The sequence below is a fragment of the Capricornis sumatraensis genome, chromosome 3, assembly GCF_032405125.1.
Source record: "Capricornis sumatraensis isolate serow.1 chromosome 3, serow.2, whole genome shotgun sequence".
In the NCBI taxonomy this organism is placed as follows: domain Eukaryota; kingdom Metazoa; phylum Chordata; class Mammalia; order Artiodactyla; family Bovidae; genus Capricornis; species Capricornis sumatraensis.
In genome coordinates this window covers 81,954,139-82,026,227 of record NC_091071.1, presented here as the reverse complement: position 1 = coordinate 82,026,227, position 72,089 = coordinate 81,954,139, and the positions used below count along the sequence as shown (strand labels likewise).

At 41.0% G+C, this 72,089-nt stretch overlaps 1 protein-coding gene across 1 annotated transcript; it reads left to right on the top strand.

Annotated features, from left to right (window-relative positions):
* The first annotated feature begins 37,159 nt into the window (after positions 1-37,159).
* On the top strand, positions 37,160-59,868 carry DAPL1 (death associated protein like 1). Its single transcript, XM_068969582.1, has 4 exons — positions 37,160-37,217; positions 47,478-47,565; positions 51,644-51,704; positions 59,752-59,868. Exons 1-4 carry the CDS (start codon positions 37,160-37,162, stop codon positions 59,866-59,868), a joined length of 324 nt encoding a protein of 107 aa, XP_068825683.1.
* Positions 59,869-72,089: the final 12,221 nt, after the last annotated feature.

Sequence of the window (72,089 nt, the reverse complement as noted above, 5' to 3'; positions counted from 1 at the left end):
AATAGACTTGCCCAAGGTGGGATTGTCACAAAGCTTCCACTTGTAAAAACACAATTACTTGTAAAGCACAATAAATTGAGGTATGCCTATACTCTCTATTAATTTTTGATGCTCTTCAAATATTAGGAAATTGAAAATTTCACCATCAATGATAGACACCCCAAATAGGGAAGAGGCTTTCTTTGCATCTTGCAACATCGCCAATGACTCTGTTGCAAGAGCCCCCCCCCCCCCCCCCCCCCCCCGCCCCCAACCAAGGGCTCCCCTGGTGGGTGGCTTATTCGGTAAAGAATGCTCCTGCCATGTAGGAGAGCTGAGTTTGATCCCTAGGTCAGGAAGATCCCCTGGAGAAGGAAATGGTAACCCACTCCAGTATCCTTGCCTGGAAAATTCCATAGAAAGAGGATCCTGGCAGGCTACAGTCCACAGAGTTGCAAGAGTCAGACATGTCTGAAGGACTAAGCCGCCACAACCTGCTCAAGGCAGGGGGAGACTGTTAGGAAGAGAGCTTGAGAAGCTTCCTCTCTGCTCACTCAGCTCTCATGCCCTGCACCCTCTACAGCCCCGATCAAAGGGTTTGTTTGACTATTCCTACCACTCCACATAGTGTCCTCATCCTCCACTCTCTCTCTCTTTCCTATTTTATGTTTGTCCATATATGTCTTTAAAATAATCAATTTCGATGCCAGGCTCAGGTAACAGAAGGGCTTTCTGGGTAGTTTACATTGTTTAGACCCGAAGTCCGCTCCTCAGTCTGGAATGAAGTGAAAATAACAACTTTCTAAAGAGAGGTTAGAAATTCTAAGCCAGTAAGTTAAGCTACTTCTTTCTCTGGGAGCAAGGATGAGTTATGTATCTGGCCACAAAGCCACCATTCAAAGGTATAACCAAGAAAAGAGGGAGCAGATCACAACAAAACAAGATCAGCCATGGGATATACCATGTTACAGTACAGAGACCATAATTCAAATCACCTGCACTCAAAGGTGAACTACAAAATCTTTGTAAGGTACGTGCACCATCCAAAGTGAGGTCACTGCCATTGGCAACGTGGCAGCTATTCTAACCTATGTCGCACTTAAGATACATCAAAAAGGCTTTTATAGATGCGGAGAAATCAGAACCCTTATGTATTGCTGGCAGGAATATAAAATGATGTATCCACTGGAAAACAGTAGGTAATTCCTCAAAAAATTAAACAGAATTAACATATAGCCCAACAGTAGGACTCAAAACAGGTATTTGTACACCTCTGTTTATAGCCGCATTATTCACAATAACCAAAAGGCAGAAACAACCTAAGCTGTTGACTGGGTAAACAAAAGGTATTAGGTACACACAATGGAGTATTAATCAACTTAAGAAGGAATTCTGTCAAAGGCTACAACATGAACAAACCTTGTGGACATTATGGTAAGTGAAATAAGCCAGTCGTAAAAGAATAAATATTGTATGATTCTGCTTATGTGAGGTAGCTAAAGTAATCAAATTAATACCGGCAGAAAGGAGAAGGGGAGTTGCCAGAGCCTGGGAGAGGGATGGAATGGGGAGTTAGTGTTAAATGGATACAGAATTTGAGTCTGAGAAGGTGAAAAAGTTCTGGGGGTGAATGATGATGACAGCGGAGCAACAGTGGAAATGTACTTAATGCAGATGAATGGTATACTTAGAAATGGCTGAAATGGTGAACTTTTAATCTTTAATAATTATAATAAAATAATAACTGTAATTATTATTTACAATAATTTTAAAAAGACTGTTCTTAGGCCACAGAGAATAGCATTAAGTTCAAGACTTGTTAACCCATGTTCAGGTAGATCCATTTCCACTTCAGGAACTTGGCTTATGTTTCTGGTTATGATATCAGAAGTCATCAGGTTTTCCCTGATGGTATCACCTGGTTCATAATTTTCCATCTTGAGCCGTATGCTCCCCTTTTCTCCGCAGCTGGCCACTCCCCTGGTCCTTCTGCCACAGCCAACACCCTCTGATCCAGGCACAGCCATCTTTGGCTGTCCTCATTCTTCCACATTTTAACCCTACAAGCCTGTCCTGACTTCTCGTTTTACCAGCACTCACGATTACCATCATCTAAAACTCCCGAAGCCTGCCAACCCGCTCTATACAGAGCAAATAGAAGGCCTACTTCCTCATCCTGGAGATAGCATTCTAAAGATGACAATGAATTGAAGAGGGCAGAAATTCTTTCTTAAAGAATTGTGGTTTTAAAATTCTTAGTGGAAGGAGTCTGGCCCATGTGAATCTAGAAATACAGCCTAGAGGTGATAATTTCTCATGATTTCTCATCTCATCTCTCGCCTCTTCACTCTATTTTCTCCCTCCCTGTGCAAAATAAACAAATACAACTCTACTCCTCTCAGGTAGAGTATGAGTGTCCGCTTCCTTCTTTGAAATACTAGAATCTCACCTTCATTCCTAAGCAGACTTATCAGAAAGTTCTTTTCAAATAAGTACTTTAAATATATTTTGGTAAATAAAAATTAAAAATTTCTATCTACTTATAAATATCTCATATACATCTTTCAATTATATAGTGTTTTGGAGCTGGCCACCTACTTTAACAAGCATGATCTGATTTAATCTTGCCAAGAACCCTGGGAGGAAGGCAGGATTGTCAAGCCTCCATGTTGCAAATGAGGAAACTGAGGCCCAGAGAGGTTGCATGTAGCCTAAAGTTAGAGGTGACCAATCAAGAAAACCAAGATTCATTCCAAGTCTGCTTCTTATTCAACGACTATGTGTGGCCAAAGCAATTAGCCTAACACCACCAGCAGCCACCACACTGGCTTCCTTCTGTGTACGGGATTTGGAGCTGACCCTAGAGTATCAAAATTTAGTCCCGCCCTCAATGGATAGATTAGTGAGAAAGGAAGAATTTAGTCAATAAAATGTGGCATGTGCCAAACAGAAAATATGCCCCACAGGTAGTAAATGCAACAAGCAAAGTGTCCTACAGCTTCTAATGCATGAATGGGCCAGACATACATGGACAAGTACTGACACCCTGGCAGGACCCGTGAAGGGAGTCTGAGAAATCTAAGACCCTCTAGAAAAGGATGAGCACCGGTGTATCGTTCAAATCCGTTTCCAGGCACTGACTGAGTTGGTCTAAGCCAATTGTTTTGTCTGGCTTGGCTGTACCTGGGCCTTTCCTACCCTTTTCCATGGAGACCCCAATAATGACTCACCTCCTTTTCCAATCTTGCTACATGCTCTTGTGGGCTGACAAACCTGGCCTAGAGCCTCAGATACCCTTGCTCTCATTTCTGCCTCCAGGCCGTATACCCATACATAATTGCTGCTCCTCCTCTGGAACCACTACTGGAATATTTTTGTTTATTTGTTTCAATTTACTTTTAAATTTTTAAAAATTTCTATTTTATGTTGGAGTATAGTTGATTAACAATGTATTAGTTTCAGGTGTAAAGCACAGTGATTCGGTTATACATATACATGTATCTATTTCTTTTTCAAATTCCTTTTCCATTTAGTTTATAACAGAATATTGAGCAAAGTTCCCTGTGCTATACCACATATCCTTGTTGGTTATCTATTTCAAATATAGTAATGTGTATATGTCAATTGCAAACTCCCAGTTTATCCCTCCCTGCCGCCTTTCCCCCTTTAGTAACCATTAGTTTTGTTTTCTAAGTCAGTGAGTCTGTTTCTGCTTTGTAAATAAGTTCATTCATGTAATTTTTTTTAGATTCTACTTACAAGCAATATATATTTGTCTTTGACTTCATTTAGTATGATAATCTCCATGTCCATCTATGCTGCTGCAAATGCCATTATTTCATACTTTTTAATTGTGGGTAATATTCCATTGTTTATATGTGTTTATATAAATGTGTTTAGCCATCTATCTGTAAGTTGATGTTTAGGGCCTTCTGTGTCTTGGCTATTGTAAACAGTGCTTGCTACAATGAATGCTGAGGTGCATGCATCCTTTCAAACCATGTTTTTCTCTGGATATATGCCCAGAAGTGGGGTTGCTGGTTCATACGGTAGTTATTTTCTTAGATTTTTATGGAACTTCCATACTGTTCACCATAGTGGCTGTACCACTTTACATTCCTACCAATAGTTCACAGAGTTCCCTTTTCTGAACACCCTTTCTAGCACCTCTTGCCTGTAGATTGTTTGATGATGGCCATTCTGACTCCATTCTGCAAGGAGATCCAACCAGTCCATCCTAAAGGAGATCAGTCCTGAATATTCATTGGGAGGACTGATGCTGAAGCTGAAACTCCAATACTTTGGCCATCTGATGTGAAGAGCTGACTCATTGGAAAAGACCCTGATGCTGGAAAAGATGGAAGGGGACAATAGAGAATGAGATGGTTGGATGGCATCACTGACTCAACGGGCATGAGTTTGAGTAAACTCCGGGAGTTAGTGATGGACAGGGAGGCCTGGTGTGCTGCAGTCCATGGGGTTGCAAAGAGTCAGACATGACTGAGTGACTGTACTGAGCTGAACTGATTCTGACTTAAGTGAAATGATATCTCATCGTATTCATAGTTTTGATTAGCATTTCTCAAATAATTAATGATATTGAGCATCTTTTCATGTGCCTAATGGCCATCTGTATATATTCTTTGAAGAAATGTCTATTTAGGTCTTTTGCCCATTTTTTGATTGGGTTGTTTGGTTTTTGGATATTGAGCTTCGTGAGCTGTTTATAAATTTGGGAGATTAATCTGTTGGGTGTGTTGTAAATATTTTCTCCCATTCTATGGGTTGTTTTTTCATTTTGTTTATGGTTTCCTTTGCAGTACAAAAGCTTTTGAGTTTAATTAGGTCCCATTTGTTTATTTTTGTTTTTATTTCCATTACTGTAGAAGATGGATGGAAAAAGATATCGCTACCATTTATGTCAAAGAATGTTTTGCTTAAGTTTTCCTGTATGAGTTTTATAGTATCCAGTCTTACATTTAGGTCTTCAATCCATTTTGAGTTTATTTTTGTGTATGGTATTAAAGAATGTTCAAATTTCTTATTTTTAATATGTAGTTGTCCAGTTTTCCCAGCACCATTTATTGAAGAGACTGTCTTTTCTCCTGCAATATTAGCACTCCTTCTGTCCCTGTAATTTAAGAGAGCAAAATCCTTGGGCAAAGTCTAGAAAAGACTACTTTGGCCAACAAACATCTATTTAACAAAACTTTTATGACTTTGAGCAATCAGCAGCCATCAATTACATTAATAATTAACCAAACATTTATGTCTATAATTTACCCTGCATGTAGGTAGAATAGGTGGCCAGTGGAAACTGCCAAAGGCTTGCCCAATTTATCTTCCAGTGAGACTGCCTATTGGAATTTGCAGGGAAATCTTCGAAGCCTGACACACCTAATTGCTACCGCTCAATAGACTCTTGTTGATTCTTTCTGCACCCATTAGCCGTATTGTGATATTAGCTGAAAGGCAGTCTCGGAGGGACACTAGAATAGGACAGTTTATAGGGGCAGAGAAAATGGAAACTCTGAAGCATAAAACACTGGCCAGTCAAGGCTGGTCTAAGGGATAAACAACACTGAGTGGCCTTGGACAACCAAGGTTTAATGAGGACACGGAGCATCAGGGGAAGGATATCTAACAGACAAAAGACAGTGGAAGAAAGGCACTGGAGAGGGGGCGGCCTCCTCCGTTCGGCCCTGGGCCAGCCCTGAGCACAATGAATGGAAGCCTGTGGAAAAAGAGACACCGCGTCTCATGCCTCCCAGCCTCACCTCTGCCTGGGAGAGAGCAGAGAATGCCGAGGCTGAAATTCAGTGTGCTCTCCCATACTCCGCAGGCTCCCACGACCAAAGAGGCCTCTTCTTCAGAAGCTCTCAAGCTAATGTTTCTCTGAGGCAGCTACTCTGTCACGAGACAAGGCTGTAGGACTTCAAGATGCACAGCTCCTTGGAATCTTCTTGGCAGAATGGAATCCTGCTCTTAAGTATTCCAATCCATCCAATTCTGTGGCCAAATGATTTTGTAAAAACATTAAGTCTGTGACTGTCCTCCCTTTGGTGGTCTGCCATATTGTTAATGTGCTAGAAAACAGCTGAAATTAAAGCTGAATGGAGCTGAGGGAGATACTCTGTAATGAGCATTAATAAGCACCAAGTGTGAAACTATTAGTGGGATTGTTACTGGGATAAATCACCTTTTTAAATGGCATGGATTACTTTGTAGTCCATGGAGTCCAGCCCTCTGTTCTTGATACTTTATCAAACTCAGGAAAGCAGTCAGTGTTTCAACCAATTCTCCTGGACATCCTTCCACTGTAGCTATGGGAAACTGAAACTATCTATGATGGGAATTTTAAGAACAAAATTTTATAGTGGTTTCAGTTTTAAAGTCTGTATATAGTGTGATATTTTGTGACTGGTTACTTTTCCATGACTTTCTCTTTTTTGTATTTGTAAATATAAGAACCAGTCTACTAGGGAGTCATTAATGTTATAATTTAATTTAATATTAGACTTTTAATAATTTTCTTAAACTCTACACTATGATTTCCCCCTTTTGGGTATTTATGTGGGGATATGTACAGTGTGAACCATGTTTCCAGAATCTCCTTATGGCTCCAGATAGAGTTGGCCAAAAGAGAAATTTGTTTAAGGTTTAGAAAGCAGGAGGAATACGTGTTCATTATTCTCCAAAGGTGACAGACATGGAAGAGGTGTGGGCAACTTCCATGCTTCCTCATTTTCTCCTGCTCTGGATCTAGCTCTTCCACACTGCCAGCACTACTGACAGCCCCCAGACCCCCCACCTGAAGCTCGGCTGCAGACTGTGAGAAGCAACAGTTATGAAGAAATCACATCTTTCATCAGGTCTCCTCCATGAACCTACTCTGACAATTAGATGTGTCTGGTTTCCCAGGTAGATTCTCCCGCAAGTTCCGTACTGCCCGCCATACCAGAAGACCAATGACTTTTCTCTGATCCTCCAGCTCCTACTTTCAGGCCCTCACTTCCCCAGCATCTCCCACAGCTGTGTAATGAATCCCTTCCTCCCTAATACACCCAGCAGTTCTTCTTCCCTGATTGAGTCCTGACTGAGTCCTTTGCCTCACCATGTTGGAAACAGTCAATCAGCCAAAAAGATTTCACAGAGTTAAAGAGTTGCTTCCAACCCTCATTCATACAGAAAGGTGTCCAAAGATAAGCTCAATATCCATTAATGATTCTCAGCAGAAATTGACATGAACCAGGTAAAGCTGTAATATTCTATGTAAATCCTCCTTCTTGTGATCTAAAATGAAGATCCGGCCTTTAAGGGAACTAAGAAGTTAGTTTTAAAATTGTCCTTTGGATTTTAAAGATGGTGCTGAGATGAGTGTCAGCTTTCTGACACTCATCTTAAGGCCCCAGTTTTACAAATCTTAAGGCCCCAATTTTACCATCTCATTCACAACAATGCACAAAGGAAAAGGGAATTGGAATCTGTGGTTTTTATGCTGTTTAAACTGTAAGGCTCCCATCTTTAATCATGAGCTGGGTACAGCAACAATGCAGTAATCATAAATATTTTTCCACCTTCTAAAAGTATATCACACAAGAGATCTCCCAAGCGCTAAGACTTCCTTTATTATTCAGATATTTCACCCTTTGACTTACCCCCAAGGGTCTCATCTCAGTCTCTGCCAAATGCAGCTTCTCTTGATTATCTTATGAGTTCCTCCATGAGCCGTAAGCAACTCTTGTCTGTCTCCTTGCTTTCTCTGCACTTCCTTAGGTGCCCAAGAGACCATCCAAGCCCCCAATCCTTTATCTGCTGTGACTTGAGAATATTCTCCCATCTGGTGTTAAGTGTCATGAGAGGACCCACACATAGTATCACATACATTATCAGAATGTCACACACACACATAGGAAAATAGCAATTTAAGAAAACCTGATAAGTTACCAGAGAGGCATCTGCCCACGGTAGAGAGATGTATGCAGTTCAGTGGGCAAGATCAGGAGCTGGAATAAAAGTGATACCACACAGCAAATAACAGGAAACTTGGGAGAACTGGCTTCTGTCCAGTTCTGACTCTACACTAACATGCTGTGTCAGTCAGTCAGTTCAGTCGCTCAGTCGTGTCCAACTTTTTGCGACCCCATGAATCGCAGCACGCCAGGCCTCCCTGTCCATCACCAACTCCCGGAGTTCACTCAGACTCACGTCCATCGAGTCCGTGATGCCATCCAGCCATCTCATCCTCTGTCGTCCCCTTCTCCTCCTGCCCCCAATCTCTCCCAGCATCAGAGTCTTTTCCAATGAGTCAGCTCTTCACAGGAGGTGGCCAAAGTACTGGAGCTTCAGCTTCAGCATCATTCCTTCCAAAGAAATCCCAGGGCTGATCTCCTTCCGAATGGACTGGTTGGATCTCCTTGCACTCCAAGGGATTCTCAAGAGTCTTCTCCAACACCACAGTTCAAAAGCATCAATTCTTCAACACTCAGCTTTCTTCACAGTCCAACTCTCGCATCCATACATGACCACAGGAAAAACCATAGCCTTGACTAGATGGACCTTAGTCGGCAAAGTAATGTCTCTGCTTTTGAATATGCTGTCTAGGTTGGTCATAACTTTTCTTCCAAGGAGTAAGCGTCTTTTAATTTCATGGCTGCAGTCACCATCTGCAGTGATTTTGGAGCCCAAAAAAATAAAGTCTGACACTGTTTCCCCATTTATTTTCCATGAAGTGATGGGGGATGCCATGATCTTAGTTTTCTGAATGTTGAGCTTTAAGCCAACTTTTTCACTCTCCACTTTCACTTTCATCAAGAGGCTCTTTAGTTCCTCTTCACTTTCTGCCATAAGGGTGGTGTCATCTGCATATCTGAGGTGATTGATATTTCTCCCGGCAATCTTGATTCCAGCTTGTGTTTCTTCCAGTCCAGCGTTTCTCATGATGTACTCTGCATATAAGTTAAATAAGCAAGGTGACAATATACAGCCCTGACGTACTCCTTTTCCTATTTGGAACCAGTCTGTTGTTCCATGTCCAGTTCTAACCATTGTTTCCTGACCTACTGTGTAACTGTAGGCAAATCACACACATGTGTTGGTTCAAAAAGTACTCGTTTTGCTGCATTGGAATGTCCATAGTTTATCTGAGCACATGGCAGCCAGGAACAGAGTCTCAGTTTTCTAGCCTTGTTTGGAGTTAAGTGTAGCCGTGTGACTAAGTTCTGGTCAATGGGCTGTAAGAGGAACAATTACATGAAAGTTTCCAGAAATTTCCTTAAGAGAAAACTGAGACTTGTGCTCTTGGCTTTCTCACCCCATTCTTCTTCAGATGTGGCAATAAAGAAAGAATTCTGTCTTGGAACATGATCACATGAGATGTACTCTAGTGACTCTGAAGTCAAAAGGGAGAAATAGCCTGAGTTCCCAAAGACTGGTGAATCCCTACACCAGACTTTCATGTGATAGAAAAATTAATTTGTATGTTGTTTAAGCCACTTTTTCAGATCTCTGTTACAGTGAGAGCTAATCCCAACAAATGTGTATGTTGTTATTTTTTCAGTTGTATTTAGCTGTTGTTAAAGTTAATAAGATAAATAACCAATTGAAACATTACTGCATTATATATAAATTTAAATTTATTTGGCTGTACTGGGTCTTAGTTGTGGTAAGCCGGATCTTCCATCTTCGTTGCAGCATGCAGGATTTTTTATTGTGGCCTGTGAACTCCTAGTTGTGGCATGTGGGATCTAGTTCTCTGACCAGAGACTGAACCCAGACCACCACCACCACCCCCCCACCCCCCCGCCACCGCATTGGAAGTGCAGAGTCTTAGCCATTGGATCACCAAGAAATTCCCTCGATATTTTTGAAAAAGGGAAGTGAAGAGAGGAAGGAGCGCGAGTAGAAGACAAGTCACGCAAGCTGCCTTTTTCCACTTAGCAAATTTACATGGTTGCCCTACTGTGCATAACTGGAGAAAGAAAAGTAACCGCAGATGGAGGAAAATAGCGTGTGGCTTCTCCAAAGTGCAGTAGGGTAATTGACAATATAGCTGGGGTTTGTCCCCAGGTGTCCCAACTGGGGGCCCTAGCTGGGCCCTTAGCTGGGCCTCTTTACCATGTTGCCCTAGGGCTTGTGGTGTGAGCTGCACAAGTCTCCAGTGATGGGGGAATATCTGTTTCACTTGTTCCTCCGTCACTCCATGTCTGCACTTGAGCCAGCATCGTGATGGAGCTTCCTGCCCACATTCTCTCTAGCATTCTAACTCTTCCTCTCTTCCTTTCTTGCTCCTCATGGCATCAGTTTCACTGTCCCAGAGCTGTGGTCCCCTTTCCCCTCACCTCTCCTGCCTCTCTGCTAGGATGTGCAATATGCACATTTTTATTAGAAAAGAACCTCCACTGGTCAGCCACCCCTCATCCAGGTTTCTTAACTACACCTTGATCCTTGTCAACTTGGAAGCAGAATGCAGACCCTTCACTGATTATCACAGGAACCTCATTATTGCAAGTGCTTTTACTTTCTTTTCTGGTCTTTACTGAATCTCTGTGGGTAACAAAGGGAGATCAAATCAAGCAGCACATTAGATATTTCTACCTCCAGGAGCATTGGCACTGGAGTAGTTTTCTCTCTGAGGTCTCCCCACCTCCCACGCCTCCCACCCCTCTGGCTTCTCCCGCCTTAATTTCTCCCTCCATACTTCCTATTCCTTTTTCTGTAAAGAGCATTTGAGTCCACTTTTCACAGCCTGTCTCTGCAGATTCAAACTCTCCAAGGTGCTTAAACAAATACCTGTGAATTGACAGAAACCCTCTTTGGAAGAAAATTTACCCATTTCCTCTTGTTACCTGACTTTGCCCCCTGGGGACTCACCTTTCTCTCAAGCTTATCACAAGTATTTCTTCCAAACAAATATAATGCCCTTCTCAAGGTAAAATCTATCAGCAGATGAGAGAATAAAATATCTCTATATTTTTTTCTGCCTTATGGATTTCCATGGAACCACTAATCTAACCTTGGTATATCCTCAATTAACACTTCACTTCATAGTTTGTTAATTTCATGAGTTCACTGAAAACTGTGCCGCTCTTTCCCTTTTGCTGTATTTTTTTTCTTAAAATTACTTTTCATTGTGAACATCATCTACAGCAGTTCTGCATGTGCACTTAAAGTCAGGCATGCATTATCCTTCTAGAAGTGTATTTCCTCTTAGGTTTTAATATTTGCTAAAGAATACTTCTAAAGAAAGTACATGTACATATAGCAGAAGGAACAATACTAACTTTACCCCTGAGAAATTCAAAACAGAATCTAGTGAGTTGACCCTTAGCTCTGGGCCTGGGATGGGTGTGTGTTCAGCTGCTAAGTCCTGTCTGACTCTTTGAGACGCCATGGACTGTAGCCCCCAGGCTCCTCTGTCCATGGGATTTTCCAGGCAAGAACACTGGAGTGGGCTGCCATTTCCTTTTCCCGGGGATGTTCCCAACCCAGGGATTGAACTTGCATCTCCTGCATCGGCAGGTGGATTCTTTACCACTGAGCCACCAGGGAAGCCCAGCTCTGGGCCTTACACCACACATATAATTTCCAGCAGATGGATTCACTTCTATAGCATAAGGAAAAAGTGTAATTCATTAGTAGGGCATATGCCCATTTCATTTGCTGAGGACAGTCCTGGCATGATTATAAATATTAGCCCTTTTCATTCTCAGAAATGTCCTATTTTGGACAATAATCCATATGGGCACCCACAGTGTGGAGCCCAGCACAGTGACTGTATGCAGTAGAAGTGGTGCCTGTGGAGCTTAAGGGTGTGGGTTCTGGGGTCCAACTGCCTGGGTCAAGTTCTGGCTTCCCCACCAGAGTGCCCGAATCAGTTAGGGCTCTTAACGACGAGTGCAGAAACTAACTGCCTGGTTTAGGCAGAAAATGAATTTATTAGGATCGGGAGTGGCTCATCCAACATTGCCAGGAAGGCTGGAGAACCATGCTTGAAGCTAGGCACCTGGGCAAGATCCGAAATCACAGTGCAGAAGTGGTACAGTGGAAGCTGCCACTGGGCCCTTGAGCAGCAGCTGACAGCAGTTCAAGGCCAGCACTACCCTGAGAGGGCTTCCCACGGCCCTACTTTAGGCGGCAAGACAGTCACACAGTGGAGCCCTGGGTCACCCCTTCTTTAGGTCATTTGCATACACTTCTTGGATATTCTATTTTACTTTGCTTTTGTGGACTCTCATCTGCATTGGCGCTCTTGGGTCTCTGATTTTAACACATGGGATTATTCTATCCCAATATTTGTAAGAACATGTAAGTTAATAAGCATGAAACAGGCTCTAAATCACCACTATAGATAAAGAAGAAACGGTAATATGAAAATTTTCTGTTTAATCTAGAAATATTAGAGGGGTATATTCAGACTTTATTTTGAAAAACAGTACATACTGACAAAAAATTTATCTATCACTAAATCTGTCCCCACAGTAAACTCTGATACACCTTGGCTTTTTTATGGCTCAGCTTGAGCAATTTTTTTAGACTCTGTCCAGCTCCTCAGGACAATGCACAATCTGGGATTTATGTGTTAGCCACTGGCCTTGCTAAATCATCAGGTGGTTATCTCTGAATTCCTTGCCTTTGAGCTCTCTGGAGAGGTCATGGATAGGAAACACTCTCCAGTCCCATTCAGATTTATCCTAATGGTTTGGCAAAGATGTCCAGGCAGATGAATCTATGGGAAGACAGAGCACAGAGTCAGCATTAAATGCAGAGGCAGATGCTGTTTATGCTGGTCTCCCCAAAGCTGGCGTTCCCATCCCCAGTGAGCAACCAAAATACTGTCCCTGCTTGCCAAACTCTAGAATTAGAGAGTTGAGCCTGGGCTACTGTTGTCCCATGAATTTAATGGACAATGACGAGATTTGAAGGTGATTGAAATGTGTTCAGCACTCAGTCATGCTCTTGGGAAAGGACGTGCCTATTGTGGTAGATGGAATTTTCTGTTTTAATTACAAACCACTGGTGAATTATGTTTGAAATTTCTCAAATAATAAGCAAGTCCAGATCTCAGTCTTCATCTTACAGCTGGATGCTGTGAGAAAATAGGGCAATCATTGTTCCTTCCAGATTTTCATATGCTGAGCCTCTGAGGCGCTTGTGAAACCAGTAAGAAAGGGAAGGCAGGAAGCCTGGCTAAGTCACCTGTCTAGATCCTAATTCATCTGAGACATAGCATAAACTTGCTATGCATCCTTCCTCTGAACCTTGAAATTTTACAGAAAATAAACTATGACAGTGACGCTGTTTCTGCCAAAAGAAAGGTTAAGTCCTTTTTAAAAATATAAATAAACAAAACAGATAATGTAGTATTTGCATGGATATAAGTACAGAAGAACTGAATTGGGGAAAAAAAATCTATGTTCAGTATAGCAAATGTCTGTGAATAAATTAGAAGTTGACCTCATGGCACTTCAGCGAGCTTGCAGAGCGACTTGTACAAGTTGGAAAAAGGCAGCCCCTTTGGGAGGCTGAAAGGGAAACAGGTCTGTGCTTTAAGACAAAAGGAGGCATACCCCAGGGTGCATGGCACGGTGAGCATCCTGGTGGGACTTGGTGAGGGTCATCCAGAGACCTGAGCCTCCGGTCAGTTTCCTGATGGGCTTTTCTTGTCCTGCACTAAAAGCAGAGTGTAGAGGTATAAAGGCTGGGGCTGTAATGGGCTGAATTATGTCCCCACAAAAATATGTAGACAGTCCAGCCCAAAGTACCGATGAATATGGTCTTATTTGAAAACAGGGTCTCTACCAAAAATCAAGTTAACATGAGGTCATTAGCGGGGGCTGTTATCCAATGTGTGTGTGCTCAGTCATGTCCAACTCTTTGTGATCCCATGCACTCTGACCCACCAGGCTCTTCAGTCCATGGAATTTTCCAGACAGGAATACTGCACTGGGCTGTCATTTCCTTCTGCAGGGGATATTTTCCGATGCAGAGATCAAACCCACGTCTCTTGGGTCTCCTGCATTGGCAGGCAGATTCTTTACCACTGAGCCACCTCCTTATTAAAAGGAGAAATTTGGACGCAGAGAGAGACACACAGATGGAACCGCAGGTAAAGACACAGGGAAAAGAAGGTCACCGACAAGCCAAGAGGGTCCTAGGCCACCAGCAGCCAGGAGAGCATCCTGGAGCCGCTCACTCCCTCTTATCATCAGGGAGACAGAGCCTAGTCCTACTGACAGCTTAACATTGGACTTCTGACCACCAGAACTGTGAGCAAATAAATTTCTGTTGTTTAAGCTACCAAGTTCGTGGCACTTTGCTACAGCAGCCCTCAGAACTCAGGCAGGGACCAACAGCAGGGTGCAAGAGAAAGAAGTCTCCAAGTGAGGCCTGTGATTCAACAACCCCAAATTGTCTCCAGAGCTGTGGAAACCATGTAGCTGAGACCAAAATTGAGCTTTGGGAAGGGCTGTAGAACTGCCAGCCTACACGGGAGAATGGAGCTGAGCTCTGCAGGAACATGTAGGGTGGACAAAATCCTGGTCTGAGTCGTGGAGCTGCCACTCTAGGCCTGTGGGGAGAACGTCAGCAGACACCTCCCCTATAAGACAGGAGGAAGGCGAAAGTGCCAGATCTCAGGCCTACAGAATAAAGAGGACAAGGACTCAGGCAGAGCTTGGGGGTTCAGAAAAGCATATTTGGAACCAGGAAACTTGAGCCATTTGGAAAGGAAAAGAGAGGTTCCTGACCACAGTCAAAGCAATTGGGCTAAAAAAAAAAATAAAAAAAAAAACCAGGAAAAAAGAGTTCTTCAAAAATAACAATGCCTTTATGATATCTTGCTTTTACTTCCATAAAAATAAACAAGATTCAAAATTAAAATGTGTATTAGTCATTATTGGCAGGTCTGTTTTCCTTACTGTCTACAGAAACCAAGGGAATACTTGCCATTGGAGGAATTTCAGCTCCGACCAGAGAGGGATACCCCAGGTCTGCATGACTGCACCACATTGAGACCATAATTGGCTCCTTTAGGCTGCATTGCTGAATGTTTTCTATTGATATTTCCTGCAGATAAACATCAAGTCATAAATCGCGTGTTTGATCCAACAGAAATAGCGAAGCAGTTGCCAGTTTAGAAAAAATAACTTTTGATGGCCTAGGAGGCCATCTGAGTCTCATGTTACATTTGTGAAACATCCAGAACTGAATTGAGCCTGCAAGTAAAAGGCAAGTCAGCGTTTCAGAGCAAAAATAGAATAATGCATGAACTCTCTCCCCACTCTTGATCACATCTGAGTACAGGCAGAAGCGCTGGATTTTCCTTTCTGTTTGTCATTCTTGTCTTACCCACACACAAATGAACTAGCTAAGTGAGGTATAATCATAGTGTCCCAAATGGCTCCATTTTCCTAGACAGTTTCAAATCATCTCATAACCACATTCGGTTCAATACACTCTCCCTTAACGCATAAAAGGGATGTTACATTCCTCTGCCACACAAAATATGAACATTATCCGTGTCTCCAAACTAGCAGAAGACTGCCCAGATGTGTGTTATTCTGAATCCTTCAATTTGAAGAAAAACTGGGGATCTTTTTCTTCTGAAGAAAACTGTCTCCATCTTTTAGAAGAAAGGACCATAAATATATCACATATTCACAGCAAAACTACCTATAGAATCTTTGGAAATGCAAATAATGATGGCAGTGCTATTTTTCGGCTTTGTTTGCTGTAGCAGCTGAGATCAGAGCCTGTGGATGTGGCATTTACTTTATAATATATGACAGCAGTGAAATGCTGCCATATGACACCAAGCAAACAATCTCTGAAGAGCGCTCAGTTCAGTTCAGTTCAGTCGGAACTTAATTTTATTATCTCCTGGAGATCTTTAAGGGAAGAGGTCAAAGGTCATTTGTTAAATATCATTTGATATTGTTTTACCAGGTTAAAAATAGCTTTGCAGGGAGTTCCCTGGTGGCCTAGTGGTTAGGACTCCAGGCTTTCACTACCCTGACTGAGGAACTGAGATTCCACAAGCCAAACTGTGAGGCCAAAAAAAAAAAAAAAAAAAAAGCTTTACAAAAAATGCAATAACTATATAAGGTCACAGAATCATCCAGTTGGGGAACATTTTAATCAGTAATTAGACTCAACCACTAATCAGTCTAATCTTGGTGATAAAAATGATCAGAAATACGTAACTGAACATTTTTTAATCTGCTGTGTTCCATTGTGTGAAGACACTGAGAGGAAGATATACACACACAGACCATACACACAAAACCCGACCAGCGCAATGATTGCACTAGAATCTTTCTAATAAGAATTACCATAACAAAGTAGCAACTGTCACACTCTCTTGAGGACCTATTATGTTCAGGATGGTGCGCTTATTAGGCTTTACCTGCATCATTTCCATCGTCTCCATCATCCCTTCAAGGCTTGGAGGCAGATATTAGTAACTCCGTTTTACAGAAAAGAAACCTGAGGTGTAATGAAGTACTTGCCAAGCATCTCACTGTCACTAGGAAGGGTTTGAGATTTTATTCTACTTGCCAGCTAGTAACTTAGCCTGCACCATTTTCATGCATGGTGGTAGAAGACACAAAACTCCTGGGTCAAAGGCTTCAGAAAACTTTATTTTCCTGGCATAGCAGACAGCAGGAGTTTCTTGTACACATCAGTTTCCTACTTTATTGGAGTGACCAACCATCCCAGTTTGCACAGGACTGTTTTAGTTTTAGCATTGAAAGCCCAAACCAGGACGTTGGTCACAGTACTGCCCCCTGGCCCCCAAGTCTGATGAATGGACTGAGGAGCTGCCCAGAGGTAATGACTCAGAGCTGAGGAACCCCAAGGTTAGGATAGTCCCACTCTTAGAAAGAAGCTGTTAGTAAGCTTGCCCAGCATTTTGCCCCCAAAGAGACATTATGTTTATTATTTTGGATAGCAAACAAATCTGCCTCCTGCCCCAGAGGGAGACACTGTATATTCTAAGACTATTCACTATACAAGCATCTTTGCAAAGATTATCTGATACAAAAGCTTAACCAGTGCAGAAGTGTGAGAGACTCATAGAGAACCATCTCCCAGCTCCCAGGCAGTCTTCAGATTCAGATTCTTCAGCTATCCAAGCCCATGTACTATCCTTCCTCTCAAATTATGCTCAGATTTAGAGAGTTAAGGTCAAAAGAGGGGGAGCTTTTCTTTCAGCGGAAGCTTTGAACTCTTAGTTTTTGATGACGAAAATTCAGCCTCTGTACATTGGTGCTGAATTGAATCTTGGAAACAGGTTTGGGTGAAGTTAGAAAGAATAGCTTTATTGCTTTGCCAGGCAAACAGGGACACAGCAAGCTCGTGCCCTCAAAAACTGTGTCCCAACCTGGGGCAGGATTGGGGGAATTTAGTGAAGAGTTTTATAGCAGTGATTCAAGGGTGGAGTTGCTGATAAGGATGCTGACTTTTCCAGTGAAAATTCAAGGTTGATTTCCTTTAGGATGGACTGGTTTGATCTCCTTTAGTTCTGTTGCTGTTCAGTCGCTCAGTGGTGTCTGACTCTTTGTGACCCCATGGACTGCAGCTGCCAGGTTCCTCTATCCTGCACCAACTATTGGAGCTTGCTCAAACTCATGTCCATAGAGTCAGAGATGCCATCCAACCATCTCATCCTCTGTCATCCCCTTCTCCTGCCTTCAATCTTTCCCAGCATCAGCTTTAGGATTGACTGGTTTGATCTTGCAGTCCAAGGGATTCTCAAGAGTCTTCTTCAACACCACAGTTCAAAAGCATCAATTCTTCAGTACTCAGCCTTCCTTATGATCCAACTCTAAACATCCATACATGACCACTAAAAAAACCATAGCCTTGACTATATGGAACTTTGCTGGCAAAGTGATGCCTCTGCTTTTTAATATGCTGTCTAGGTTTGTCATAACTTTTCTTCCAAGGAGAAAGTGTCTTTTAATTTCATGGCTGCAGTCACCAACTGCAGTGATTTTGGAGCCCAAGAAAATAAAGTCTCTCACTGTTTCCCCATCTATTTGCCATGAAGTGATGGGACCGGATGCCATAATCTTTAGTTTTTGAATGTTAAGTTTTAAGCCAGCTTGTTCACTCTCCTCTTTGCCTTCATCAAGAGGCTCTTTAGTTCCTCTTTGCTTTCTGCCATAAGGGTGGTGTCATCTGCATATCTGAGGTTATTGATATTTCTCCCAGCAATCTTGATTCCAGCTTATGCTTCATCCAGCCAGGCATTTCGCATAAAGTACTCTGACAGTCTTGACATTCTCCTTTCCCAATTTGAAATCAGTCTATTGTTCCATGTCCAGTTCTAACTGTTGCTTCTTGACCTGCACACAGGTTTTGTAGGAGGCAAGTAAGTTGGTCTGGTATTCCAATCTTTATAAGAGTTTTCTGGGGTTTGTTGTGATCACATAGTCAAAGGCTTTAACGTAGTCAATGAAGCAGAAGTAGTTGTTTTTCTGAAATTCTCTTGCTTTTTCTATGATCCAACAGATGTTGGCAATTTGATCTCTGGTTCCTCTGCCTTTTCAATTCTGTAGAAGAGATCAAAGATACTGTTATGTATATCTCTTAAGTCTGAACCAGTGTCCCAAGGCTGTACTATTGTTTCTTGACTCCTCCTCTCTTGTCTCTGCATCCCCTCCCTTCCCTGATTAGCAACTGTTCGAATCTGCCCTTTGGAACTCAGGGACGGTCATGGATACTGGAGTCTATTTCCTATTAAAAAACAGGGAACATATAAAGCCTTCTGTGCTCAGGAGCCCCATAGGCACTGCTCGATTTCAGTTATATTTTTTTTAAAAAGACATGTTCAATCTTGAGTGAATGGTACATGCAATCTTACGTGAATTTACAGACTATAAGTTTGGCAATAGTCTAGAAGTGACACAGTAATCCAAAATAAAGTTAAATGAGTTGGTTAAGCTCCTTGACTCCTGCCCTGAGAGTCTATTATTTTCCTTCCACTTTATTACTACTTGCTATTTTCTTTCCTCTTGTTGTGATGAATGCCTTACATAGAATTATATTCTTCTGCCTCATTTTGAATCCAGGCAAAATTTCAGCAACAAAGCTGGAATAGGTTCTGTTACCAGAGTAATTAAAAAACAAGTTTGATTATAAAAAGAAAAACAAATAAGATTATAACATAGGAGCTCACTTTTTCAAAAACTGATTTTCATTAATTGTAGTGGTAACCACAGCATCAAACAGATGTGATTTTTTTAGGCAGACAGAGTTTAAAGTATATTTTTTCTCTAATATTCAGATCAAATTTCCTTTCTCTTTTTTTTAACCTGAGGTGCTAGTAGGGGAGGATATTACTGTATGTTTTAAAAGGTGATTTTGATTTCCTTTCTGGATAGAGCTAGTTCTTCTGTCTATTGCCCTCTAGAGATCAAAGAAAGATGAAAAGAAATAAGTAAGCAGAGAACAAAAGACTTGTGGTAAGTTTCTATAAAAGTTAAGCAAAGTATGAAAAAGCTGATAGGAACAACTCCTCCTTCTAAGAGGTAGCTGGTGATTAAGGTGCCCTCAGGCATGGTCCCATCACACAGAAACCGCATGGATTAGTTTGCAAGAACAATATGGTCCCCATTCTGGGATCTCAAGCCTGCTGGGGGACTATGTAGATTAGCAGTCAGGATCCAGGGGTATTTTCAGTGAAGGGAAATCACTTACTCCCTCAGCAGGGATCCTCAAGAGCCAGACCACCCATCCAAATGCATGAAGCAGAAGCAACACTTTAGGGGATGGTGTAGCTTTTGGCAGACTAGAGAGCACTTGTCCCCCCTGAAAATGTTCAAATTCAACTTTAACAAAACGGCCTAAATAGAGGAGCTTCCCAGGCGGCGCTGATGGTGAAGAACCTGCCTGCCAATGCAGGAGACATAAGAGATGCAGGTTCTATCTCTGGTTCGGAAGATCCTCTGGGGGAGGGCATGGCAACCCACACCAGTATTCTTGCCTGGAGAATCCCCATGGACAGAGGATCCTGGCAGACTACAGTCCATGGGGTTGCAAAGAGTTGGACATGACTGAAGTGACTTAGCAACAGCAGCAGCCCATATACAGAATTCCCTGACAGTCCAGTGATTATGACTCTGTATTTCACTGCTGGGGGCCCAGTTTCAATTCCTGGTCAGGGGAAAAAGATCCTGCAAGCTGTGAAATTGCCAAATAATAATTAAATAATGAGATGGCATGGCCAAAGAATAATTAACTAAGTTAAAAAAAAAATTTTTTGGCAGCACCATGTTTTTGCTGCACGCAGGATCTTTAGCAGCAGCAGGTGAACTCTTAGTTGTGGCATGTGGGATCTAGTTCCCTGACCAGGGATCAAGCCTGGGCGCCCTACTTTGGGAGTTCAGCATCCCAACCACTGGACCAGCAAGGAAGTCCCATAAGTAAATTTTTTTTTTTTAAACCCTGCCCATATAGACTGAGTTATTTGGGGCCACAAGGCCAAACTGCAGCTCTGCCTCTCAGGCTAACTCAGACACAATTTGCTGGAATTTTAGCAGCAGTGAGAAAATGCCCATAAAAAGCTTGGGTCCATACATCTGATGAAGTCGAAAAATGACTTGCTTATCAAATGAAGTCTGGCTGATTAAATCTTTCAGAACACAGAGTCCATGAGATAGAAAAGAATGAAAGGGATGCTTAGAATGGGATTGGTTTTCTCTCCAAATGAAGCAGAATCTGGCATGCAAAGGAAAAAACCAGAATGCATTTGGATTGTGCAAGAAACTTTAATAAAATTTGTTTTCAGCAGGCTTATTTTGAGAAGAAATACTCCTTTGAGACCTAAGGCCTCTGTTTTCTACTCCCTAACACAAAGCATGAAGACGCCACAGTTTAGGAAGTACAGGCACACAGCCTTATTGATATTGTCACTGCTCACCTGAATGGGTGCAACAAAGGATATTGTGCTTTTCTAAAGCATTTCCTGCTGGCTTAAGAGCACAGAATTCTGGCATTTAAGTAGGGCCCAGGTACCTCCATAGATTTGCTCTTGAAATCAGCTCCCCTCCCCTGACTGATACCAACACGTCACCACACAATTGCCATTTTATACGAAATACTCTTTACATCTTCTTTTTACTTGCTTCCCTCTCTTGTGCCCAATTTTTGACATTTCCATTTTCCATTCTTTGCCTGCTTCCTTGGTGGCTCAGACGGTAAAGCGTCTGCCTGTAATGCGGGAGTACTGGGTTCGATTCCTGGGTCGGAACGATCCCCTGGAGAAGGAAATGGCAATCCACTCCAGCACTCTTGCCTGGAAAATCCCATGGATGGAGGACCTTGATAGGCTACAGTCCATGGGGTCGCAAAGAGTCGGACACGACTGAGCGACTTCACTTTGGCTCTTTTCTGACCATTTCCACAGTTCACAGGCTTAAGATTCTTTTTTTGTCATTTCTATTTTCATGGAATAGATATTGGTCACAGAGGAGAACCCTTAACATGACCATTTATTACATCTGTTTGTCATATTGTCTTCCAAGTGCTTCAGTAACATTGTTTGGTGACCTGGTATAGCAGTCCCCTCTTATCCATGCGGGATACATTTTAAGATCCCCAGTGGATACCTGAAACTGTGGATAATACTGATGTTGAAAACTTGGCCTCTGTGCATTGGTGTTGCATCAAGTCTTAAGAACAGAGTTTTGGGTGCACTACATAAGAATAGCTTTATTGCTTTGCCAGGCAAAGGGGGACACAACAGGCTCATGCCCTCAGAAACTGTGCATTCCAACCCAGGAGGATTTGGTAAGGAGTTTTATAGCAATAGGGCTTCCCTCGTGGCTCAGAGGTTAAAGCATCTGCCTGCAATGCAGGAGACCCAGGTTCGATCCCTGGGTCGGGAAGATCCCCTGGAGAAGAAAATGGCAACCCACACCAGTGTTGCTTATAAGGATCAGGGTGTGTACAGGGCCTGCACTCCTTTATTATGGTCTCTGGTGATCTCCTGATGAGCTCCTCTGGTTCTCAAGGTTGTCAGACTGTGACCTTCTCTGGAGTGAAGACTGTTACATCAAGTAGTTAGCATCTTCCATTTGCTGAGATTTTAGTTCCATAGTTGGCATCACCAACTCAATGGACATGAGTTTGAGCAAGTTCCAAGAGTTGGTGGTGGACAGGGAAGCCTGGCGTGCTGCAGTCCATGTGGTCACAAAGAATCAGACTCAACTGAGTGACTGAACTGAACTAGTGCTATAGAAGAGTTCAAAGATATTGTTATGTGTATCGCTTGAGGCGGAACCAGGATCCTATCCCAGGGTTTCTTGGCTTTTCCTCCCGTGTCTCTGCATCCCCTCCCTTTCCTATTAGCAGCTGTTTGAAAGGCTTCTGTGCCCAGGAGCGCCACAGGGCCCTGCTCGGCTTCAGTACTGAACCCTCTACACACTATGCTTTTTACCTACGCACACAGACCTCAGATAAAGTTTAATTTATAATTGGGCACAATAAGAGATTAACAACAATAAAATAGCGCAATTGCAACAACGTATTGTAATAGAAGTTTTGTGAATGTAGTCTCTGTCTCATATCTTATTGTACCGTGCTCATCCTTCTTATGACAATGTGAGATGATAAAGTGCGCATGCAATGAAACGAAGTGAGGTAAATGATGTAGGTAGGCATTGTGGCATAGCGTTAGGCTGCTAAGGACCTTCTGAGCACACATCAGAAAGAGGATCATCTACTTCTGGTGATCCTGGATCATCAGGCTATGACCCTGTCAATGGTTGGAAATCCTGGACAAGACAGACTGGGACAGCACAAGATTTCATCACCCTACTCTAGGAATTGCTTAATTGTGGAATTTTCCATTTAATATTTTCAGACTATGGTTGACGTCAGCTAACTGAAACCACAGAAAATGAAACTGTAGATCAGGAGGGATGACTGTATACTCAGCATCAGTAACGTGTTTATTTTGCCATGAGATGGCACATGCCGTGAGATCTAACAGATTCCACTCTCCTGATTCCCATCCCCACTACTTCCAAGCATATGCAAAGATAAAAATGTTGAGGCTGTAAATGTCTGTCAACAGATGAATGGAAGAAGATGCGGTACATACATACAATGGAATATTACTCAGCCATTAAAAAGAGTGAGATAATACCATCTGCAGCAACATGGTTAGACCTGGAGATTATTATTCTAAGTGAGGTAAATTAGAGAAGGACCAATATCATATGATATCGCTTACATGCTGAATCTCAAAGAAAAAATGACACAATGAACTTGTTTGCAAAACAGAAACAGGCTCACAGACTTGGAGACTGAACTTACAACTGGAGGCAGGCAGAAGGAAGGATAAATTGGGAGTTTGGGATTTACATGTACACACTGCTATATTTAAAATAAATTCCTTTCCATGAAAAAAAAAAAAAAATGCTGAGGTTGCAAGTCAGCTTGTGTTAAAATCCATGCAGGGGCTGAAGAGGCCCAGAATCCAGAGTCAAGATTTTGTTCTAATGGTTCTGCATCATGAAATCCATGGCTTTGTATTTACCACTTACACAGAGATACAGGATTTCAAATAGGATATAACCCGAGCGAAGAAAGGAAAACAAAGGGACTATTTTTTAAATTCTCTTTTGTTGTCATCATATAAGATAAAGTGGAGTTATGTTATCATTGCTGCTACTGCTAAGTCACTTCAGTCATGTCCAACTCTGTGCCACCCCATAGACGGCAGCCCACCAGGCTCCCCCGTCCCTGGGATTCTCCAGGCAAGAACACTGGAGGGGGTTGCCATTTCCTTCTCCAATGCATGAAAGTGAAAAGTGAAAGGGAAGTTGCTCAGTCGTGTCCGACTTTTAGCGACCCCATGGACTGCAGCCCACCAGGCTCCTCCATCCATGGGGTTTTCCAGGCAAGAGTACTGGAGTGGGGCGCCATGCCTTCTCCATATGTTATCATTACCTACCTTGAAAAGGTATTATATTCAGAAATCAGATTACTGGGTGATATAATTCACTAAATTTATTGATATACTATGAGAATTTTAGTATAATAAATACATGTGTGTCTTATATTTCAATCTCCAGCCAAAGCTGTAAAAGAGCAGATGACTTTTGGAAAGTAGATATTCTCTCACAACTTCTCTTTAGGAATAGTTGAAATCAGAATTCTCTAAGTCTGTCAGTGTCTTCAGATTGTCATCAATTTTTCCATTTCTAAAGCACATCAATCACCATATACATTCACAGCACAATATCCAAGAGAGAACAAAGAACATGTGCCTCCTTTTCAAGCCTACCCACACCCCAACCCACACAAACATACATCTTTTGCTGCAGGCAGGTTATTGTAGTTTCTTTCATACATGCAAGAAAGAGAAGGCCCAAAGCATGGGCATCTGTAGAAATCTTTCAAAGAAGACATTTTGCTTCTAATTTCATCAGTGATGTTTCATATCACAGCATTGCCATAAGATATATTTAGAAAAGTCATTTTTAATGGTTTAAATGGAATTAGCTAATAGGATTGAGAGAATTATAAAAAGCCATTCAGAGAATAGGATTATTCAATGCTGTGTTTCTATTACCTTATTAAAAAACATTTTTTTTTTACACGGGAGCATAGTTGATTGAAGCGACTTAGTAGTAGTAGTAGTATAGTTGCTTAAAAGTTAGTTCCAGGTGTACCGAAAGTGATTCTATTATACATATACACATGTCTATCCTTTTTCAAATTCTTTTCCCATTGGGGTTATTGCAGAATATTGAGCAGCATTCTCTGTGCCATGTAGTAGCTCCTTGTTGGTTGTCTATTTTAAATATACCATTGTGTATCTGTCAATCCAAAATTCTCAATTTATCCCTTTCCTACCTTTCCCACTTGGTAACCATAAATTTGTTTTCTGTGTCTATGAGTCTACTTCTGTTTTGTCAATAAGTTCACTTGTATCATTTTTTAGAGTCCATATATAAGCAATATCATATGATTTTTTCTTTCTCTATCTGACTTACCTCACTAAGCATGATAATCTCCAGGTCTATCCATGCTGCTGCAAGCGGCACTATTTCATTATTTTTAAAGCCTGAGTAATATTCCATTGTACCTACGTACCACATCTTCTTTATCCATTCCTCTGTAGATGGGGATCTAGGTGGCGTCCAGGTCCTGGCTATTGTAAACAGGGCTGCAATAAACACTGAGGTGTATGTGTCCCTTCAAACCATGTTTTTATCTGAATATATACCCAGGAATGGAGTTACTGGTCATATGGTAGCTCTGTTTTTGACTTTTAAGGAACCTTCATACTGTTTTCCATAGTGACTGTGCCCATTTACATTCCTGCCAATAGTGTAGGAGGGTTCCCTTGTTTGCACACCCTCTCCAGCATTTATTGTTTGTAGAATTTTTGACGATGGTCACTCTGCCTTGTGTGAAGCGATAACATCTTTGTAGTTTTGATTGGCATTTCTCTAATAATTAATGCTGAGCACCGAAGAATTGATGCTTTTGAACTATGGTGTTGGAGAAGACTCTTGAGAGTCCCTTGGACTGCAAGGAGATCCAACCAGTCCATTCGGAAGGAGATCAGCCCTGGGATTTCTTTGGAAGGAATGATGCTGAAGCTGAAACTCCAGTACTTTGGCCACCTCATGCGAAGAGTTCACTCACTGGAAAATATTCTGATGCTGGGAGGGACTGGGGGCAGGAGGAGAAGGGGACGACAGAGGATGAGATGGCTGGATTGCATCACTGACTCGATGGACATGAGTCTGAGTGAACTCCGGGAGTTGGTGGTGGACAGGGAGGCCTGGCGTGCTGTGATTCATGGGATCGCAAAGAGTCGGACACGACTGAGCAACTGAACTGAACTGAATAATTAATGATGTTGAGCATCTTTTCACGTGCCTGCTGGCCATCTCTATGTCTTGTTTGGAGAAATGTCTAGGTCTTCTGCCCATTTTTTGATTGTGTTGTTTGTTTTTCGGATATTAAACCACAGGAGCTGTTGTAAACTCGAGAGTATTTCCATGTCAGTCTCATCATGAACAAATATTTTTCCCATTCTTTGGATTGTCTTTTCATTTTGATTATGGTTTCTTTTTCTTTACAAAGTGTTTTGACTTTATTTAGGTCACACTTATTTTGTTTTTATTTCCGTTACTCTAGGAGATGCATTGGAAAATGTATTGCTGTAATTTATGCCAAAGAGTGTTCTGTGTTTTCCTCTAAGAGTTTTATAGTATCTGGTCTTACATTTAGGTTTTTAATGAATTTTGAATTTACTTTTGAGTTAAAGATTGTTCTAATTTTATTTTTTTACTTGTAGCTGTCCAGTTTTCCCAGTACCATTTTTGAAGAGACTATCTTTCCTTCATTGTATAGTCTTGCCTCCTTTGTCATAGATTAATTGACCACAGGTGCATGGGGTTATTTCTGGGCTTTTTATCCTGTTCCATTGGTCTATATTTCTGTTTTTGTTTCAGTGAAAGTTAGTTGCTCAGTCATGTCTGACTCTTTGCAACCCTGTGGACTACAGCCTGCCAGGCTCCTCTGTCCACGGAATTCTCCAGGCAAGAGTACTGGAGTGGGTTGCCATATCCTTCTCCAGGGGATCTTCCCAACCCAGGGTTTGAACCCAGGTCTCCCAGATTGCAGGAGGACTTTTTACCGTCTGAGCCATGAGGGAAGCCTTCTGTTTCAGGACCATACTGTTTTGATGACTCTCTTTGCAGTATAGTCTGAAGTCAGGGAGCCTGATTCCCCCAGCGCCATTTTTCTTTCTCATGATTGCTTTGACTACTCGAGATCTTTTGTATCTCAACACTCTATTATGTTATTTGAATAATAGGGAATTATCTTTTACCCAAGATGATCATGAAGTTGATATTCACTTCACCTAAACATGCAAGCACTTAGATATTGTAGAGTGGCACTGGAAAAAGTGATTTTCCATTGAGATACCACAGAGGCTAATTGTCCTTGAGAAAATGCAATTTTTAAAGTAGCATAAAACAAAGAAACTTGATTGCCTTCAAACAAGTACTTCCTGAGGACCTTCAGGTTGGTCATATCTAGGATACAATGAAATTCTCTGTCATCAAACCCATAGAGCATTATGGATGTGGGAGTGGGATGGTTGTAGGAACATCTAACAGACTGATGGAATCAGGGAAGGCTGTGGGTCAACCAGAGCAGGGGCTGCAGAGAGAAAGGAAAGTGAAAGCTCAGAAGCGAGGAAGACAGGGTGAGCAATAGACACTCAGACACTTTTTAGGAAACTGAAAGCCACTGTGATCACAGCTCAGACCTCAGACATCAAGTCTTCCTGGGAAGACATTTTCCAATCCCCCTAACCTTTCATTAACATTTTAGAGGCAGAAGCATTTTAAAAAGTGAGATATAAAAAGCAAGATAAGGACATTTTTATTCCAAGTCAAATGAGAAAGAAACAGAAAAATGCCTGAAACTCTTCGTTCGACACAATGAGCCTTCAAATACCTGAATGTTGATCTAAAAGAACAATTTCCTTCTGAGGCTTTCACTATATTAAACATGAGAGCTCTTGACATCACGTGTTCTTTCCTCCCAAAATGAAGGGGTGCGTTTCTCCTTTGGCACTTCATTTCCTATAGAGATAAGTTTTGTTTTCACTCTCTAATAGCATTTTTAAAAAGCAGAACGTCAGTAAAACTGACAGACAACCTCAACACCACACAAAGAGAGACAACCAGACTTTGTGTGCCTCTTGACATGATTCAGGAGGACGTGCACGATAACCTCCATCAAGTATACTTATGTCTCCCCCACCAAATAATAATCAACCTGAATCTGATCAAGTCTCTAGATCTAAACACCAGTTTGCAGGAAATACAGTCAGCAGGAAAACATGGTAAACACAATACGACAATTCCAGCAAAATCTAGAATGTGGAAAATTCTGCAGGACTATAGACCCAACTTCTTCAACATATAAAAACAAGAAAGAAACCAAGGGAAGGGAATCTGTAGATTTAAGAAAAGTTAACAGACGTACGTCCACCAAATGCAATATGTGTACTGGTTTGAGCAAACCATCTATAAACAAAAATTTATGAGAGAATCAGGCAAATTTGAATACTGACTAAAGATCTGATGAAATTAAAGAATGCCTATTGATTTTGTTTAGGAGCCTAATAGTAATATTTTATAATAGAGACCACTGTGATGAAATTGTTTAACACCAGGGATTTTACATCTAAATAGTTCAAGGTGCAGGGGAATTTTTGTGTGTGAGGGGGAGGTTGTGGGCGTGAGGGAAGCTTACATTTGAAATAAGATTGGCCATGTGTTGATGACTGCTGAAGCTGAATAACAGGTACAGGGTTGTTTGTTGCGCTGATCTATCTTCTTCTGTACATGGTTGAAAATATCAGTAATAAAATGTTTTTTTTTAATGACTAAAAAATAATTCCTTTAGAGGAGACTTCTGACGTATACATCAATAATCTATATGTACTTTCTAATTTACACAAGAAAATTATCAGTGTTGTTTGCTATACTCATAAAAGCGTATAAAAAGTATTACTTTTTATAAAAAATTTATTACTTCTAAAAAGTAATAAAAATGACCAAAATACCAACAAACCAATAGAAGAATCAAAGTAATTTATGAATAAGTGATTCATAACACATCAATAGAAAATACCAATCTGTTAAACACTAAAAGATATTCAACCTTACTCATACTAAGAGAAGTGCAGATAAATATAAAATACTGTATTTCACCTCTCAGCTTAACAAAGATCAAAAGTTGGCATATTGGCAATACCGTAGGAGGAAAGAAAAAAGAGAAGTTGTTCAGTTGTGTCCAACTCTTTGTGAACCTGTTGACTGTAGCCTACCAGGCTCCTCCATCCATAGGATTTTCTAGGCAAGAGCACTGGAGTGGGTTGCCATTTCCTTCTCCAGGGGATCTTCCCAACCCAGGGATCAAACCCAGGTCTCCCGCATTGCAGGCAGACGCCTTACTGTCTGAGCCACTAGGGAAACCAAAGGAAAGGCACTCATATATTTCTGGTGAGAACTGCCCTCCAAATTTTATGGAGGACATTTTGGCAATATCAATATTACAAGCACATGTGCCTTTTGATACAGCAATCTACTTCTAGGAATTTATCTTGTAGATAAACTGGCACACACAGGCAGCACTACATTTGTACAAGATTATTCACTGTAACATTATTTGGAATAATAAATGGTTAGAAACAACCTAGATCTTTATCAGAAAGGTACTAGTAAATTATGATATATCCAAACAACAGAGAGTTATAAAGTCACTAAACAACAGCAAAAATTTTATGTCTAATTAGAAAACTATGTTCAAGATATACTGTAAGTGAAAAATGTTAGGTATAAAATATATATAATATAATATGTTATATATATAATATATGTGATATAATATAATATATGTAATATATATGACCATAAGTGTTATAAAAAGAAATACACACACACCTATAATTTCTTAGGAAAACTGATAACCTTGGTTGCTCCCAAAGACCTGGAAGATGGAGAAAGGTGGGCAAGGATCAGAGAACAAGTGCATATAGATTCACTATATATGTTTTTGTATCTTTTGAGTTTTGAATTATAGGAATATGTTATTTGTTCAATAAGTAAAAATGTAAAAGTCTTTGGAGATGTTAAGTTAGATGACTAATTTGTAGGAGAACTAAGACAGGTCTTTGTCAATAAAGAGATATATCATAAATACTTGCAAAGGCTCAGAAATCATGTGAAGCAATCCCCAGGCTCAGAAATGCATTCCCTACTCCATGTGGCACCAAGAGAAGGCTGCCATAGACAAGTATGTCTTAGCCCCTTAAGCCAAAGGACCAAGTGAACACTTTCTCCATAGAATCAGCCCCACACGCCAACATCCTACCTAGAGTACATTTCATGGGGAAACAACAGAGAAAATATTGAATGAAAATAAAAGAGAAAACAAAGATCCAGGCTAAAGACAAAAATTACAGCAAAGTCTATGAATTTCCAGCTCTGGTCTTCCCTCTAACAGGAAAGGCATGAGCACCTTGGGCAGGAGAGGAAAGCCACGGGCAGAGCAGATAGTCAAACACTGGCCCACAAAAATCTGGTGCCCAGCAACCCTGCAAGGCATCTCTTTCCCATCTCTGGCCAGTCTGGCCATGGTTAGAACTTTGTTCAGAATCTTTGGTACCGGGGACTTTCTAACACGTTGACATATAACCTGTTATTAGTGTCAGCCGTTCAGAGAGTAATGCTGCTCTTGGACTGTTTTCCTATCAGAGTGCAATACAGATTCCCAGTAGGACTTTTCGGGTGCTTGATGGTTGTGTCAAGCACCTGGACAATAATAAAGACTGGCCAACAGTGGGTCAATAGCAGCTTCCAATCATTTCTCTGCCATTTTGTAATATTTAACAACTAGTTTGCCTCTCTTTATCTCTTTTTATGGCCTTTTCCCATCCATAAAATGCGCTGACTACATTTTTACCTTTTCGGCATTGGGGACGTTTGGGTGTTGCAGAAATTGGTGTTTTCACTTATCTTCTCAAGTGTGCTTCTGTAAATAAGTGGCGATTATTATCTCCTAATGAAGACCCCTTGGTCCTAACACCCATCAAGGCCCCAAGGCAAGAGTGTGCTCTTCACTGTTTACCTCATTAGGGCTTTCCAGGTGGTGTTTGTGGTAAAGAACACATCTGCCAGGGCAGGAGACAAAAGAAACGCAGGTTCAATCCCTGGGTCAGGAAGAGCCCCTGGAGAAAGACATGGCAGCCCACTCTAGTATTCTTACTTGAAAAATCCTTTGGATGGAGGAGCCTGGCAGGCTACAGTCCGTAGGGCTGCAAGTCGACTTGCTTCAGGACTATGCCTCTATGCCATCCTGCACACAGAACAAGCTTTGTTTTGTTGCTGGGGAAATCCCCTCTCTGCAAAGGTGTATGTATATGTGACAATTCAGAAACAACATCCCTACTTACATCTCTGAATTATTCACAGATTCTTTGTTTTGGGACCAGCAAGTGGACAGAGAAAACAGCACAAGTTTGCTGCTAAAGAACACTAGAAATTAAAAATGTGCCTGGAGGAGAGGAAACATCCAGCGTTTTGGAGAGATGGCGGCAGTTGATGGGTGGGGGAAAGAGGGGCAGTGGGGGCAAAGGAGTGCTACTTCTGCAAAACAGACAAAGGAAGCTGGTGAACCCAGGAGGCAGGCAGGCTTTGGAAGCTCAGAGACATCTTTCAAAACAAGGCACAGGGCCCCTTGCAGGGGCCTTCCCACTAAACCACCTTTTCATGTGAAAGTCACCACCTTCCTGGTTAGCTTTCTTGAAGATCTTTCCTGACATAGATTTCTCATACTTTCAGAACTGGGGATTAGATGCAGTGTATAACTAATATAATGCAAAGAAGTAGATGAAAACAATAGAATGAGAAAGACTAGAGATCTCTTCAAGAAAACTGGAGATATTAAGGGAACATTTCATTCAAGGATGGGCACAATAAAGGACAGAAACAGTAAGGACCTAACAGAAGCAGAAGAGATTAAAAAGAGGTGACAAGAAACACAGAAGAACTATATAAAAAAAGGTCTAATGACTGAGATGACCACAATAGTATGGTCACTCACCTAGAGCCAGACATCCTGGAGTGTGAAGTCAAATGGGCCTTAGGAAGCATCACTATGAACAAGGCTAGTGGAGGTGATAGAATTCCAGCTGAGCAATTAAAATCCTAAAAGATGGTGCTGTGAAAGAGCTGCACTCAGTAAGTCAGCAAATTTAGAAAACTCAGCAGAGGCCATAGAATTGGAAAAGGTCAGTTTTCATTCCAATCTCAAAGAAGGGCAGTGCCAAAGAATGTTCAAACTACCAGACAATTGCATTCTTTTTGCATGCTAGTAAGGCTGTGCTCAAAATCCTTCAAGCTAGGCTTCAGCAGTAGGTGAACTGAGAACTTCCAGGTGTACAAGCTGGTTTTAGAAAAGGCAGCAAACCAGAGATTCAAATTGCCAGCATTCACTGAATCATAACAAAAGCAAAAGAATTCCAGAAAAACATCTGCTTCATTGACTGCACTAAAGTCTTTGACTGTGTGGATCACAGCAAACTATGAAAAATTCTTCAAGAGATGGGAGTACCAGATTATTTTACCTGTCTCCTGAGAAACCTGTATGCGGGTCAAGAAGCAACAGTTATAACCTTACATGGAACAACTGACTGATTCAAAATTGGGGAAGGAATACAATAAGGCTGTATATTGTCACTCTGTTTATTTAGCTTAAATGCAGAGTACATCATGCAAAATGCCAGGCTGGATGAAGCCCAAGCTGGAATCAGGTTGCCAGGAGAAATATCAACAACCTCAGATATGCAGAGGATATCCCTCTAATGGCAGAAAGTGAAGAGGAACTAAAGAGCTTCTTGATGATGGTGAGAGGAAAGTGAAAAATCTGACTTGAAGCTCAACATTCAAACAACTAAGATCATGGCATCCGGTCCCATCACTTCATGGCAAATAGATAGGGAAAAAGTGAAATCAGGGGCAGATTTTATTTTGGGAGGCTCCAAAACTACAGCCATGAAATTAAAAGACTCTTGTTCCCAGGAAGGAAACCTATAACAAACCTGCACAGTGATTAAAAAGCAAAGACAAATGTCCATATAGTGAAACCTATGGTTTTTCCTCAGACGTACAGATGTGAGGGTTGGACCATAAGAAGGCTGAGTGCCGAAGGACTGATGCTTTTGAACTGTGGTGTTGGAGAAGACTCTTGAGACTCCCTTGGACTGCAAGGAGATCCAACTAGTCCATCCTGAAGGAAATCAACCCTGAATATTCATTGCAAGGACTGATGCTGAAGCTGAAGCTCCAATACTTTGGCCACCTGATGAGAAGAGCCAACTCACTGGAAAAGACCCTGATGCTGGGAGGGATTGGGGGCATGAAGAGAAGAGGGTGACAGAGGATACGATGGTTAGATAACATCACCGACTCAAAGGACATGAATTTGAGCAAACTCCAGGAACTAGTGAAGGACAGGGAAGACTGGTGGGGTACAGTCCCTGGGGTCACAGAGAGTCAGACATGACTTGGCGACTGAACAACAACAAATAGCTTATATTAAAAGTAAAAAGTAAAATACAAACATGAGATGCAGACTACAAAGCTGCAAGTGCATGAAGAGGTAAAATCATGGCTCCCCACACACAAATTAAAAGAAGAAAGTACTACGATGAAAGTATTGTATAAATTTAAAATATTATTCATGCCTTTAATATTATATTGTCCTTTAAAGACAAAAAGCTCTCTGGCAACCTCAGTGTCCAAAGAAGCCATTTTACTAGGCTTTTAGCATTACAAAGCATGATCCCAAATACTTTGGTCCTAGCATGAATTGCTTTCTCTCTGCAGTTAACTAGACTAATGCCTCTCTTAAAATGAGGTTTACAAGCCTATTTAAAGAGTAATAACATACTGCTTTCCTGGGATGGGACTTTCATCCTGATGAAGGCTCTAGTATATCTCTAAAGTAAATGATCCAGGCTCGGCTCACCTCACTGGGTGCAAGACAAGTCTGGGCTTTTAGTCACTAATATAAGACAGGGCAGGGGTGCCCCTACCCCCTGAGGGGGCTGCCCCGTGGTGGTGTACATGCACCAAAAGTGTCAGAATTGGGAATCTGGGCCTCCTGTTACTGTGGAAGCAGATGGTGGCAGAGTGGGGAGGAATGTGCTAGAAGAGGCCACAAAGGAGGAATACTGTGGTAGCCTCTTTCCTTCTCCCCATCCTCTACTGACATTTCTGCAGTAAAACAGGTTGTTTGTCCCATAAGATATCATGATTCTATCTTATATATCCTCATTTATAGTCCTGATATTAACTTACAGATATTTTCCATGCTGGGGTAGAAACAACAAAAAAAGTTGAGCCTATTATCTATTATTCTATATGCTTCTGCTCAGTGTGTAGGGTTGGGGGGAGAATAAAGGATACCCTGTGGATTCTAACCAAATCTTCCTGTTTCCTTGGTTATTTGTTTGTCCCAATCACCTCCTGAACCCCATCACTCCTGTCACCTCGGATTAGAGTTTTCCTACTTGAGTTTCAAAAGCAGTAACTCTAAGAGTTTTTATGCAGAGCTGTTAGAACAAAGAAACCTGAAAGAGCTCTGTGTTGCCTACTAGCTCTCCCTATGGAGGTTCACAACATACAGCCACCGTGGAAAGCTCTGCATGTAAATGAGGTGAAAGGAAATTATGTAATATGACGGCATGGTGAAATAAAGCAGCATGTGCCCAGAAGATGTCGTCCTCTCTTGAGCATGCATTATGCTTTAGTCTTATTAATAGTTGGTCCGTCCTTTGCACAGACTCATCTATAGGTGATAGTTGCCCGTTGATGTTCTGCTTACCTTCTGCCACCTGTAGATGCAGAGAGTAATCCGTGAGATCTGGGCGATAATCACATGTCTAACTTTTATGCCACCACCCTGTGCCATTCAGAACAGTAGCCACAAGCCACTTGCAGCTATTTACATTGGACTGGACAAAAAGTTCGTTTGTTGACACAGAAATAAAAGATGGTGCAGAAAAACCCAAATAAACTTTTCTGGCCAACCAAACATTTAAATTATTTAATTCTAATTAAAATTAAAAATTCAGTTCCTCAGTTGCACCAGCTGCATTTCCAGTGCTCGCATCACATATGGTTGTGCCTACCATTTTGGTCAGAGCAGAAGCAGAAATTTCTGTCTAACCTTGTTGCTACTGTCACTCATATAAGGAATCCCCTTAGCCTTCTTCTCATATCATCTTCTACATCCCCCATGAGCCTGTGAATTTCTCTGAAAGCATGGATGGGGTTGTGTGACCTCTGATACCCAGCTCCTAGTCCAGGGCACTTTAGGGAAGGTCACTCACAAAATATTTGCCAATAATATGGATGGTCCCTTCTCATTGCTCCTATAGCATGTGCCTACTTTGGTCAATGCTATTGCACACTCCCCTCCCCCAAACCCCACCAATTTTTATAATTGGTTTTCATTAATTTTAAAACCAACACAAAAAATACTGAGAAAAGATAATAAAACTCAGCAGGCAATACTCTCACTTGTAGACAACTGCTCAAAATTCTATAATATTTTCATTCATTTAACAGATATTTTTATGTACTGAGGTATAATTTACATGTAGTAAAATTCACCATTTTCATCTAACATGTGTATGATGTATGTAATCACCACTATAATCAAGATATAGAACATTTCTATCAGCCTCCAAAAGTCCCATCTCCTGCTTCTTCATGATCAAATTTCTCTCCTCACCTCCTCCTCTGGCAATCACTGGTCTGATCTCTGTTCGGTAATTTTGACTTTTCAGGAAGGTCATATAACTAGGCTTGTCTAAGTGGCTTTTTCTGTCTCACTTCTTCCACTTAGCACAATGCTTTTTAGACTCACCCATGTTGTTGCAAATATCTTTTCCCTTCTTTTATTGCTGAGTAATATTTTATTCTATGGCTATGCCACTGTTTATCCCTTCTACACTTGGTGGGCTCTGTGGTTGTTTCTGACTTTGCAATTATAGAATACAGCTGTTATAAAAATTTACACACATGTTTTTATGGGTACTTATGTTTTCATTTCTCTTAGGAAAATTTCAAGGAATTAGACTGTTAGTCATGTAATAAGTATATGTTTAATTTTATAAGAAACACCAGACTTCCAAAGTGGCCTTACCAGTTTGTATTCCCACCAGCCAGGTATGAGATCTTCACTACCATACTATATTTTCCATTTTTCTTAGATGAATCATTCTGATACATATGTGATGAAGCTCATTGTGGTTTTAATTTGCATTTCCCTAATAATTAATGATGTGGAGCATCTTTATAAGTTGCCAATATCTATCTCTATTTGTGGAGTTTCTGTCTGAATCTTTTACCCATTTTTAAATGGGGTTTTTTGTACTCCTTTTATTGAGTTGTAAGAGTTCTTTATATAGTCTAGATGCCAGTATTGACAGAAATGTATTCTACCAATATTTTCTCCCAGTTTGGGGCTGGTCTTCACTTCCTCAACAATATCTTATAAAGAGGGGACATTTTTAATTGTGTGGAAGAAACAAAGAGACATTTCTAACTATCTGCCATATGCTGAGTTTTGATCGGGACTGGAAATATAATAATGCCTCAGCTTACATTTGTACTTTTTCTTTTTAGCAAAATAGGCATCTGTTGGTTTACAGCCTCCTTTTTGACTGTCATATCATGACTATTTTCCACATCATTAAATATTATTCAAAAATAGGATTTGTAATGTGTAGATAGTACTCTCATGGATATTTCTTAATTTATTTAACTATGCCTCTCTATTTTGGGGGTTCTTGGGCTTCCCTGGTAGCTCAGTTGGTAAAGAATCCACCTGCAATGCAGGTGACCCCAGTTCTATTCCTGTGTTGGGACGATCCGCTGGAGAAGGGATAGGCTAACCACTCCAGGATTCTGGCCTAGAGAATTCCATGGACAGGAGCCTGGCGGGCTACAGTCCATGAGGTTGCAAAGAGTCGGACACGACTCTGTGACTTTCACTTTCAAAAAATAAGAGAGAGAAATATATGATTATCACCCTTTGCAGAAATCTCTGTGAATATCCTCAATTATTTTCTTAGTATAAATGCTTACAGTTGCAAAGACTGAGACAAAGACATAACACTTTGTTTCGTAATTGCCTCTGAAGAAAGACAGCTGATGTCTTGAAGATCTCATCTTGCCCTCTTTGTCATGCCAGTACCCGACAGAGAGCCTGTCACATTGTAAGTGCATCGCATATACTTGGTGGATAAATAGTATAGTTGGAGAGAAAAAGAATTCCCCTGAGCTTGATCCTTTCCCCTTCCTTCTGTGAAAGAAAGTAAGAATACTCTTCACCTCTCAGATGAAGGAAATAAAAAGAAAGCATTCTTCTAAGAGAGAACTGGTCAAAAAGATGTAGGTTCCCAGAAAAGCTAGGTGCCAAGCCCTGTTGCTGCTCAGCAAAGCCCTTAAGGGGCCCCGCCCCCAGCCCATATAAAGCCGGGGTGCAGTGGGGCAGCTGCAGCAGCTGGCACTCAGCCTCCAGAGCACCAGCACTGCCACTGGCCTTGGCACGCACTATGGCAAATGAAGTGCAAGTCCAGCTCTCCCCACTGAAAGGGGGGCATCCTCCTGCAGGTAGGCTGCCCACCCGCCCTCTGCCCTGCAGATAGCAAGGCCCCACTGCTGCTGCCACGGCCCCGCTTCCATCAGTGCCTTCAACAGAGATCCCCAACAGAGCCAAGGCTCTCTGTCTCTCGTGTTAGTTTAACTTCCTGCAAACTGATTTCCTCTTCTGTCTTTGATGCTCTTAGGCTTATGTATAAAAACCATCTGGGGACTTAACAGGCCCCGCTTTGGCTGAATTAAAGCCTAACGTTCTGTGAGAGCGCAAGGGATTGGGCACTGGTGGAAAGGAGCAGGTGGAGAGCTTGGACCTTCCCTCTATGGCTGTAGCTTTGTAGTGACCCGTCCACACCCAGGAGGTGATTTCCTGCTCATGGAAACCTTCCTCCCTGGAGGTTCCAGCTTCTAGACTCAGTCTCCCCAAGATGCCTATACATTGTCTGACTTGGTGCCCAGGCAAACCAGCTTCTGCACAGAAGACAGCAATGCAGTTTCTCTCGCCCTCCTCAGGTGTGGGGTTGGGCAGTGTTATCAGTCATGTCTTTTGTCTGTCACCAAGCTGAGGAGCACTTTTAAAAAAGGTGATACGGGCCTGGCAGGGGCCGACTAGAAAAGGTAGCTTTCGAAGTATTTTACAAAGGATCCACGGTTCTTTCCTTTTTTTTAAGTATGCTATTTATATCAATTCTCTGGAATATGGAAATTATTTTTATTGTACTTAACCATATGTTCATATAGACTGGCTGAGGCACTCAGGCCTATTTTTAGCCAGTTTGATGTTCTTTCTACTGCCTATCTCGTTTCCTTTTCCTTGAGAATGATCTCACAAGCTCAACTGCTTTGTTCTTGCCTTTCTCCAAATAACAAAATTTATTTGTTGGTATCATTCCTTGGCTCTTCTAAGCCAAGGTGATTTCAGCCATCCTTGCTGCAGAGGACAGTGGCAGGTATAACCTTCACAAAGCATCAAAAGCTGACACAAGGCTCAGTGGCTTTCTGGTGGGCAGCCCAGCCAAAAAAGAGTCAGAATTTTTACCGTAATTCTGAGTTTACCCATCTTGGCACCCTGTCATGGTCTCTTGTGGCAGACTCCTGACTTTTTATATTTGTCATTGGATTTAGGAATAATTAACATTATCTACATTTAAAGTTAATGATGTCAACTAATGATCAAGAACTATTGATGTCAATTATTAGAAGTTTTTGAAAGTGAAAGTGAAGTCGTTCAGTCATGTGTGACTCTTTGCAACTATAGCCTACCAGGCTCCTCCGTCCATGGGATTTTCCAGGCAAGAATACTGGAGTGGGTTGCCATTTCCTTCTCCAGGAGATCTTCCTGGCCCAGGGACTGAACCCGGGTCTCCCTCATTGTAGGCAGACGCTTTACCATCTGAGCCACCAGGAAGTCCTACGTGGAAGGACTAACTTGGAAGTTTCTACCTAAGGACAAAAGAAGACATCATTCTCTTCCTGCAACTTCCATCCCAATCCTTCCTAAAACAGTTCAGCTAATGCCTGATTTGCTAAATGACATTTATACACAAAGAACACAGAGATAAACTCAAGCAAATAGAAATGTGAATGAAGCCACCAGGAACTTTTTGTCCCCACTGCTAATGATTGCTAATTACTCTGTGTACATAGCACACCATGACGCCATCAAGCATGTCACAATGCCTCTGGCATGACAATTAATTATTATGAACTGTGACACTTCAGATAAGAGGTTTGGGATAATTAGAATGGAGATGAAGGCAGACTTTTGCCTCCCCGCTGAGAACAAGGGAACAAGAAAGCCTCATCCTTCAGCTTGTCTATTACATAGTTTAACTCTGAACCAGATTGCTACCACACAAAATTTTATTTATAGAACAAAAATAATCCATTGCCAGAATTCCATTAAATTTTACCTGAGTTTTATAAGCAATAGACAGGCCCCAGAAAGTAGGATGCAGACATGATAAGGTGGAAAGGTCTGACATGGCCTTTGAAACCAGTCAGTCCTAGATTTAAACCCTGCTTCCCTTCCACATGGCTAAGCCTCAGTTTTCTTATCTCTAAAACAGGAGGGGGTATGCATGCATGCTCAGTCGTGTCTGACTCTTTGTGACCCCATGGACTGTTGCCCACCAGATTCCTCTGTCCATGTAAGCAGTAATAAATAACATTGATATTGTAAGTTTTTTATGACTGTTTAAAGAGATAACCTGTGTAAGGTACCCAGACATGAATGTTAATCCCTGTAAAGTACAGGCCTGGGAAAACACATAGCTGCCACAAGAAATGATTTTCTTCCATGGCAAGACCTCCTGATGTTTGAGGGAGGCATTAGAGACTACTGCAATCATCAGAACAGAAGGAAATTGCAATGGGAAAGAACCGTGTGCCTGCCCCATCACAGTTAAAAATGAAACCACTCAAATGTCAGCCAGCTGTAACTCTTTCCCACCTACGTGGCAAGCGTGTAGTGGTTTTTTTCTTTCATGTATATTATATAATATACGGCACCTCTGTGAGCCCTGCTTATTTATGTTGTGAAACAAGACTACACTAAACATGAGGTGGCCTAGGCTCTAGGAAGTTAGCTTTTGGTTTTCTGCTGTTTTGATTTGCCTCACTCTCAGTTTTATAAGAACGCCATTACATGAATAGCTGAAACTGAGCAAGTAGGAAGTAATCTAAGGAAGCTAAGGGCATACATATTGAACAAGAAAAAGCAGCAGTTCATGAGTTTTCTGTATCCCTCACACTTTTGTATTTGGCGTAAGGCAAACGAATCAGAGCCATCAAAGGGGCCACTGCTGAAACGCCAGAGAGAATCGTTCACTAACTCATTGAAGAGAGAGGGAAGTTTAGGGAATGTATCCCCTGCATGCGTGAGTGTTTACTCACTAAGTCATGTCTGACTCTTATGACTCCGTTGACTGTAGCCCACCAGGCTCCTCTATCCATGGGATTCTCCAGGCGCCTCTGTACAGGGGATTTCCCAGGCAGGAATATTGGAATCGTTTGCCATTTCCTCCTCCAGGAAATCTTCCCAACCCAGGGATTGAACCCCCGTCTCCTGCATTGCACACAGATTCTTTACCATCTGAGCTCCCAGGGAAGCCCCGTGCATCCCCTAGGGTTAAACTAAGAATGGGGAAGAAATCATGGCTGCAGATGGGCCAGTATGATTTTTTTTTTCTAAAGCAAACACTAGAGGCTTAATTCTATCAATTCCAGTCTGTCCATGCCAGCTTCTGGGAGTTGATCTGTGAGGTTTGACAGAGAATTTGAGAGGCTACTACCCCACACGTCACAGGGCAGGGGTTTGATGACAAGAACAGCTGCTTTTCACTTAACCCTGTGTGCCTGGCACTACACAGAGCCTTCTAGACACGAAATCAATCCTGCAGACCAATGATGTTCCCACATCCCTGTTTCACAGAGGAGCAAATTGAAAGTTAGCAAAGTCAAGGGATATGCTCAGCACCACACAGCTGGAGAGCAGGGGTGCAGAGATGGACAGTCAAGTGGACCCATGCCAAGCCCTCTCTCCTTGCTTCACAAGCTATTCCTGATGCGGGGCTTTTGATGGATAGTTTAGAATTTACCAAAAACTCGACTGTGAAAGAAAAGAAAGTATTTCTCAAATATCTGACTTTTAAATTAAAATGTTCAAATGAAAGTTCTAAGTCACAAGGCAGAGTTTGCCCAAACCTTCATGGTGGTCATCTTTTTCACATACGTTCTCCACTGATTATTGAAAGAAAGAAGCTCAATTTTTCCTGGAGGTTTGTCTTTCCTTAGCTTAACTACCCTCTACCAAACAAGATGCAAAATGCCTGGAAAATCTTAATTGGAAAATTATTGTATAGCATTCTAAACTCAAGCGTCCACTTTTGAAAACTACAAAATCCATAAACTACAAAGGTGACCACAAAAGTAGAACACTTAGTCATAGATAGGAAATAAAATTTTTGTTTTCTCCACATCAATGTAGGTTTTCTAATGAAACTGTTTAAAAAAATCAGCTCTCTCTTACATTCTTTAAAAATCTCTAGGTCATTTTGCTTATTAAAAGTACCTGCAGTCTTGTATTTGAATATATTTGTATTCAAAGTCCTGTTAAAATGTTAAATCAGTTCATTTTGTACTTTGCCCAGTTCTAGTTGGTTGTTCTACAAAGGTTCAAAAGGCAATATAGTCCCAAACATGGAATTACATAAACAATTACAAATTTAATTGACCTAATTTAGTTACAGTGAGACTTTGAGATCCCGTGAGTTAGACCAACTAGTTTAAACAAAACTGGCAAGAATCTGATTGCAAATGTTGGTTGCAAATGTTTTTTTTTTTAATGGCTTATTTAGGGAATTCCCTGGTTGTCCAGTGGTTAGAACTCTGAGCTTTCACTGCGGAGGTTGTGGGTTTAATTCCTGGTTGGGGAACTAAGTTCCAGCAAGCCACACTGCTGCTGCTGCTGCTGCTAAGTTGCTTCAGTCGTGTCCGACTCTGTGCGACCCCATGGATGGCAGCCCACCAGGGTCCCCCATCCCTGGGATTCTCCAGGCAAGAACCCTGGAGTGGGTTGCCATTTCCTTCTCCAATGTATGAAAGTAAAAAGTGAAAGTGAAGTCACTCAGTCATGTCCAACTCTTAGCTACACCATGGACTGCAGCCTACCAGGCTCCTCTGTCCATGAGATTTTCCAGGCAAGAGTACCGGAGTGGGTTGCTATTGCCTTCTCCAGCAAGCCACACAGCTCAACCAAAAAGAAAATGAACAAAAATAAAAAGCAATAACAGCTTAAAAAAAAAATGGCTTGTCTAAATCCAGGGAGATCCAGGAGGTGTCAACAGTATTCCCTGCAAAATTCTGAAGATGACCCTCCCACAAGGTTCCATCTGGTTCAATCACCCCAGTGTAGTGAGAGCCTTACTCTATATCTCAGTGTATCCATCTATAGTGTGGAGGGACTCTCCTCTGCTCCTTTCTACTGTACATTGCTGACCAAGTGAGATTACTTATCAGAACAAGTTTGGTACAAGAACTATACTCTGAAAATCCAACGTGTGGTAGACTTATGCTTCCTAAATCACTCAGAACCCACAGCCCTGGATAGATTCAAAGACTCCTGGATGAAAGTAAGAATCCTGTGAGAATTTTTTCAAAATTGGGTATAGCTGCTTTGCAAATTGTGTTAGTTGCTGCTGTACAACGAAGTGAATCAGCCATGTGTATACATATGTCCCCTCCCTCTTGGATCTCCCTCCCTGCCCCAGCCCACCCCAGCCCACCCGCACCCCTCCAGGTCATCACAGCACCAAGCTGCGCTCCCTGCACTATACAGCAGGTTCCCCCATCTGTTTTACACATGACAGTGTACACATGTCAACATCAATTTCCCAATTCATCCCCTTTCCCCCCGCCATGTCCAAACACCTGTTCTTTACGTTTGCATCTCTATTCTTGCTCTACAGAGAGGTTCATCTGTACCATTTTTCTTGATTCCTTATATATGCATTAATACATGATATTTGTTTTTCTCTTTCTGACTTACTTCACTCTGTGTGACAAACTCTAGGGTCTGTCATGAGAGGATTTTTAATTTCCCCTCAAATGTCACTGTTTTATTGTTCTGAAGAATGAAGAACTCCCATGTTTGCATTCTCCTTACTTTTTTCTATTTCTTTTGCTTTTCTAAGTGCACTGTATTCTTTCGAAAGGGAGGGAACATGATAGATTTTCTTTTGTAGGTAGATGGGAATAGTTAGAATCACATTAAAGACGTTACAGTAAAAACCATCTAGTTTACTGCTACTGAATTTCCCCAAATCCTTCTAAAATATTCATGGCAGATACACTTCTTTTTAGCACACTGTGGGGCCAGGAAACATACTATTGTGCTATGCAGTCTACTTCACTTTGAATAAAACAGTTATATGCAGCCAGGCTCTGCCTTTCAGGAACTTTTGCTATTTGGTTTTCATTGTCTCCTCTGGAAAAACAAATGTAAATAATAATACCTACTAATTATTAAGTGCCTCCCATGTATCCAGGTGCTTCTGTTGCCTCTATTTTCTAGGGCAACTCACACAATCAGTATTATTCCTTTTAGAATCCAAAAACTGTGCCACAGAGGAGTTTAAGTATCTTGCCTGAGGTCACAGAGCTCAGGCAGGGTAGAGCTCTCTGACTCTAATAACATTTCCTCACCAGGAAACCAGGCCTCCTCCATAAGACAGCCTCTAAAATCCTTGAAAATGACATCATAAGTTTCCCTTGTGCCTCGGCTTCCTCAGAAGTGGTATTTCCCCTGTGACACGGCTTCTTCTCCTCTCTGGTCACTCTCCTCTGGACATTGTCTAGAGACCTCAACATGCCAAAGTTCTTCTCACTTTAAACTGGTCCTCATTTTAGCTATAACAGGTGTGCTTCTGTAGTTGGCAGTAATAATCAGTGGAAGAAAACATGTGAAAACCATAACAGAGAAAACAAAAGAATACTAATAGGAAAGTAATTACAACACTCCATGTTTAAAAGACATTTGTCATTAGAAGAATGACAGATACTACTGAAGGGTACTGAAGACCCAAGCTCTAGGTTTGGGGCTATTGTGATTTGATTCTTCTTGGTAGAAGAGAGAGCGGTGCTGTGAGCAACACCCTTCAAACAGAGGCATACTCTCTTCAAGCAGTCTCCAGAAAAGGGCACCCCTCAGTTTATTTCATCTATTTCCCATGGCTATTCAAAAGATGTTTCCACATCATTTCCATTTCTGTTGCTGATTATTTTGTATGCTGCGTGTGTATGTGTGTGTGAATTTAAAGCAGAGGCTGGTGGCTCAGATGGTACAGAATCCACCTCAATGTAGGATACCCAGATTCAATCCCTGGTTTGGGAAAATTCCCCTGGAGGAGGGAATGACAACCCACTCCAGTGTTCTTGCCATGGAAAGAGGAGCCTGATGGGCTACACAGTCCATCGGGTTGCAAAGAGTCGGACATAACTGAGTGACTAACACACACACAGATGTGTGCGTAAACACAGGACTTTTTTTTCCCCTGGACTATATCTAGTATTATAAAAGTATAGTGATATACTTTTACTATCAATAAAAAAAAACTTGGCTATTCAAAATGACCAAGGAGAGTTTATTCCATGAACACAAGAATGGTTTGATAGTAAAATATTCATTAATATATACTTATAAAATTTTTATCTGTTAACATAATTAACCACATTAAAGAGAAAAACCATATGATCATATACATGAATTATAAAAGGGCATCTAGTCAAATTCAACATGTGTTTGTAATTTTTTAAGCCAATGAAACAGTAATAGAAGGATATTTCCTTAATACAATAAAATAAATGTATTTGAATAGGTATATATATTACAGATATGTGTTTGTGTGTATATCCAACTAACTACACATTATACTTAATGGGAAAACACTAAAAGCAATCCCTTAAAAAATTAGGATGACAAAAATGTCCTTCATGAGCACTATTTAATATTATTCTAGACGAAGTAATATTCTATTGTTTGCAGACTATATAATTTTTAACCAGGAAAATAAAAGGGAATCAACAAAAATACTATAAACAGTAAGAGATTTCAATAAGATATGGATATAAAATCAATGATATTAATATAAGAACAACAGTCCATGAGAGCTATAATGGAAGAATAGACCCTCTTTACAATTGCAACAACAACAACAAAGAGAAAATGCTTAGGGAATAAACCTAATAATAAATGTGTAAGATTTATGTGAACAAGTTACTGAGGGACCCAAGAAAATAAAAGTGAAAGTGAAGTCGTTCAGTCATGTCTGACTCTTTGTGACCCCGTGGACTGTAGCCCACCAGGCTCCTCCCTCCATGGGATTCTCCAGGCAAGAGTACTGGAGTGGGTAAAATGGAAAAGCATACCATGTTCTTGAAAAGAGAGCAGCCAGGATATGAAGATATGAATTTTCCCTTTAAAAATAATCTAAGGGCTTCCCAATGGTTCAGTGGTAGAGAAGCCGCCTGTCAATGCAGGAGACAAGAGTCTGATCCCTGATCCAGGAAGCTCCCACATACCACGCACCACAACTATTGCGCCTCTGCTCTGGAGCAAGTGCTCCTCAACGAGAGGCCTGCGCATACACCCAAAGAGTAGCCCCCTCTTGCCGCAGCTAGAGAAAAGCCCACACACCAAGGAAGCCCCAGCACAGCCAAAAATAAATAAATAAGATTTTTTTAAAATCTATAAATCTAAAGCAAGACCATTAAAAGACTACCAGCAGGATATTTTTGGTGGGAACTGACAAACTGATTCAAAAGTTCATATGAAAAAATAAATAAGAATAGCTAATAAAATTCTGCAAAGTAAATATAGCAAAGAAAGACTATCAATTAAAATATAAAGCGACAGTCATTCAAATAAAGTTGTAACAGCATATAAACAGAGATGAATGGAACAGAAGCCCAACAGGACAAATAGGCCAAAAATTTAAACAGTCTTTAAAAAAAAAAAAATACAACTGCCTTCTGAAATAAAATAAGCTCAACTTTTAATAAAATATAAGAAATGCAAATTACCTTTCTTTTTCTTATTGGTTGATGAAACCAAATATTTTCTAGTTCACATTGTTGCCTGAGGTATAGGGAAACAATCACTGTCATTGAAACTAGTGAGATTGTAAACTAGTGCAACTTCTGTGAAGGATAATTTGACGAGATTGAACAAAATTGCAAATGCACATACTCTTAAGAATTAACAAGATCACTTCTAGGAATTTATCCCACAGATATACTTGCACTTGTGCAAAATTATGTACATGAAAAGGATATTCATTACAGCATTGTTTTTGATAGTAACAGATTAGAGACATCTAAAATGTCCAGCATTTGAAAACTGGTTAAGTACACATAGAATGTCCATATAATGAAATTTTAAACCAGATGTTAAAAAAAAAGGCATTCTCTTTTTACATATACATTCTCTTTTTTACATATGTATGTGATACATATATATCTCTTTTCACGCGCAGATAGGGAACTTACTCCAAAGTGCAAGACTGAATGAAAAATATAAATAAACAAGATACAGAACAATGTATGCTACCATTAAAAAAATACATAGGTATGTGTATAGAATGTCTACGGATGAATACATAGAAAACTTGTTAACATTAGCAGTATTTAGGGAAGTGAACTGGAGACCTAAAAATAATCGTAGAAGAGATCTTCCCATGTTTTTTGAATTGTGTGCTTCATGAATGTATATTACATAGTCAAAAAATTAATAGTTTTAAAATAAAAATGAAGTCAATTCACGAGGGCATTGAGAAAGAGAAAGGAAAAGAGTTTTCCTATTTTTCGCTTTATTGAAGCCAGTTTTAGAAAATTGCCAATCTAACATTTCCATAAAAAGAATTAACAGGCTCAAACAAATCAATGTCCATTTAGCTTTTTATCATTTGAGCTTGTCAGGTTTCAAATGTGCAAATTTCCTGGGAACAGAAAAAAGTATTTGCTTTGACTTGCAATATGAAATGGGTTGTTCCTTTTCAAGTTGATTTCATCTGACATTGTTAAACACTTGAATTGCTGTTAGGTCATCTGTAGCCTAATTAACACTAATTGATCTCTTAAGCAGCAGGATTATTAATGCATTTTAATTACTCATTAGAACATCTGAGCTCCTGGAACAAGGAGGTTTGAGGTCTGGGATGCAAGGTGGATATCTGGTGGGATCAGAAGCATCTCTTTTGAATTAAGTGCCTGTTATCACCGCTGCCCTGACTTTTGGCTCATTCTCCAATCTAGCTTTTGAAAGCTTTGGTTGGATTTAAAAATTTGCAAGCCTTGCACTTTAATCTTGTGGGAAAACAGGAGGGTCACAGTGTAATTGTCAGTTGCTATCATGAAGAATGTAATTGGTTTGATAATAAGAAAAAATGTTTTCAGTGAAATGCCTAAGGGAGTGCATTGTTATCTCCTCCCAAATCGAAGGTATAAACACCACTGCTTTTTTTTAGCCTTAGTTCCCCCTCTCTGAACACAAACAAGCAAAAACCTTAACCCTTCTCTCCTTCCCACTTTGTTTGAATATTTTTTTTATCTGTAACATTAGCTCAAGGTACTTTTTTTATTATGTTGTTTTAGATAAAAGTTCAGCTCTTCAAAAAGTTCTGAAATTCTTCAAATGTCAATTCATACCTTGAATAATAAAACTAATTTTCTCTTGCTGCCCTAACCATGATTCTTGTGCTGATGCTTCTTTGTTTATAGTAAAAGCTGGAGGAAAGCGAATTCCCAAAAAACAGGAAATTGGCATCTTGGAGAGACATACCAAGAAAACAGGGTTAGAGAAAACAAGGTAGGAGACTGCTTCATTTCTTTTCCTTCTTCATCTCGAGTTTTAGACAACTCTGCTGCCAGAAGTCAGAGGCGTTGCTGTATCTTAGGGCAAACCAAGGCTCCCCAGGCACTTGCTAACCAGAGTTAGAGGCAGCGGGTGGGGTGGGGTGGGGTGGGGTGGAGTAGAGTAGGTGATGGGGGTCAAGATGGGAGGGGAAAGGGGTGGGGGGAGGTAACTGCCCTCTGGAGACTCTCTCTGCCCAACCTCCTCCTCTCTGCAGACAGCCTAACTGCCTGCTATTAAAAAGCACAGTCCTGAATGCATCAAAACTGGACTCAACATCTATATTTTCACCTTAGCCTTTAAAGTACTACTGTCTCTAAGCTGGCCTTGTTTTTGTAATGCGTTTTCTGCTGAAGCAAATCTCCTGAATTAAAAATGAATGCTTTCTTGTTTGTTTGTTTCAAATTCCTCACTCAATTATTTAGAAAATAATGGCCACTATATTTGGCCCAGCCGAAAGGCATTTGGATACTGAGGTTGTTTTCTCCCTGAATTCCTTCCCGGATAACCTTGACACACTGCAGTTTTCTCAGAGCTAAGCAGAGAGCCATGGGCTGGATCTCTTGTACAAATGACCCAGCCCCTCTATGCCTTGGGTAAGGAAAATAGTGCCTTCAAAAAGAAGCATGTGAAATTAGCTCCTCCAAATAGCGCCATTTCAGAGACTACTAATTTCAGGATAATTTCCATAGGTGAGTTCACGAGTAATTCAAAAGGAGTGAATTCGAAGATGCTTAGATATGTCCTTAACAATTAAAATGGTAACAGTCTCAGAAAGAACATGTGGAAGGAAATAGGCTATGGAATGTCTCAGATTTTTTTTTCCATATAAAATTACTTTTTAGATCACTTTAAAATTTTTCTTCTCGATTTCTGGAAAGAATTTTTTTTTTTAGGGTTTTTCTACCTTAAAATGAAATACTCTATCTCATACATAAAGACTTCATACAATTCAGTAGCCAAAAAGCAAACACTCCAGTTTTAAAATGGACAGAAGATTTAAGCAGACATTCTCCCAAAGAAGAATCAGAACAGGTACATGAAGAGATGCTCAACATTGTTAATTATCAGGGAGAAGACGCAAATCAAAACTACAATGAAATATCACCTTATATCTGTCAGAATGGCTATTACCATAAAGTCAAAAAATAACAAACTGTGGCAAGGATATGGAGAAAAGGGAACATTTGTGCATTCTTAGTTTCTAATATAACCACTACGGAAAGCAGTATGGAGTTTCCTCCAAAATTAAAACTAGAACTGCCGTATGACCCAGCTATTCTACTTCTGAATATTTACCTGAGGAAAATGGAAACACTAACTTGAAAAGATATGCACACTCCCACATTTATTGCAGCATTATTATAGTAGCCAAGATATGGAAGAAACCCAAGTGTCCATTAATGGATGAATGGATTTTTTAAGATGTGATACCTACATACATACACATATGTGCACACGCACACCCATACACTCACACAGAGGAATATTTTTCAGCCATATGAAAGAAGGAAATCCTGCCACTTGTAACAATATGGACGGACCTGGAAGGCATTATACGAAATGACATAAGTCAAACAGAGAAAGACAATTAACATGTGATCTATCTTGTATGAGAAATCTAAGAAGAAAAAAAACCCGGGACAACAGCAACAAAAATCTCAAGCTCTTAGATATAGAGAGCAGATCAGTAGTTGCAAAAGCTGGGGGGAGCGGGTGGGGGGGCGGGGGCGGGCTGGTGACGGGTAGAAAATGGGCGAAGGGGATCATCAGGCACGAACTTCCAGTTATAAGACGAATAAGCCACGCGGATGCAATGTACAGCGTAGTGACTGTGGCTAATGATTCTGCTGTTGTTCAGTCGTGTCCAACTCTTCGTGACCCCGTGGACTGCAGCACACCAGACTTCCCTGTCCTTCACCATCTCCCACCATGACCCCTCCATCTTGGGTGGCCCTACGTGGCATGGCTCAATGTTCCATTGAATTAGACAGGATAGTTAATGATACTGTATTGCATATTTGCTAAGTTGCTAAGAGAATAAACCTTAAAACTTCTCGTTATAAGAAAAAATATTTAACTATATATGGTGAGAAATATTAACTAGACTTATTGTAATCATTTTGCAGTATATACAATATCAAATCATTATGTTGTACACCTGAAACTAGTGTAATCTTTATGTCAGTGATAGCTCAATTTTAAAAAATTTTCCCATTTGGCATTGAGTGTTTGTTTCTTCTGAATCAGAAAATAATCACCACATAGTGAAAGCAAAGCTCTAAGTCCTCAAGAGTGAGAGTCACATATTATTTATCTCCTGACCCAGCATCTAGGACGGTTCCTAGAATAGAGAAAGTACTCTCTAAATGACATCAGACTGTCATTGAATTGTCAGCTGGCTAACTTTGAAAGCCTATCCTGTTAAAATCGGACTCAAGCATAAGCTCTGTTTGTTGTGACACTCGTTATCATGCCTAGGCCAGGGACTCAGGAACTAAAGAGTCATAACTTGAAAATGGCCTTCTAGTTGGCAGCCGGTGGGCAAGTCATTCATTCCTCTGTACCTCACCAAATGGGACTTACTGTTAATCCGAACATCAAGTGAACATTATGAGAAGGAGTTGCCTAGAGAGTTATAAAGTGGTGAGTGGAACCCTCTTTAAAACTGCAATTGTTTTCTGCTGCTGCTACTGCTGCTAAGTTGCTTCAGTCGTGTCGGACTCTGGGCGACCCCATAGACGGCAGCCCACCAGGCTCCCCCGTCCCCGAGATGCTCCAGGAAAGAACACTGGAGTGGACTGCCATTTCCTTCTCCAATGCATGAAAATGAAAGTAAAGTCGCTCAGTCACGTCCGACTCTTGGCGACCCCTTGGACTGTAGCCCACCCGTCTCCTCTGTCCATGGGATTCTCCAGGCAAGAATACTGGAGTGGATTGCCATTTCCTTCTCCGAATTGTTTTCTAATAGTCATTAAAAGATGAGACTTGGACTACTGCAGAACCTAAACAGCTAGAAGTAGCTTTCTTGAGCTATTTACTGGGGTAGATATAGGTATGTGGGACCCGAAGCTTATAGAATTGGGAGGCTTGAGCTATTTACTGGGGATAGATATAGGTATGTGGGACACGAAGCTTACAGAATTGGGAGGCTTGAGCTATTTACTAGGGTAGATATAGGTATGTGGGACCCGAAGCTTATAGAATTGGGAGGCCATTTTAAGGAAAAACATTATAAAATTATAAATATGAAATGGTTAGGGCCCCCTTGGAAGGAGACTGCACAATGAGAGGCCCTGGAGCTTCCCCAGCTTCCCCATGAAGTCACCTCTGTTCTTCATAACCACTTCATGTTTGCATGGATATGATTGCTTCCCCTTCATGGACAAATATCTCTCCTTATACATTATAGGAAAACAGCTTTTGAAAAATATATCATAGAAAATAAACTCCTAAGCATCATCAGATTTGTTTTCCTTTCCTAATAACTTCTACAAACCCACACACACATACACAAAATAGGCCAAGAGCAGAGTTCCTTCAGGAAATTACACTAGAAGCTCCTCTCTCGTTGAAACTCTGCTACAAAATAACTTGGCCTGAGAAAAGAAGTCAGACACAGAAGAGTACCCGCTATGTGGTGCATTTTACAATGTACAAAGTCAAAACTAATATATGGGGCGGTAAGGCAGGGTAGTGATTATCCTTAGGGGCAGCTAGTTTGACTAGTGCTACAAGTCTGTAAATATTCGCCAACCTATATGTTGATATGTGCACTTTTCTCCATGTATACTCTACTTCAAAGAAAAATTTTTAATATTAATAAATATTAAAATTATAATAACTTGGCCTGCAAAGCTTGTAGTTCATGGTCACACAGAGCAGGGTTTTGTGGGGTTTTTTTTAATCTTCCAGAAGTAGCCAAGCAGCATGAAAGCTTAAAGACCAAGTAGAAAACCATCTACACAGATCATTTAGCGTCTTTAGTGGGAAAGTTGCTGTTTCTATATGAGGTTTCTTTTCATCTTCACAGTGCCATTGCAAATGTTGCCAAAATACAGATGATGGATGTCCTGAATGACACTCTGGAGAAGGTGAGCCATGGGTGAGGCAGATCACGTGATACTCCCAGCCAGTTTTCACCTAGCTGATCATGCTACATGGGTGAATGAGCTGATGACTGGAATTTTTTTCCAACTCAGAGGTTTGATGTCCCTGTGAAAGAATCTGCTTTCAGTTCAAGGAACACAGAGTCGTTTTGATGGGAAAAGCTGATGCTCCCAAATTCCTAGCATCTATTTAAGAAATCATTTCAAAAATAAGATAGGAAATTAAACAAGAATCATGATGCCAAATTGGCAGAACTTTATGTTGCCATCCACTTATTTCCTGAAGACCTTGGCATGTTGCTCTAAATAAGGCAAACTGTGTGCTGGGAATTCAGCCCTTCTTGACCTTCCTCCCCACTGCTGCTTTCCCATACGGAAATGTTTGATTTGAGGCCAGGATGGGTGGAGGGTTGCCCAATTTAAGACTGGAGGAAGGCTGGGCACTGGCTGGCTTTATCTAATAAAGTCTATTTATAAAGGTGGTCGACCATTACTATTTTTATTTCTGTATCTTGAATTCTCTCTAAGTAGCTCAGGAAACTCAGAAAGTTATTCCTGAATAGACGGTTTAATTTTGGGTTCAAGAGTTTGCTTTTAAATGTTGTAAGTGATCCGAGGATCCTTATTCTACTCCTAAGGAGAGGGTGGATGCACTGAATTCAGGCATTGAAGAACCACTATTTCTGTTACCCCAACATATATTGAAGGTACAGGACTGGGTGTCCTTTGTAGAAGGAAGACTTGCTGTTTGCCAACATCAGGGGTCTGAAATATTAATAGATTAGAATGGCAATTGTGTGGCTAAACTTCTGGGACCTCTCTTTGGTACTGGCTTCTCATCTTACTGTCTTTAAAGCCTTGAGCAAGTTATTGATCTTGCACCTCTGATTTGTCATTTGTAAGATGAGGATTAGGAAGAGATGGTTGTTGTGTGGAACCAATGAGATTCACACACAGGAATCTCTTAGAATAGTGCCTGACACAGAGAAACCTGTCTGCACTCTCTGCTCTGATGAGTAGCATCCATTTTATGACAGTGAAATGGAAAGTTATGTCTGAAGCCCATGAGGCAGGTAGTAGTACCAGATAAGATCTTGACGACAGACCATAGCTACAGAGCCTTCTCACATGGTGGTGGTGGGGGTGCTGGTTCTTCCATCAGGTAGATCAGAGGGCAGGTCATAAATGACTCTTTGCCTTCCTGACTTTAGAAGAAGGGCAGGGATGGACGGTGATCTGCCTCTTGCATTCTCTGGCTCCTGCTCTCCAAACACCTCATCCTCAGGGGCAAGAGATGTCCACAGTAAGTGGAACTGAGTGGAATAGACACATTCCTCTAAAATATGTTAACCCAAAATAAAGTGTTTAAAGAGAGTGATCAGTAAAGGTCAATTATGCTGTACTTTAGGTATGATGCTGGAATCGTCACTGTTTTTAATAGACACATGTGTATACGTCTGTGGCATAAAGGACTCTTTCCCTGCCAGTTAAAAATAGCACCTCTGTATTTCAAAGATAAAATAATCAAATAACAACAGCAATAAGTTATATTTTGAAATCATAAGAAAACACAGATGGTGTGCTGTTACAAATATTTTTAACGGTAACTATATCTATGTTTTAAAAACCCTTTAACACTTAGCTCAATGTGTACTGTGTGGGACTGTGTATGTTACTGATTACAACAGTTTCTGGCATCAGATATCAGGTACCTGGGTCCTATGTTGGCTCTGTCACTTGGTAGCTGTGTGTCTTTAGGCTTCTATTTCCTTATCTGTAAATAGGAATGTGATTCACCGTATCCACCTCACAGAAATGTGAAAATAAAATGAGGTTATATAATGTGTGCAGAGGACTCAGCGCAGTGCCAGACACACTTAGCTCTCGGGACAGGTTAGCTTCTATTCCCCAGGGGAGATGTCCTATAGAGCATCACCTGGAATCCAGGCAAAGGATAAGAGACCAGTAAGAGAGTCCCAAGATTACCCTAAGTCACTCTATTGAATATGGAGATTGGTGGGATTCATTGTTCCCTTACAGCTAAGAAAAATTTTCCATAAATCCATAATTCAACCTGAAGTGTAATAGGATTTCATAATAAAGGTCAACCTGAGGTGGAAAGAACAATGCCTTTTAAAATATAGATAGATCTGCGGTGATCAGTGGTTGCCAGAGAGTAGAAGGAGGAGTTGACCACGAAGTGACAGGAGGGAATTTTGAAGAGGGATAGAAGGGTTCTATACCTTGATGGTGGTGGTGGTCACAGACTGTATGCACTTGAGAAAATCCATAGAACTAAACACTGAAGAGGGCATATATTTTACTGTAGATAAATTATTCTGTTAAATTTTTAATGTAAAAATTGTATTATTAATAAACAGTCTAAACCAAAAAAGACATAAAATACAGAGATGTAGATTTTTGCTAACAAACTTTCATCTGCATTATGATGACTCCCCCAACAATACATATTGTCATGAAGATCTAGCCATATATAATTGGCCGGAAGAAATATTGTAGCAGTAATGAGGGTCATAGACTCTGCATTTATTAGCATTCATTCATGCCCTCGGCTAGAATTATATCTAGTTACTAGAACCCATGTCAATTCTCATGCCAGTTTAAGAACTTAAGAGCCCAAAACAGTGAGAGTTACAGCCCTACTCATAGGATCTCATCAACAATTCAACCATGGCAGGAAATTTCTATCCATATACTATTCATGTCTGTATACCCTTTTAAAACCAACCTAGATTTAAGATGTGGGAGAATGGAAAACAATTCCCCAAAGGTTGGAATTGTGCAAATCTAACTGGAAACTAGGGCTTCCCTGGTGGCTCAGTGGTAAAGAACCCATCTGCCAATGCAGGAGACATGGGTTCAATCCCTGGGTCGGGCAGATCCCCTGGAGAAGGAAGTGGCAATCCACTCCAGTATTCTTGCCTGGAAAATCCCATGGTCAGAGGACCCTGGAAGGCAACAGTCCATGGGGTCTCAAGAGTCAGATACGCCTTAGTGACTAAACAATAACAAAGTGGAAAGCAACCTAAAATTTTCTCTCCCACTCTTTCACCCACTCATCCCCATACAGACCCCATGAGCAACTACCTTCCTCCTACTCTCCCTTCCTCTCTTGCCAGTCCTCCCTACCTGTTTCAGCCATAAATAATGAAAGAATTCATGCTGCCCAGTGATGGGCCATGCAACATATTTATTCTTGCAGAAGACGGGTTATATAAGCTCTCCGAGCTAAAAATTTGAGATCTGGTATTAGATGAAGTTCCACCTACTCTCTAGAGGTTTTTGACCTTTTAGAAGCCACATAGCTCCTCTGAGATTTATGATTGCTCATTTACTTGATTATTTTAAGGCAAAGAATAAGAAATAAAAGTACTGCCAAATATGTTAACTCTCTGGATAGTCACAGAAGTAAGTTTGGCAATAGTTGTGAAGCTTCTCCCAACAGAAAAGTATCCAGTTAAGCCATTAGTAATGGGGTTGGGTTATAGTGTGGATGTGAGTGGAATGTTGAAGCCTGGTTAAATTGGGGCCACTTTTCAAGCTGTCAGCTGCGTCACCAGGCTCGCAGTGAGACGTATATGGAATGGGATCCTGGGGAAGAGGAAGCCGTCAAAGGCATCTGCAAATCGAAAAAGGTTTCTCTTGTTCTGTGGATTAACATCACTGTAGGAGAATCCTTGAATTTCATCGACTGAATGTTTTGTTTTAAGCACTTTGCGTAATGGGGTATAGAAATCTAAGTGCCAACATTCAAGTTGGACGTTAACACCCTGGAAAGATGAATGGAAGAGCTGCCAGTCTGCTAATACCACCTGACTTCAGGCTCTAAAACAAAACCTGCCACTGAGTTTCTTGCTTCTAGAGTTTCTTTCACAGCTCTAATCATAAAGACTTTTTAATACACTTCTTTGACTTTTTCTCTGAAGTGAAAAATACAGGTTCTGAGGTCACAACTACCCGAGAGGAAGATACATTCTCAATGTGGAAGTTTCTATTGATCTACTTTTCAAGTCCAACATTTTGCCCCTTACGGGATGGAGTTGCAGCCAGGCAGAATCCTTACATACATACTGGCCTTGAATTCTTTCTCTTATGGAGTTACCCTAGTTTCTTTTATCTTAATGAGTCAGATAAATACCTTTCATTCTACAAATCCTATCATTTTACAAAGACTAATGATGAAAAATCCAAAATAACCCCAAAGTTAAGATGCCAGACTAAAACTCAGCGGTTTGTAGGTTGTAAAGCTATTCCTACTTATTATTGGTTAAGACTTGAATACAAAAATGTTCCTATCTCCATTGATATAAAATCTACAACAAAGAATTAGTGCATTTAAGGGTTGATTACTTACCATTTCATCAGTTCTGAAGGTAGACCCTTTATAGGCTCTCTACCCACAACCTGCAAGTCTTTCTACTTTAGAGTACCCCTGATGGAGGGGGTGAAGTATTTGAGAAAAAGAACTCAGTTCTCTTGTATTTTCACGCATTGTTATAAAGCTCTGACCCTCCCAAACTTGTACATTTGTAATTTAATAATCTTGAGTGGTTCCTCTAAGGTTATTATCCCTGGCAGAATTATTTCCACTATATTCGCAGTCCTGTTGATTTTTTTCCCCTCTAAAAACTTACCAGGCCAGTTCACAGATGGCTAACAGCCCCCAGGGGCAGTCTCCCATTCATTCTGACCTGTGTCATTCCTCTTTGGAGAAGCCATTGAGCAGAGTTCTTAGAACCTCAGTTAAATGCCTTAGTTAAAAGAGAACCCCTAACCAGTGGGAATATAAAATGGTAGAGGCACTATGGAAAACAATATGATAGTATCTCAAAAAATTAAATATAGAATTACCATGTGATCTAACAATTTCACTTCTCAATATATACCCGAAAGAACTAGAAGTAGAGATTTGAAGAGAAATTTGTGCAACAGCGTTCATAGCAACGTTATTCACAATAGCCAAAAGGTGGAAGCCACCCAAGTGTCCATCAACCTATAAATGTATAAGCAAAATGTGGTCTATAGACATACATTGGAATATTATTCAACCTTTAAAAGGAAAGAAATTCTGACACATACCACAACATGGATAAACTTTGAAGACATTACGCTAAATGAAATAAACCAGACACAAAAGAACAAGTATTGCATGCTAAGTCACTTCAGTCGTATACGGCTCTTTGAGACCCCATGGACTGTAGCCCACCAGGCTCCTCTGTCTGTGGGATTCTCCAGGCAAGAGTACTGGAGTGAGTTGCCATGCCTTCTTCCAGGGGATCTTCCCACCCCAGGGATATTGCATGATTCCCCGTACATGAGATACTTGGGGTAGTCAAATTCACAGAGATAGAAGGTAGAATGATGGTTGCCAGAGGCTGGAGGAGGAGATAATGAGGAATTATTCTTTAATGGGTACAAAATTTCAGCTTGGTATGGTGGATAAGTTCTGGAAATGGATGGTAGTGATGTCCATGTTAGCACAAGTTCGTGTACCCAACTCACAGTGAGTCCAAACACTCTTAAACATGAGAGTTTAGAGCAGAGAAAGGTTTATTGCAGGGCCATGCAAGGAGACAAGTGACTCAGGCCCTAAAAAGCCCCGAGCTCCCCAAAGGATTCGGCAAAGCATTTTCAAAAGCCAGGTTTGGGGTGGAGTCTCCAGGTGCTGATCAGCTCTGCACAATTCTCTGGCCAGCTGATGGTGAGGTAGCAAGGTGATGTCACAGGGCTAACATTATCAGCCCTTAAACTCCAGGAGGCCTGGGGCTATGTACTCACGGTCATCAAGCAGTTAACACCAAGTCTTCCATTTGGTGGAGGGGTTTTCACATATGTCAAATACCTCAGGAAATGTGTATCAAATACTATTATCTAGGTGCTTCAGAGAGGAGCTAAAGCAGAGAATAGGGGGAAGGCCTATCATGGGAAGGCCCCATAGAGTCATGCTCAGTTACAGTTATGCAACAGTGTAAGTGTACTTAATGCTGTACTTAAAATGGATGAAATGGTAAATTGTATGTTATATGTATTTTATCACAATTTTTTAAATTACAAAAGAAATGTAGCCCCTGAACTGTGGAGATAACCCTGGAAATCAAATAATGAGTTAGTGCCAAATTAAGCAATAGGTGTGTCATTACACACTGCTCTCCTCTCGCCTTTCCTTTTACACCTCCACCCATCATCCGTCTTGACACCTTAAGAACAGTAATCCACACTGTGGCTTTCTCTCTTCTGTCTCAACTTGTCATCTTGCTCCATCTCACCTTGGCTAACTGCCCAGACTTCTGTTATATCAGAACTACTTGTTCACTTCCTTTCTCACCCTCCTTTACCTTATATTTGACTTTAAGTCCTACATCTTCCTACCTATAATCTCTTGAACGTGATTTAGAGCTAACCTGAAATAATCCATCTGTTTTAGTTGACACTAAAGACACCTAATCTGAAAGAAAACTACTGAAGTCAGTGACTTCTTAAGTTTCCTTTTGGTTCTAACCTTAAAAACAAAACAAGACATTCTGCTGTTACCACACTATAAAATATATGTCATGGGGCCCAATGTTAATTAATCTGACCCTCCAAAGTTACCAGCTCGTTTTTAAATTCTAATGCAATATTTATAACCAATACCTCAGTTATGTTTCTTCCTTTCTACTAGAATGTCAGCATAGACCATCCTTGGGTTTAATTATTATATAACTTGTAGCTTCTCATTGTAAAAAACACTTTGAGCAAAACAAAGACAAAGTAAATAAAAAGACTAGGAATTGCCCATAATTCTATCCCTCAGAGATAAACAGTGTTAACACTTCAGTGTATATTCTTCCAGTGTGTTTAATTTTTTAAGACCAAGAAGAAAGAGCTTTCTGGAGTCAAATTTCACATGAAAGGGAATGCTGTGTGCCCAGGGACATTTAAGAAGACATGTAAGGCACTTATGTTTCCCTGGTTTAGAAGAGCCCAAACAAGCTATAAACAGTGTGATGTTTGGGGTCATGAACAGTTTATCTCCCCTTTTATTTGACTTGAGTGTCAAGGCAAGGGCATCTAAGCTCAATAGAAATAAATTAAATTCCTCGTCAGCTGAGATATCCCTTCCTTGCTGGCTGAGGAAGGTGTCCTTAGGTTCCTTTATATTGAGTGAGTGGACTGGAAAACCAAGTGGAATGGGCCCAACAGGCCACTGAGTCTGAATTCTCCTCTTAGGAAAACTGTGCTTGAAATTGTCCCAGCATTGGGCATCCTTTATGATCTCATGCTGCCCTTGATGTAAATTCCATAAGGTCTCTTTGTCCCATATGTACTTCCTCTTATTGTCGAAGTCTCAGTCTATCTTAGTTTAGGCTCATTTCCTCACAAATGTCTTCTGGAGGGATGACTAGCGAGCTAATAAGTCACTCAGCTTTCTCTTTACAATGATGGTTAGGTTGAACCATACAAAACAGCCAGTATTTGGCCATTTTTTACCTACAAAAATAGAAATTTCACATGCTTCAATCTAAAAAATAATAACCCTAAGTTTTGCTAACTTCCTTCAGAGGCTCTTTATTTCTGATCTTTTGACATCTGAGGGGTTCCTTCTCCCCACCCCAGGCCCTCTCCAATGTGCCCATGGCCTTCTTAGCATATTGTGTTTCGTATATGCATAGTGGCACCAGGATAATTGTTAATATTGGAGAACTGATGAAGATACAGTTAACCATTTCTATCTTTGAGAATATCACTTCAAAACATATATATAGATGCACATATGTATATTATTTATATATTACATATAAAATATTTTATAGTTGAAAAAGTTAAAAACGTACTAGTGAGGGAAAACCCAGGTTAACACATATACTCATGGGTACAGAGATAGAGGTGGTATGGAAAAGAGGTTATATCAAAGAAGTAAACAACACTGTGAAATTCCTCTGACCAGCTGTTTTGCTTTCTCCTACTTTAATGCTTTATGACCCCAAAGATCCAATATGCTTATTTTTTTTTCTTTCCTTCTCACCTCTAGCTCAGCCATAAATTTCCAGCAGTAGCACACATGGCACATCAAAAACCCAGACCTGCTCTGGAGAAGGTCACTCCACTGAAAAGGATCTACATTATTCAGCAGCCTCGAAAATGTTAAGCTGGGACGGAAAACACAGCCGTCTCGCCAACTGCCTCGAATGTCTGAGAGCTTAGCAGAAAGGACCACACTTTTCATAGGCCTAGTGTACTTGCTTGGTAAATAAAACAGCTTTTATATCTTCTTTTTTGACTTCAGATAATAAAACATTCAAATTTGCAAATCCAATGCGTCCTTGGACCTAGTTAGCATCCTATTGATGTTTACTACGTGCGTGATTTTGCTGAATAAGTGGAGAAGATAGAATGCTGGACTATTCCACTCTGCCTCTGGGGATAAGCTCTTTTCTTCTTGATGCTGACCCTGAGTGGTTCCACCCACAGCAAGTTCTCCTTGAGGGCAAAGGTTAGAGACCTGTGCACTGAGCTTTGCAAGGCCAACATTCTGTGCAAACCTGAGCAGTGATTCTTTTTGATACGTTTGTCTTAAGATGCTCAAGTTTTCACTTGAGGTGAAATGTCTTTTCTAATTTCCCACATAAATGTATAGTTTGTCTTGACGTTTTGTTGAGAGAAAACGAAAATATTAGATTTATTTCAGACATGTTCTCTTCTACAAAGCAATCAAGTTTAGAAGGTATTCATAGAATTCTACTTTTAGTGGTAGGTTTGCTCAGGGCCTCCACAAAGTTCATGCTCTGGAACTGGGGGCTCCTGATGCTCAGGGCACTGTGGTTGGGATATAGAAGTTGGTTTTCACTGGAGGTGAAGCTGAGAGGGAAAGTGTTGCTGTAGTTAAACCTACTCTAGCTCTCTTGCCCTCCAACACACACTTCATATACTCACAAATGCATAGCCAAAGACATCCTTAGGTGACAGTAGGGGACAACCACATTTTCCCCCCACAGAGGTTAGCTGCCACTCATAGTTCACCATTCTGTACCTCTAATTAATACTGCTATCCAGCAGTAAGCACTTCTCTTTACCCAGGGAAGGAGTCAGTACTTCATTCCATCACTTTACAGGTTGACAACACTTGCAGTATGACTTAATGCTAAGTCTGTCTCTGATTTCTGGAAATCCAACGGCACCTGGCGAAGGCCCAGAAGTCATGACGATACACCCAGTGGCTCCCCTGTATTGTTGGTTCTTCTTCAGAATTAGGAGATCTGTTTCAGGCAATATCAAGCTTCCAGTCAGCACCAGCATGAATCAACACAGCAGTAATAACCACTCCACATTGGCTTAGCTCAGTACCTGGTCCTCTGGGAGTATGGTCAGAAAGATGAGTGCTGCAATTCAAATAAAGGCACAGATGTTCAAAGTCAGCCACCACTTCCCCAGGGACAGTAGCAAGGTATAAACCAGATGGTGAGTGCTTGGTGTAATGGTGGACTTCAATTAGGAGACTGGGGTTCTACTTCTGACCCTTCCTTGGTTGTAAGCCTCAAGCAAGCCACACAACTTTTCTGACCCTGATCATATGAGCATAAGAACATCTGACTCCTCAGTTTAACCCCCGCAGTGGTATCCTGGGAAGAAGAAAAAATAGATACTTGGATTTATAACAAGCCATTTAAAGATTATTGAGAGCAAGGCGGTACCAGGATGATTGTTCAAGAAGCTACCAGAACTATAGTAATTGGAGAGAACTATGAGGGCTGGTATAAACTGAACCTCAGGAAATTCCAGAAAAAGCTGAAGATTTGAGCTAGATGACAGCAGGGAGGAACCTGGGGAGGATGATAAGATACGTGGGAAGCAAAGAAGGCAGCACCACACATTTACCTTTCCTGAGTGCGATCTGAAGGCCGACCACCCAAAGGAAGTGCAAACGGAAGAGGGCGCCAGTCTCTCTGTCCCGAAACAGAAGGTGAATTGCAGGGGAAGAGAGGCTGCTCAAAGAGACACCAGGCAGTGAGGACCCCACACTAACCGAGGCCCACAGTGGCCATCACTTATCACAGAATCATAGGAAGTAAGAAGTTTGATGTGAACTCCAAATCTGAAAGGAAACCAGAATGATCTTAGAGAATGTCTTGGAATGACTGAAAATATCTTGAAGAGGAACTAGGCTGGTAAGAGAAAGTTGTGGTGATAGAAAGCCGCAGGGACTGTTCCCTCTCCCTCCTGAGGAACAAAGCCCTGCACCGATGGGCTGTGGCCCCATGTGGCCAGAAGCCCCTAAGATACAGTCTCAGTTCAGTTCAGTCACTCAGTCGTGTCCGACTCTTTGCAAACCCCATGAATCGCAGCACGCCAGGCCTCCCTGTCCATCACCAACTCCCGGAGTGCACTCAGATTCACATCCATCCAGTCAGTGACGCCATCCAGCCATCTCATCCTCTGTCGTCCCCTTCTCCTCCTGCCTCCAATCCCTCCCAGCATCAAAGTCTTTTCCAATGAGTCAACTCTTCGCATGAGGTGGCCAAAGTACTGGAGTTTCAGCTTTAGCATTATTCCTTCCAAAGAAATCCCAGGGCTGATACAGTCTAAGGCCCAGTAAAAGCCAACACAGTGGGGGAGGGGACATCAGCCAGTATAGGCCCAGGGTTTACTGATGGATAATTTAGCTCATTTCATCCCAGTTCAACAGGATCTATGCTGGGCACAATCAAGGGGACTAAGATACTAGTCCTTGCCCACTAGAAGCTCTTAGGCCAAAGGGAAATTGGCGAGCCAACAAACCAATGTGGAAAGTCTAGAAATGGCTCAATGAGTGGTGAGGGACGTAATGGTGATAAAGTCATGTATAGCGAAAAAAAAAAAAAAGAAATATGTTAGCTGTGGAGATTAGTGAATCCCATGCAGATCTTTAATATTTTGAGCTTTTTATTATAGAAATTTTCAAGCATATAAAAATGTTGAGTGAATAATATATTGAACCCTCAGGTACCCGTTGCAGAGCTTCAACCACGCAGCCAATTTTGTTTGATCTTTAATAGTGAGCAACCTCCTCTGCTCCGACTACCGCTTCTTCCTCCCCCTTCTTTTTTTCTGTATTATTTTAGAGCAAATTCCAAACCTTAAATAATCTTATCTAGAAATACTTCAGTATGTTATCTCCAAGAGATAAGTGCTCCTGTGTGTGCGCATTCTCCCTCCCCCACTCTCAACTGAATTTTACAAATATTGTGGAGCAAAGGGAGTATTTATGCAAACCATCCAAGAATCCTGCACCATAAAAGGGAGACTGGCATTGCTATCCTAGCCACAAAGGACAGAAACCAAAACCAAAACCAAACCACACAGACACACACACACACACAGTAACAGCCACAGAAATGACTGCTGTGGAATCTGAGAAACCAGAAGTGGACTTCTGGAGAGGAAGCAGAAAATGAAGATGACTTTCAAGTGGAAAGAAAGAAAAAGGTAAACATGCCCTTGTCAGGGGAAACAAGAAGTGTAATAAATACCTCCTGTTGAGGAAAAGGATAAAGAGAACACTTAAAATAATTCTGAGGTCACTCAGAGGGAAAAAAAAAATGGGTTGAGGTTAGGAATAAAGAAGGGTAAATTAACAGTAGTAAAAACTGAAAATGATTTATTCAACAATTATTAAGTTCCTCTTGTACAATAGGCTTTCTTTCAGCTCAGTTCAGTTCAATCTCTCAATTGTGTCTGACTCTGCGACCCCATGAATTGCAGCATGCCAGGCCTCCCTGTCCATCACCATCTCCCGGAGGTCACTCAAACTCACATCCATGGAGTCGGTGATGCCGTTCAGCCATCTCATCCTCTGTCGTCCCCTTTTCCTCCTGCCCCCAATCCCTCCCAGCATCAGAGTCTTTTCCAATGAGCCAACTCTTCGCATGAGGTGGCCAAAGTACTGGAGCTTCAGCTTTAGCATCATCCCTTCCAAAGAAATCCCAGGGCTGATCTCCTTCAGAATGGACTGGTTGGATCTCCTTGCAGTCCAAGGGACTCTCAGTAGTCTTCTCCAACACCACAGTTCAAAAGCATCAATTCTTCGGAGCTCAGCCTTCTTCACAGTCCAACTCTCACATCCATACATGACCACAGGAAAAACCATAGCCTTGACTAGATGGACCTTAGTCAGCAAAGTAATGTCTCTGCTTTTGAATATGCTATCTAGGTTGGTCATAACTTTTCTTCCAAGGGGTAAGCGTCTTTTAATTTCATGGCTGCAGTCACCATCTGCAGTGATTTTGGAGCCCAAAAAAATAAAGTCTGACACTGTTTCCACTGTTTCCCCATCTATTTCCCATGAAGTGATGAAACCAGATGCCATGATCTTTGTTTTTTGAATGTTGAGCTTGAAGCCAACTTTTTCACTCTCCTCTTTCACTTTCATCAAGAGGCTTTTTAATTCCTCTTCACTTTCTACCATAAGGATGGTGTCATCTGCATATCTGAGGTGATTGATATTTCTCCTGGCAATCTTGATTCCAGCTTGTGTTTCTTCCAGTCCAGCGTTTCTCATGGTGTACTCTGCATAGAAATTAAATAAGCAGGGCGACAATATACAGCCTTGACATACTCCTTTTCCTATTTGGAACCAGTCTGTTGTTCCATGTCCAGTTATAACTGTTGCTTCCTGACCTGCATATAGGTTTCTCAAGAGGCAGGTCAGGTGGTCTGGTATTCCCATCTCTTTCAGAATTTTCCACCATTTATTGTGATCCACACAGTCAAAGGCTTAGGCTTTCTTTAGATGGAACTCAAGTCCAAGAAGGGTATAGCATCTTGACTCCATGTCCTTAGGGAGTCACCTTACCCCAGGATAGTCTCCCTGCCTCCAGCAAGGCTGATGCTAATACTTCAGGATCTCAACATTTTCATCCAAATAGGATAGGATGGATGAATGATCAATCAATAGTTAATTAGAGAAAGCAGTGACAGAGAACCTCAGCCAAGAAAAATGAAGAGCCAAAGGAAACAGAGGAAAAATTTCAGAGGAAATATCAGAAGACTAAAAGATAATACACACAAACATGTTAAGATAAGCAAAACTTCATCTAAATGATTTACATATAGTATTTCATGACATCTTCACAACAATCATGAGAGATGCTAGCTGTCATTCCATTTTACAGATGAGAGGAATAAACCTCACAGAAGTTAAGAGATTCTCCAAGGCTTTATAGCTTGTTAATTGGTGAAGTTTCTCTGGGAATCTTTTAATATCAAATATAGAGCTGTCTCCATTATCCTATAAGAATGCAGGCTGGAGATGAAGCTTAGAAGTCTCCAGAAAGATACAGAGGATATGAATGTAACTTGGGCTTAAGAAATAGAGCTGAATTTGAAGAGAGAAATCTATGTATGAAAGGACTTCTTTGGGACTAATCAAATTCCTCAGTGGGGAAAGAGCCACCTAAGTTCAGATTTCCAGATTTTTGTTTAAAAGTTTGGAAAAATCATGGAAGCAAACCAGTTTGAGAGGAAAGATGCAGTTTTTATACCTGAACCCTCAAAAGAAAGAGTGCACTCAGAAAAAGGAAAGTGTGCACAGGATGCCTCTCCTGTGTCCAGCAAAAGGCGTGAGTCTGGGGGAGAGGTCAAGTGCATCTTAGGACAGGAGCTGCGGCAGTGGATAAACAAAAGCTGACCCCTTCAGTGAAGTATTTGTTATCAGCCTGGAAGATGTAGATACAAAAATGTGAATGTTTTCTATTAGAACTTTCCAAATCAATCTGAAAAGCATATCTGGATGACCTGTATGCACAGTTTATCAGCAGGGATGAAACAAAACCCCAGGCTCAAGTTTGTGCTAGTCTTTTCAGCCCTAGTCTCATTGGGGTCAATCATACCGCTACTATAACTATCCAAAAACTGTGAAAAAAGAAGAAAGGCAGGCTTACCACATAAATGTTCTTTGTGAACGAAAGTTTCAGAAAAGTTTGAAAAGAATGTGAGAGAACTGAGTCTTCTAAGGCTTTCTAGAGTCAGGAAACTGCCCGTATTAGCCAGAACCACATCTGTATTAAAACAGCAATTTATCATAAATAAAATAATTTTGGTCAATACTGTGTGTCCAGAAGATTTTTTTTCCTTTTTTTTTAAAAAGGTCTATCAATTATTCAAGTTTAAAAATCACTAGATTGGAGAGAGGTATATTTATTTAGCTGTCTGTGCTAGCTAGCCATTTGAATATAGTACTTTGAGAGTATCACAAGCAAAAATGCTACAGGTCATAAAATTTAAAGTGAAACATTTTATCATTTCTATCCATGCATTGGTAGAGATTGAAATTAATTTCTTAAAACATAGGGAATTGGGTAGAGAAGCGAAGAACCAAAGTCATGCACCCCCTTAAAGATTTCAGAAAAATGAAACATTTTTTTTAATGATATAAAAAGAGTTCTCTCCACAGAAATATAGCCAAAGGCTTTTAAGAATAAAATAGATATTGTCACAAAAGGAAGAGCACAGACAGATAAATCAAATGTGAAGACACTGGAGCAGAAATAGTGAAATCAAAGAACAGATGAAACAGAATGGAGATGATGAGAGCACAGAAGGGTCACAGAAGAGCAGAAACACTCTCTCCAAATGCTAAAGAAGAGAGAACTGCTGCAAGATTAAAATAGGCAGAAAAAGGCACCAGAAGAGGGAGCCTAGAGATAATGGAAGGGTTTAACCAAACACATCAAGTGCAAGGAAAGATTGAGTGATGAGCTCGACTGTGGACTGATGAAGAAATAAGCCATCTGACAGTGGACATCATGGGTCAAGTGATTCTAAGGTAGCTGAATTTCAAAGCAAGTATGCACTCCTGGGTGGACATGCTGCTTAGTTCTTCCAGGCTTTTAAAAATCCAGTCAACTGCACTTTTCCATGGCAGACACTTATGAGGAAGGTGAAGTGACCTATAGAGTGAAACGAGGAGCCAGTGATCATTTAAAAATGAAAGAGGGCAGATGTTGGGAACCAGACACCACTATCTTTTTAAGGACAGATTAGGGGACTTTTGTAGGAAATTTTCTATTGCATAGAGCATTTGTTCAACGCTCAACAAAGTAAAAAAATTTTTTCAGCCATTATTTCTACAAATAAAATTTATGCCCCTTTCTTTCTTCTTCTGGGTATCTTATAATGCAAGTGTTAGCTCATTTGATGTTGTCTCATATGGACACGACTGAGTAACTTCACTTTCACTTTTCACTTTGATGCTCTGGAGAAGGAAATGGCAACTCACTCCAGTGTTCTTGCCTGGAGAATCCCAGGGACAAGGGAGCCTGGTAGGCTGCCATCTATGGGGTCACTCAGAGTCAGACATGACTGAAGTGACTTAGCAGCAGCAGCAGCATATGTTCTCTAAGCTATCTTCAATTTTTAAATTATTTTTTCTTTTTGCTACTCTGATTAGATGAGTCCCATCCCTTGTCTTCAAGTTCATTGATTCTTTATTCTTCATCTTATCTGCTTTTGAACCCCTCTAGTGTAGGAAAGTTATGACCAACCTAGACAGCATATTAAAAAGCAAAGATATTACTTTGCCAACAAAGGTCCATCTAGTCAAGGCTATGGTTTTTCCAGTAGTCATGTATGGATGTGAGAGTTGGACCATAAAGAAGGCTGAGTGCTGAAGAATTGATGCTTTTGAACTGTGGTGTTGGAGAAGACTCTTGAGAGTCCCTTGGACTGCAAGGAGATCCAACCAGTCCATCCTAAAGAAGATCAGTCCTGAGTGTTCATGGGAAGGACTGGTATTGAAGCTGAAACTCCAATCCTTTGGCTACCTGATACAAAAAGCTGACTCATTTGAAAAGACCCTGATGCTGGGAAAGATTGAGGGCAGGAGGAGAAGGGGATGACAGAAGATGAGATGGTTGGATGGCATCACCGACTCAATGGACATGGGTTTGGGTAAACTCTGGGAGTTGGTGATAGACAGGGAGGCCTGGCGTGCTGTGGTCAATGGGGTCGCAAAGGGTCAGACATGACTAAGCAACTGAACTGAACTGAGTATATTTTTCAGTTCTTTTATTGTCTTCTCTGTGACTTCTACTCGTACTTTCTTATAATGTCAGTGTCTTTGTTCTATCACTGTGTTCATTTATTCTTCTCCCTAGTTCAGTGACTAATTTAATGACTGCTACCTTGAACCCTATCAGGGTAAATGAAATCTGATTCATTTAGGTTTTTTCTGAAGTTTTATCTTGTTCCTTCATTTGGAAGATAGTCTTCTGTTTCTTCAGTTTGCTTGACTCTCTATCGGTTTCTATGCGATAGATAAAACACAAAAACAAAACACCACTTCCAGTCTTGAAGGAGTGGCTTCCTGTAGGAGATGAACTTTGTCATTCAATCCTGCCGTAGTTTATCATAGTTGTCTCTCAGACTTTTGTGACTATTAAAGCAGCTATATTCAATAACTCCCAGTAATTGAGGATGTACCAAGATTTCAGTGTTCAAGGCAGGGAGGCTCTTTGTACCTAAATTTGGACTGATTGAAAGCCAGACCTTCAGCGAGCAGCTTTTAAAATTATGCAAAAATTTATACTCCTGTAAGACCACAAGCATAAGCCCTGCCGGCCACCACAACCAGGCAATCTGGAGATATCCTCTGGGCAGCAGTCACAAATTTAAGGGTTCCAGACAAGCATATAAGTTCTTCTTTGGGAGATACTAGCAAGCTGGAGAAAGGCCAAGTTAACATCTACAGTCTACATTCTTTGAGAGCAGCTCTGTAGGCTAATAGATGCGTGTCCAACACAAAGCCTGCTCCTCAGGCCAGAGCTCCAGGACAAGCAAAAGACCTCCTTCACAGAAGGATGGTGGTGGGTTGCCCAGTCTGCTATCTGTGCAGTATTCTGGGGGTGGTAGCCTGCCAAGAGTCATCGCTCCAATTGCCTGCAGGACCCAGGAATGCAAGCCCCCTTCTCCCCCTGTCACCAGAGCTAGACATCAAAGCAGCATTCCCTGGAAATATCCACAAAACTGGGGGCACAAGACATAAAAATCAGGGTGCCAGATGCATGCAAAGCTCTCTTTAGGGGACACTGGCACTCTGGAGCATGCCAGAGGGAGAATGCAAAGATAGCACCTGCCTCTATGTCCTCTCTGGAGAAGGAAATGGCAACCCACTCTAGTATTCTTGCCTGGAAAATCCCATGGATGGAGAAGCCTGGCAGGGTACAGTCCATGGGGTCGCAAAGAGTCGGACACGACTGAGCAACTTCACTTTCCTTTTCCCTATAACATCTGGAAAGGATTATAGTCAGCCCCTAGATGCATGTTTAACTAGAAGCCTGACCCTCAGGCCACAGCTATTATAGTTAGCTAACAGGCATCCTTCACAGAAAGACCAAGCTCCTGGGTCTGTGACCATGAAGACACGTGAGTACATAGTACAGGTGGGGAAATGGTAAACAGCTCAGTGTCACTAGAATTCAAGGCAGGGAATAACAGAAAATGTGGCTGGAAATTGGGAGATTTTTATATCGTCTGTCAAGGAGCCAAGACTTGACTCTGGGCGATTGTTAAAAGAAGAGCTTGGCATGTTTGCCTTTTAGAAGGCTCATCTTCCTCTTGGCTTTGGTGTGGAGAGTGGTTTGGAGGAGGGGATCAATCCATAGGTAGAGAGACATAGGGATGGAGAAGAGGAGGCATACTTGAAAAATATTTGGACAGCAAATTATGCAGGGTCTTATGGTTATTGGTTGTGGGTGGGAAGAGGCCAGAAAGACCCATGGATTCCGATTTGTGTGATTCAAGCAATGGTGGTTCCATTAAATGGATCAGGGAAACAGAAGGTGGAGGGAGGGAGTGATGAATTCTGTTTGGATCATGCTACATTGAAGATAGGAGGCAGATGGCTATCACTGGTGATCAGAGGAAAGTTCTGATAGTAGAGATATAGATTTGAGCATTGGGTTATCACAAAAGTTAGTGACTTAATACGAATATAGTCTCTTACAGTTTTAGAAGTTAGAGGCTAATATCAGTCTCACTGAGCTAAAGCCAAGATGTCAGCAGGGCAGGTCCCTCCTGGAGGCTTTAGGGAAGAATCTTTTCCTTGCCTTTTCCTGCCTCCAGGGGCCACTGACATTTCTTGGCTGGTGGCCCTTCCTTCATCTTCAAAGCCACCAGTGTAGCGTCTTGTTTCTGTCATCACACTGCTTTCCTCTCTCTCCCCTGGCCTCCCTTTTATAAGGACACTTGTGGTTACATTGGGCCCACACAGATGACCCAGGATAATTTTTGCATCCTAAGATCCCTTTTGCCAAAAAAGGTAGCAGTCACAGTTTCTAAAAGTTAGAACCTGGATATATTTTGAGGCCATTATTTAGCCTACTATAGGTGTTGTTGGCATGAAGTTCACAAGAGTATGTATAGTCAGTGGGATGGATGTGTGTGGAGAGAAGAGCATTAGATCAAAGTCAAAAAAGTTAAGGGAGTGAGTACTGGAAGAAGGAACCTAAAGAAGATGCAGAAGAGAGTCTGGCCAGGAAGAGGAGAACAGGAAAGAGCTGCTGTCAGGGAGGCAGAGAGTAACAGGAAATAGGGAGTGGTTATAGAGCTGCAGGTGAAACTGGGTAAACCCTCTGGAGGTTCCTGGGCATCTTCTCCATCCATGGAGTACAGGGATAGAAAACCCACGGCAGAGGGTAGCAGTAATGGGCAATGAGGAAGAGTGGACTCCTTTTTGACGAGTTGTCCGGAAAGAGAAGAAAAAACTAGTAGCAACTAGAAAGCAATGCAGACTCAATGGAAGCTATTTTATTTTGCTAAACAAAGCAAAATAAGAAACAACTTAAAAGGTGTGAGTCTAGAGCATGCTTCTGGGCTGAACAGAAAGAGCCCATAGATGGGAGAGGCCAAATGTTTGTGCAGGAGAGGGAATCCCTGATAGAATAAAGTCTCAAAATAGGGTAATGAATATGAACTCCAGGAGGACAGATAAACAAAATTTGAAATGCCTATGGTGACTCAGAGGATAAAGCGTCTGCCTGCAATGCAGGAGACCAGGGTTCAATCCCTGGGTTGGGAAGATCCCCTGGAGAAGGAAATGGCAACCCACTCCAGTATTCTTTTTTTTTTTTTTCCACTCCAGTATCATTGCCTGGAGAATCCCATGGACAGAGGAGCCTGGCGGGCTACAGTCCACGGGGTCGCGAAGAGTCGGACACGACTGAGAGACTTCATTTCACTTTATCCTTTGATCCAGCTTCTAGGGATTTATCTTACAAAAAAAAATCTTGTGAAAATACTCACATAAGAGGAAAAAATGTACAAGACTCTTAAAAGGCAGAAGGTGTACAAGAGTGTTCAGGGCAACACTGCTTATAACAGGAAAAGCTAGAAGCAACTGACTTGTCTATCAGCAAAGGATTAGTTAAGCTCTGAAGTTGAGAATAGCTTTAAAATCCTAGAGTACAAAGGTTTCCCTGTGTGTGATATGATTTATAAACATCATAAAGGAAGATATTACAGAATTGATAATAAAACATACAGTTCCTATAGATCTCATAAACACGTAAAGACTTGAAAGAAAATGTTTCTAGTCTACCTAGTATTTAAAGAATTCTTTCAACTGCATTTTTAAGTGACAACCTAACAGGAAAATGACCAGAAGCTGTAAACTAGCATTTCAGAGAAGAAAAAAATCAAATAGCTTATAAATATATATTTTTAGTAATCAATGTCATTAGAGATGAGAGATATACAATGAGATACCAACATTTTGTTTATAAGATCAATAAAAATTAGAAATATTGATGTCTGTTATTGGTAAGTGTATGAAGAAAAAGACATTCTCAAACAGGGTTAATGGAATTTAAATATATACAAGTTTTATAGTTTTTATAGAGAAGTTTGGTAGTATTTATTAAAATGCTTTATATACCTGCCTTTTAACCTAGCAATTTCACTTCTAAAAATCTGTCTTTTGGAATATTCTACATATGCACATGAAACTTTGAACAAGTATGTGTTTTATTGGCTCATACTTCGTTATTTGCCAAAATTGTGAAAATCTGGACGTGACCTGAATGTCTAATACATGAAGAGCAGTCACATACACTCTGTAAGGAGCACTGGGCAGCGATTCAGAAGAAAGAATTAGATCTAGATGTAATAAACGATACAGAAGTAGATTTATAATAAGGAGACAAGCAAAAATATAGCTAAATTCCAGGTATAGCATGATCTCACTTTTGGAAACACAAATATTTCCATGTACTTGACAAAATAAGGACTTGATAATACATCGATACGGATGAATTGCAGATGCATTATGTTAAATGAATGAAGCCACATTCAAAAGACTGCACCCTGTCTATTCTATTTATATGACCCTCTGGAAAAAAC

Bases quoted from the DNA above. Each gene is read 5' to 3' on its own strand.
- DAPL1 (XM_068969582.1), top strand. From the start codon at position 37,160: ATGGCAAATGAAGTGCAAGTCCAGCTCTCCCCACTGAAAGGGGGGCAT. The intron at 47,566-51,643 runs GTAGGAGACTGC...TCATCTTCACAG, and splicing joins ACAGGGTTAGAGAAAACAAG to TGCCATTGCAAATGTTGCCA. The intron at 51,705-59,751 runs GTGAGCCATGGG...TCTCACCTCTAG, and splicing joins TGAATGACACTCTGGAGAAG to CTCAGCCATAAATTTCCAGC.